Here is a 72,089-nt window from a genome sequence, read left to right on the forward strand (position 1 = left end):
ATTTTTGGGCAGGACAATTCGTTTCTTCAAAAGTAATCACGAAACGTTTTCCCCATGATTACCATTTTTTCTTAGAAACATCAACAACGCGGAGTAGCTTTAATTTGTATGCCATACAATTTTGTGAATCGATTTAATGAGAATCACGGAGAACGAAGTTTCCTTGGAATTATTTATATTTTGTTTTGATTAGTACTCAAAAAACCGATTTGGAAGTAGTGTGAAGCTGGAATATTTTCGAAATTTAGTGTAAGCCAAAATGGATATTTTGGCATAACCGTTAAAATGGCTACTTTTATTTTGTAGCAGCAATTGATAGTTGTTATTTTAAGTATAAGAATTTGTATTTCATGTTCCGAAAAAATCTTAAAACTTTTGATTGTTTATGAAAACTTAAACATTCCAGACTATTACCATTCCCCCGTTTGTCTAGTTTTATACAAAATAGGAACATTTTTGGAAGTTGAGTTGAAAACGCCCGGTTGTTCCAGTCAAGACACTACTCTCATTATACAAGAACAAACATAGTCGCTCTTCGTTACATAACTAACTTTAGAACCAATATAGTAAGATACTCATAATTTACATTTGATATTTGAGATAAGGACATCCTCTTTTATAAATCTTATATCAAAATAAGTTTTTGAATATACAGTTCCTTAAAAATCATGATATCCGCAACTTGCTAACTCATCGATCATCAACATTATGACGAACTTCCCAATATTGTAAAACCCTAAAATATTGTAGGGTTTTTATCTGGTGGTGAAATTGATGAAAAGATAACAATTAGGTTTATTCTATTTGGGGGGCGTGGTACCTACCCACTTTCTTAAAAAAGGTATAAACTAATGTATCCAACAAGTGTTGCAGAGAAATATAATTTCGTTATATGTAAAGAACAACACTAATCTAGGCACAAAAAATGTGCACTCAATGAGGGCGTTGTATGCACCCACTTTTTATAAATTTGGTGTGGTTTATATGTAACAATTCTGATTATTGTAGAATGATGAAAACTTACTTAACTTATATATTTGTTATGATTTATATACATTTAACTTCTAAATCATACTCAACTAAATTAAGGAGAAACAAATCGAAAACTAATATTAAATATTCAAGAGGCGTAATTTCATAAGTAGATATCTAACCTTTGTAAATTTCGAACTTGCCACATTTCTAAATGTCAGTATTTTTCACTGAAGTCTTATTACTCATTTGTGTTTGCAAATAGAAAAACATATATTTTTGGTGTTATTTTTGCAATTGTTGTAAAATTGCGAAATCGAAGTATAAAAGTACTTCACACAGAATTTTCAACGATTGTAAAACTAAATAAATAGGTACAAGGCTACAGGTTATAAGTTAGACACTTGTGTTGTAATAGTTACACTCCAAAATTGCACCATTCTTACAAAAAAAAGGATCCAGGTAAGCCTTGCTCTTTGGTATGCATTTATTGAAAGTGTTAAATTTATAGTTCCAATACTGACTGCACATATTGCCGGAGGCTTTTTCATTACCCTTTTTTTTACATCAGTTTCGATTCAATAAAAGAGACCATTTGAATTTAGGCCACGTACAAACTGTATACTGAAAAAAAAAAAATGTTCCAGATTAAATAGGACATAAAAGTTGTAAGGGCATTTAAAAACAACGAAAACGACGCACTTCAAGGAAAAAAAATAAATAAAAAAAAACTTTCTACAAAAAGTTGAGTTTGTACCTGGACAACTTTTCAAAAGGTAAAAAAATGTCCATATGTAAATTGTAGGAACTTCGACCTACGTACGAAGGTATATAAAATTAACATAGATTTCACATACGGACACAAATCGCTGTTTGACAGCACTTTTAGTTTTTATAGTTGTTATGAACTTAAAAAAAAAACTACATCCGAGAACGAAACTTTAAAGTAAAGGCGGAAAAATTCTTAAAACTAAAATAAGGAATTAAGGTACTGTTGGGTATGTTGGGACGGATTTGATCGATACAAAATTTAACGTTTTAAAATATTTGGAGATTAGTCACTCATGTTGCCCTTAGCTTCAATACATTGTATTTTCTGTATTAATTCAAGCTATGCGGCATGGAATGGCTTTGACAGTAAAAATGAAGATCTAAATTTGAAACTTTAAATGTCAATTTTTCTATTAAAATCTCAAAAACTTGACATATTAAAAGCTATTTAAATCTCAATACTTAATAACCAGAATTTCGAGGTTTAGTTTTTTTTTTAAAAAGGCCCTTTATGCAATACGAAATTTGGAGGCACAACAGTCCGTTGAGAACTAGGGCCTAGTGACTTACAACTCTCAACCATTCCTGTGTGCGAGTAATGTTGTCAGGAATGGAGGGGATCTACAGTTTATATACCGAATCCAAACGGCTAATTTGAGAAAGTACTTTTTCATGACAAGAGTTACTCTTGGATAATTTTTCAATTCCTCGCAAGAGGCAGTACCCGTAAAAAAAAACTTTAGATGGCATAGGCAGGTATCAAACCCTGTATTGTATTGTATTGTATTTAATAATGTAAAATTCATTGATAGCAAAGAAATTGTAGCATTCGCGATGATTTGTCTTTAAATCTGTGACAGGTCAGACATTATTTTGACAGTTAATTTTACTAGCATGATCGGGGGCTGTCATTATTTGATATTAGCAATGTTGCTTAAAATGTCTTTCTTTTTTTTTTATTGACTGAGTTGAGGAACGAGTCCTTTAATTTTGGACCTATCAAACTTCATAAAATATTTCTGTTGCTAGATTAAAATAAAAAAAATAGATCGATGTTGAAAACGCGTAGATTTTAATTCTATACATATGTTTTTGAAAAGCTTTAAAAAATAAAACAAGACAAAAATATTCTTGGAATAATTTCATGTTATTATAGTTTCGTAAATAACTGTATGGCAATTATTTTTTAAATACTAGTTCCGTCAAATGTTTGTTCTGCTACGAGTTACACATTCAATATCAGTCCAATTTTTCATTACTTGAATATTGGCTTGCAATTCACCAATAGCTGCTAGTTTGTCGACATAAGCAAACGACATAGCCCCGTCTACACTTGAAAAGTATTCGAGAAACTTGAGGGGACAACTTCTTAAAATACATTTTTCAACAAATTGTTTAGCAATACAATTCAATTCAGGGGTATTATTGGAACCAAATGTGGACGAAGTTATTTACAGTAACAAAAATTCCTTTATCATTTCAAAAGAAATTAGAAGAGATTGTCACTTTTAATGGATTTTTAATATTGATATGTTTTTTGCTTAAAGATTGTCTCAACACCACAGTTGATAATTCAAAATAAGCTTTGTCACTGTTGACTATAAAATAGATGTAGTATTTTATGAACTTCTTGAAAAGGTTTCTTTTTCTCAAAGTAGATGTCCAAAATTTGGAAGTCCGTTGTTGTACCGATTAACAATTCCTCATGAATGGCCAAACCTTATTGAACATTAATGTCAAAATAGTTAGAAATTCTCAATTGTCAAACTATGAACAACAACCTTAAAAATGTATTATTACATGTATTACGGCTTCATAAATAGATCTACCACAACACACCTTAAAGAGTTTGTTTTATTCACTCTAAGAGCCGTATAGAAAACGAGAAAGAAGTCGCTTTGGTCTCCACTGACTTCAGAAAACCGTTTGACAAAATGTCTCATAATCTTCTAGTCTTCAAACTCTTATCTTTATGCTTTGAACCTCTTTTCCTGAAATGGATAACTTTTTATCTTGAAAATCCTGAATATTATATCCGATTAAAATAAGTTAATTCCAATTCTAATCTACCCACTTTAGATACTGCCTAAGGTAGTCATTAAGGCCCTCTCTTCTTTATCCTTACAATTAATGACATTGACATGGTTATTAAACATTGTCAAATATGCCTTTGCACAACCGATGATAAGAAATTTTTAAATCATTGGAACCCATTAAGACGGATTTCTCCTCCAAAAAAATCTCAACAATTTCACAACCTGGTGTTCCATTAACATTAGCAAGGCCAGACAATGTATTTTTCGCGTAAACACATTTAAACAGCTCCCCCTCATTACTATCTTCGTAATTCATTACATCCCATACATATAGAAAAAAACATAAGTGATCTTGGAAATAAAAGATTTTTAGAAAGATGTCTGTGCGTGCGTGTGTACGTACGTTCGTACGTCCGTACGTCCGTACGTTCGCGACGTTTTTTTCGTCGTCCATAGCTCAAGAACCAGAAGAGATATCGACTTCAAATAAATTTTGTTATACAGATAATAAGGCAGAAAGATGCAGAAAGGGCTCTCAAGAAAATTGCGTGGGTGGTTTTTTTACCATAGCAGTTTAAAAAAAAGGTGAAAATTTTGGTTAACCATTAATATCTTATGAACCAAAAACGCTAGAGACTTGAATTAAATTTTATATAATAGACTGTAACGTGATCTCAAAGAAATTTATTTTTTGAAAAAAATCTATCTAACGGTTTTTTTTCTAAATCAAAAAAACTGAAAAAAAAAATTTGTCACCTCCTAAATTTAACGACTAACATATGATTTCATCTCCAAAACAATTTTGAACAACGGAGAATAATGTTTTAAAAATGTGATAAAATTTTGAGAAAAATCGAATTGACAGTTTTTTTATAAAAAATAAAAATCTAAAAAAAACATTACTCAAAGTTCGTAAAAATTAAATATCGATTCAAATATCTTTTCAAAAACTTGAAATTAAGGCTTCAAGCTTATTTTATCTTATAAGAAATATTGTTTTCAACATTCAATAAAATTTTGAGAAAAATCGAATTGACAGTTTTTTAAAAAAAAAATAAAAACCTAAAAAAAAATTAATAAAAGTTGGTAAAAATTGATTTTCGACTCAAATATCTTTTCAAAAATTGTAGATATTGGCTTTTAACTACTTTTATCTTTCAAAAAATATTGTTGTTAACATTCAGTAAAACTTTGAAAAAAATCGAATTGATAGTTTTTGTACAAAAAATTAAATACCTAAAAAAAATTTAACAAAAGTTGGTAAAAATTGATTTTCGACTCAAATATCTTTTCAAATATATAAAATATTGGCTTCAAACTAATTTTTTCTTATAGAAAATATTGTTTTCAACATTCGATAGAATTTTGAAGAAAATCGAATTGACGGTTTTTTTACAAAAAATAAAACTCTAAAAAAAACAATACTAAAACTTGGTAAACATTTACTTTCGACTCAAATAGCTTTTCAAAAATTCAAAATATTGGCTTCAAACTTATTTTATTTTACAGAAAATTTTGTTTTCAATATTCAGTGATTTTTATATAAAAACCCAACAGTCCGTTTTTTCATAAAAAATAAAATCTATAAAAAATAGTACGCGACAGATAGACAAACTTTTAAGCAAGACAAATCGACAGACGGGATGGGAAGTTATCAGTGTGGGTCGCATCCCAGCCTCTTTTTATAAAAGCAGTTCTGTGAAGTAAAAATCTGTGTTTCTCTTAAATAGTCGATCTGTCAAATTGACATTTTAAAGCAATTGCAGAATCGAGTTATGGACGTAAATATTGTGACTTGTGACCCGATTTCGACTTCAAAATTCAACGACTTTCAATCAGTTAGAGGTTTTTTTCTTTTTTTTTTTAAACAACGCAAAACATAAAAAGTCTTAAAGGTGATAAACTACCTTATCCTGTCCAAATGAAGGTACAACAATTCCCTCAAACTCCCACACTCCTCTGCGATGCAATTCAATTTTTTTTCTTATTCTTAACAAAACCTGTCAACAAAGTTTATAACGTATTTGCATGCCCTTAGGGCTATCAAGATGTTGTCGTATAACAAGACAACAAGATAATACTTTTCACGCTACTTCTTGATTTCGATATTCTGATAGCCTTTTAGGGACTTTTCAAGCTCAAACTTAAAAGAGAATATTCAAAAAACTGCAAAAGATTTGGCCAGCAAAAAGATGTTGTGCAGTGAAAAAAGAAACAAATGCCTCTGGTCATTATTTTTAGTTGCAAAATGCAGAGTTTATTTCTTTTTGTATTATTTTGTTGCGTACATAAAATGCAGCAGAAGATTACTTGGTAGAGATTAAAATTGTTTAACGAGTCAAGGGCCAAAGCCCTATGCTATGTCAAGACACCATGGCTCTCGGGAAAAGGGCTACGTGTATATAAGATGTTGGATTTTTAAAGATACACGTGCTATTCGGCTAAGGATTGAATTTCAGTTTATGTCCCGTTTTGTCGGATGCAAGGTCTTGAAGAACATTCTTTTATGCTTACATTTTATTTTCACTTTTTCCTCCGTTTTTTTGGTTGATGATGTTATTTGGTCATGATTTGATTAATTTTTTATTAAATCATTGAATTTAAGAGCATTATAGACATCACGTTGATTAATGGGGGATATAAAAATAATGAAGTTGAAAAAGTTTCGTAGCTGAAATGATGATCGAAAAAAGAACACAAATGTATCTTCTCAGGAAGTATAGGTTGATACTATGACTGGTCCTTTAAAGTCCTCAAATAAATTTAGAAAGCAGTTTTAAAATTGTAACAAAAAGTTCATGTGAATTCAAAATATAAACGCCTTAAATACCCCATTTAGCACTTTAACACGCTCTATATTCAGTTGGTCAATGCTGAAGTGGGTTGCTCTGCTAGTTTATTCGTGTTTTTTTTAATGGTTGATGTATAAATTTATTATAAGAGATTGTGAAAACATTTTATTCATATTGGACGATATTGAATTAAAAACACAATTAGTTTAAAAATGTATTTTCAGCGAACAAACCAATATTTGCTTTTTCATGACTAATTCCAAAAAAAATACACTAGTTGACGAGTTTTTGTTCTTGGCAGTCGAATTGTATAGGGTTTTCCATTTTGTTTTCGTAATATTTCTTTTTTATTATAAAGTTTATACGTTGAAATTTTGTGTGAAACACTACATTATTTAAATGACGACTTCTTTTTGGAACATATTGGGCGAAATCTCAGCAATAACTTGACGAATGTTGGTTTTTAATTCCTTTAATTGCAAAAACACGTTCTTTTCCGTAGCCCTACAAAAAAAAAGTCCAGCGGTGTCAAATCGCATGTCCGTTGTGAACCAGGGCCTAGTGACTTACAACTCTCAACCATTCCTGTGTGCGAGTACTGTTGTCAGGAATGGAAGGGACCTACAATTTAAGGCCGAATCCGAACGGCTATTTTGAGAAAGCACTTTTTCATGACAAGAATTACTCTTGAAGGATTTGTCAATTCCTCGCAAGAGGTAGTACCCGCGAAAATTATTTTTTTTTTTTAAATTAAGGTGGCACAGGCAGGGATTGAACCCAAGACCCCTTGCATGACAGTCCAACGCACTAACCATCATGCCACGGGTACTACATCTTCTATCTTCTAAGTCGTATATAAAAAAAAAGTGTAGTATCATATGACCATAGCGCTCCAAACTGACGCTGACAGTCGTTCGAAAAGTTAGGTCCAATCCCACTTCCGGCGCAAAGAGCGCAACAAACAGTGACTTTTTGTGGATGTAATGGGCTCTTTTCAATTACTTGAGGATTTTTAGAAGCTCAAATACGACATTTCAAGTCTTCGGCAACACTTTCACTTACAGCAGTGATATTTTCAGTGGTTTCGAGCAAAACGATGATGCACAGGCCTTACATCTGTAATCAATGCAATTTCTTCAAATTAGCAATAATCTTCTAATAAAGTACAAGATGTGGCCGTGGCAGAATCACCATATTTGTAGTAGGTTTTAACAATTTGTATGCGTTGTGCAATAATTAAGGGATCTATTTTCGTAAATGTCAGCCTTTCCACTGAAAAAAAAGTTTGACCGATGTCGAATTCCAGACCTATACTTTTGAAACCGCAAAATGAATTACCTGTTACTTATTCTATGGGTTTCAACGGCTTTAAGTATGACTCTTTTAAGTGTCAGGTTTTAAAGAAACTACTTTTAAGTTAGACAAAACTCACATGATGCTGTTTCAAGGATTTATTATCACCTTTCGCAGTATTCAAAAGTAGTTTCACAGAACCCTTTTTTGATACAGTCATGTATCTGCGTTTTTGGGGGCGATATGTGTATGGAGATACGTTTTTTATTGAATCAGTCAACAACAGATGGTGCTGTTTATAAATTTTCCATTTCTTACGCTTTTGTTTTTAGAATTTTAATTCGCAAGACAAACTTATCGAACGGTGTGTTTGTCAATTATTATAACTAAGGATTTATAGTCATACTATTATTTTATTATAACCGCTCCTTCTAGACTTGATTTTAACATTCAAAGCTCGACGAGCCATTGTATACCTCACCCAGAATGTGATTCAACTAAAAACATTTTACTCTACTCGTACGGTACATAAATATTCAAAGCAAATATTAATTTAATTAAATCACACTTCGACGATTTTATTGTTTACGTTGATTGGCACCTCAACGAAGCAGTTCATAATTTTTGAAATTCATAAAAGCAACCGCTCTACTCTGCCGACACAGAGACACACAGCGCCGCCACCGCTGCTGTCAAAAACGATAGTAATAATTGATGCATGCCAGACAAGAGTTCAATTAAGGTGACATTTTCAAAATTGGTTTTCAGATATTGCGAAATTCAAACTTGCAAAAGGGAAGTTCTATATATATTTTTTGTTTTCGTTGAGAAACCCTTGGAGAGGCAACATTTATGATAACCTATCTATACAAAAAAATAAACTGGTCATAAAGTTAAGTCGCCGTTTAGATGCAGGTGTTCACTTAGTATTTCTTTCAACTTGCTTTTATTTCTTTTTCCTTAACTCTCTGAAAGCAAAAAATGCTTTGAAATAAATTAATTGTCAATGCAATCTCATCAATATTTTCTTTTATAAACAGTTTCTTCCAACAGACGTGCGATGGCGTTGCAGTTGTAGTTGTGGTGAAGTGAGCCAGCGCTAGCACGTAAGCTGCTCGGATCATCAGAAGTAAAGTAGGTAACTTCTGTTAGATAGGAGTATCTTGTCGCACAACAGAGGCTTGCTAAGCAACGCTACGCGGCGGCGCAACCAGCTTATTTCACTTTGATTTATTGAAACCTTTATCAATGGGATTCTGTCATTGGCTTTTGTGGTTCGATTTGATGGCATATATAGGCTCTACGGACATGTGCCAAGAATATTATAAAAGGTAATTAATATGAAGACAAGCCTTTCTGTCATATTTACGTGGGTCTTAAGGAGGTTTTTTATTTCTTTTTTCAAACACATACGGGGCTTGTTTTAGTTTTAAAAAAATTATCATTTTTGTACCTACATACATGTGATTGCAACTTAAGTGAGGTCTTATTAATATAAACTCAAACAGGTAGGTAATGATGTACATTTAAAGAAGAAATCATTATGCATTAGTTGTAATAAAGATAAAACATTTAAAAAGTTTGTCAACCTTTATCACGACGAGAAAATTAAAAATTCTTTTAAGATTAAACGTCCTTTATAAGTTTTAATTGGAAAAAAGACAGATAAGTTCTTTACACTTCATGGACACATCCAACAAAGTTTGCTGAAGTTTAAATGCGAAGTGTCAAATGTGAAGACTCAAGTGGAAAGTGTCAAGTTTGAAATGCCAAATTTGATGCGTGGTGTGGAAATTTGGCGTGCGTGCAAAGTAAACTACTACTCTACTCTACCCCTCCTTAAATGTTCATATACTTTGCTTGTCTTGCAGTGCAAAATATATAGGAGTTATTGTAAGGCGTGGCCTTTAGTCAAAGGTGACATTCAAGACGTGCACACTGTGGTAACACCAATCTTGTCATGTGGATCAATTGAGCGCTAAGAAAACTGTATAATATCAACAAACGTAAGAATTTTCAGAAAAACAACTAGTGTCGGCATTACAGTGTTCTTCGATCCTTCCCAACCTGTAACTTAAGTCTTATTCTGCTCCCACTGGCCCCGACATGTATTTTAAGTACTTATCGTACCGCTCAATTAGACCGTTGGTGTTTCAAACCTTTCGGTCATAGCAATAACACAAGATAGATTTTTTAAGTCATTTTTCTGTTGAGAAAGCAATGAAAAGTTATGGCTCAAGGGCGTCCTTATATATCTCCAAGGCTTTTCGAATACCTTTGTTGGAAGTGTTATTTAAGGAGAATTACTAGCAATTACGAAAGAATAACAAACAGAAACACGGCTCTTTTCACAGACAGTCAGACAGTTGACGGATCGGTTTTCAATCGAGTTTAAGTCTGGTGATTATGCAGGCTTTTTATAATAGTGTCAATTTTGGTGTCCAGAAATATTTCTTAGCTAATTTGCTGGTAAGACTTGTGGTGCGTCTTTCCTCAGATGCATATGCCCACGAACCTCTTCTTTTTCCATCAAAAATCTTTCCACAAAACATTTATCCCGCACAAAATTTAAGTTCACAAAAAAGTTACACTCCGTGCATCTTTTTTGACCACAGCTGGTAACTAACTGAAAAGATCAAAATGTCATGATCATAATCTTCTCCTTCAAATGTATATAAAGTCTGTTTTGTATATTGATCCATTAATTGACAGCTGTCATATAGTTTTGCACAAAAAGCTGCAAGCAAATAAGTAAACAAATCTCTCGTCAAATCTTAATTTATTGAATTTGATGGTTGGACTGTCTGAAGTCTACATTCCTCTTTAAAAAATGTATGTTTATACAAAGTAAAGTCCATATTTCAATATTGCTTTCCTCATTTGTTTACATTATATTAGTCCTCCACTCCACATAGTCTTAAGTCTACTAAACTCGACCTTGATGCTCTCAACATCAATACTCTCACTCATCCATAATGTTTCTTATATGTACCTCAAAATTTATTTTTCTTTGAACGCTACTTAAATGTCAAAATAAAAATTCAAATAAACAAAAATTTATAAACACTTTTGTAATATTTATGTGGCATGTAATTAGATAAGTTACAAAACGCACCCAATTCCGCTTGAAGTATGGTTACAAGTATGTTGCAACAGAATATCAAAGGAATTTACACGAGTGTGTTTACACTACTTTATCATTCAACTTTGCAATCAATCTTCTTAACCACACACTCGGTTTATATGAAAATATTATTATTATACCGCTAGCTACGTATGACCAGACCAGGCGTGCAACAAACAGAACCAATATGGCACCACGCCGCGCTGGGACGCGACGCGCCGGGATATCTAGCCTCATTTGCATTTGTTTTCATTTTGTCTTCTTTTGAAACATGTAGTAAGGAAGTCGCAACATGTAGAAAATCAGAGCAATGTTGTGACAACTTTTTAACTTGAATCTAAACATGTTTCTGTTGAAATACTAAAATAATTTTGTTGCAAACGAATAAAGTATGAAAGTTCTTCATGCAGAGAAGTTGGATTTAGTTGTTAGTTTGTTTCGAACCTTAAAACTGAAAAGGTGGTTCCGTTATCTCTGGTCGTGGGTGACAGAAATGTCATCTTTAATATTGATAAATATGATAACAGTAAATTCTGGGAAGCTATACAAAAATCACACGTTGTTTCTAACCCATTTTTATCATTTCCCTTAAGTGAATTTATAAAATGAAAGGAGTTAAATAATCTGGAAATTTACTATCAATGTTTCGAAAATTTAAAGTTTAAAATTGATATTCTTAAAATAGACCATGCAAAATATACACCTTTAAAAAATATACAGAAAATATGGCTTATCGTTTTTTTTTCTGTTGTCTGCATAAATTTGCATTAGACTTCAAGGTGTGTGCTTTCATGCAGCAGCTTCCTTCCTATACCTAGAACTAATTTGCATTTTTGTGAACTTGAATTGCAATTAAACCGGATCGTCCACTTATTATTATTATTATTAATTCAAGTGCATCCATTATCAATTCAAGTATGCAACAACAACAACACGAAAAAAATACAGTCATTAATTCCACTTTGCTTTAACGAGATTACAATAACATTTTGATAATAAAAAAGAAAAAAGTAAACAAACAAACCTCAACAACGAACCACAACAGATTGTAGTTACATAGTTACCGTTATATTGGTGGTTTGGTTGTTGTGTTTATATTTACATAAAACTTGTACCAAGTTAAGTATAAAGGGCATAACTTTTTTTTTAAGCTTGAATGTAAGCTGGATTACATTAATTCCAATTATGTTTTTCTGTGACGGAGGTCCTTTATTTATGTTATGTTAGTTGTTGCTTAGTTTTGACACTATGTGTCAATTAAGGGCAAGTGTCAGAATTAATAAATAGTTTTGTAAGGATTGATAATTTTTTAAGAAAACATTTACATCAAATGGGTTTATAATCTTTGGAGAATTTAGGAAATCTTTGCATTCTCTTTTTTCATCTTCATTAATTAGAAAAATAAGGGTTATTGTAGAGTTCGAAGTTCCAGTCTAAAACTTGATTGCAGCCTTTAAAAATCGAATTCTTTGCAAGCCTATATTCTATGATGGAAATGTTTATTGTTCAATTTTAGGGTGCGTTCACATTTATTATTTTAATTACTTCATGCAGGAATAAAAACATTTTTGAAAAAAAAATAAACTTTTCAGCTGTCAACATTTGTACCTGTCAAATTATTGTGTTTAAAGTTTTTACTCTACCAGTTCGTTTGTTTGGTATTTAGGGCTCATTGGGCATGTTCTAAAAGCACTGAAAACGAAAAGTTGAAGAAGTGCTTCAGGCTCTGAATTGTCGGTTAGAAATCTGACAGGAGTCTTGTAATGTCAGTAATGTCGGTTGAAAGTATTGTCAAACCTGAAAAACGCTGTAATGCATTGCGCGTTATCTGAAATCAATAAAAACGGAAAGTGGATTGATATTAAAGATTCTGGACGCTATTGTACGCTTTGACAGCTAGATATTTTCCAAGAATTGTTGTATGTTCGCAACTTCAGGTGACAAATATTTTCAATTCTTAAGCTTGCTTTACTTTTTCTTTTTACTTTAGTTAGCTCTACAGCCAGCGCATAGTGCACCTGGGCCTCTAGTATAAGATCCTGCCAGCGTACTCGATCTCTAGATTCCTGTATAAAGGTTCGAATACCAAGCGGGCGTGCGTCGGTCTCAACCTGATCACTCCCCCGGAGATGAGGTTGGCCTCAGCTTCTGGTTTTATCAGGCTTAGCGTTATATATCCTATGGGTTAGATCTTCGATGTTCATTCGCTCTACATGCCCAAGCCATCTTAATCGTTGAAAGCGTAGTTTTTTGACCAATGGCAAGTCGTCCTTGTACAGCTCCAGCATACTGTGTGGATCTTTGAAAGATGGCGCCATTGATTTTTCGCATTACTCTCTCAAGAACAATATTGAAGCAGCTACTGACAGCGCATCGCCTTGTCGAAGTCCTGTGGCGGTGTCGAAGTTTTCTGTTGAGTCTCTACCAATTCTGACTCAGCAACGAGAATTCTTAAACGTCATCCTGATAAGCCATATAAGTTTGTCAGGGACGCCAAAACTCAACTTGGCATGCTGCTTTGAAATCGATAAAAACATAACTTCTAACGTCTAACGTTTTTTCGAGGCCTAAAGCCACACTAATAAAGGCCCAGTAAGCCGGCCAAGGCTTAAAACCCCATCCCGACTACCCACTATCAAGTGCCGTTTGAAGAAACCAAAACTGGTTCTCCTGCTTCACCCTATCAATTTGATCCCGTTCGGACACAGCCCTACTGAACCGAAGAAGCTCTGCTCCTCCTTGTGCCATGACGTCCCGATTGTACAGGAGTCGCCTATCCACGGTTCTTCGTCTGATGTGGTAGATTAACGGAACTGTCAATCTATCCTGTATCAGACCGCATTTGTCTAAAAGGAGGAATGCCTCTGGTGGAATGAACCCGCTCAAGCGTGCACTTTCAAAATACTCGTCGTTCGGATAGAACGCCCCGAAAATTAAATTGTTCGTCGAAGACATAGCTCTTGCAATGTGACCTCGAACGAGTTTTATCACGAAATTGTCAATTCTGTTGATTCGAGCCCCGTTGTATAGGACCTCGTTGGAATAGTAATGCACATAAGAAGATCGATATAAGCCGGTACAGCGTCGTAAACACTGCCGCTCGAACACCCGAAACTTCTCCATCTGGGAAGGGGCAACGTTGAACCACACAGTACAACCATACACGATCATTGGCCGTTTGAGGGACATGTAGCAAATTACCTTCACTCTGGGGTCAAGCCGACTGCTAAAAAACAGCCGTTTCGTCAGAGTGAAGGCTCCTCTGGCCCTGGTCAGAGCAGCATTTATATGTCTGTCGAAATATAAATACTGATCTAACCAGATACCGAGGTACTTCGCTACACTTTTGCTCGCTAATGGCTGCCCGTGAAGATCAACGATGATCTTGGCTTGGCTTCAAGCGTTTACATAATATGCTAGACAGGATTGTGTTTAGGATGTTTAAAAGACTGATGTCTCTGTAGTTTCCGCAGAGCAGGCGGTCACCTTTCTTATGGATCGGTATCGATTTCACTCTGCTCATGGGCCTTTTTATTTCTTCTGAGCAAGAGGTTCTCATCCCTTCTTTTAACGACATAGAGTTGACCGAAGATCCGTGTCCTCCTCTGCTACCACAGTCTGTATGCCTCCGTTTTGGATTTGTTTGCCACTCACAAAATGGTTACAATAAACTCAAATCTTGTATTACTATTTGCCGCCTTTTTTTTAAACAAAACACAATTTTGTTTTGCTTAAATTAGCTGCATTGTGCATCCACCTTTAGAAAAGAAATGTAGTTTTTGCTTAAATGTCAAACTAAGACTGTCAATGCTTTAAATATTAATTCTGCTTGAAACTAAAAAAGTGATGTTTTTAATATTAACCAATTACATAAGCAATGACTGGTAACTGGTAATAAATGGTAGCGTATACCACAACGAATATCGCTGTCTCTCACTGTTCACAAACGTCAAAATCATCACTTTGATGAAACTGACATGTACTTGTATCTCTATGACATACACACCTTGACTGCATTAAAATTACCAAAAATCAAAATTGAACAAAATTTTACATCAAAACAAAATACACGCCATGTTTCTTTTCTTTTTGCATTATTTTGCATCTGTCAGTTGCTTCAAAATGATGGTTGTCACATTCAACTTTGACAGGTTCATATACGTATTCCTTTTGTCTTACTTATGTCATTGTTATGTGGTGTACATAAGTTCAACTATTTTCAGGTACAACATCCGTTCCATTTTCCAGCTCTGTGCGTATTGAATTTTGTTCCCATGACCTGTCACCGTTCCTTCATGTTGTTTTATTTTGTCTAGTTTAAGGGAAAAATTGACAATACGGGCAACTTTCTAATAAAAAACATCTACTGATGAATGTTTCTGTACAAAAAGTTGGTATTTTTTAAAATGGTTTGTACAAGAATGGATCTGATTCAAATTTCATTGATGTTCTTTTATGAATAGTTTTACGACAAGATAAAGTAAATATATAGAATAACACAATAATAAACAAACAAAATAAAACTCAATAAAAATACAAAAAGAAAAATGGAAATTGGAGTAGGTACCTACCTTTACGAACCTTCAGAGTTACCGACATATACAGTTTTTAACAGTGACATGGTGTGACATTTATGCGGGTTTAATTATCATATTATCGATTTTCCCTCAAAGAAAAGGTGTATTAAAATTGTTTGAATTCGATTTTAAAAGTTGTAAAAAAAACAATAAACTTTTTTTTCGTGACTCTGACTACCTTTATCTGTTTTTGTATAGCAAAAGACCCATAAAGAATGATAACGTCGTCGGTAGATATGCTGCAAAAAGTTCTCTATAGTCACAAAATTCATTTTATTTGAATTGTGTGTGGGCTGAATTAAAAAACAATAAATGTAAATAGGTAGACAAAAAAATATATAAATACTTTGTAAATGCAATTTTAAATCGTAAATTGTGTATACAAAAGTAACAATATAAACATTTTCTTTGCTCGAGGCTTACACAGAAATGAGTTTTTTGAATCAAATAAAACAGCTGACGCTATGCTTTTTATAGTCATTTTATAAATGATTTATTGGTTTAAATGAGGATTTCTTTAAAAGTTTTATAGCTTGAGGGTAAGTACTTACTTTTTTTCAGTCAGGTATGTGGAGATACATAATGTATATGAGGTGGCGCTACGATGTATACGCAGCAGGCAAGGCAGTGCTATTTGAAACTAGGCTATACGTTGTGTGGAATGATTCCGTCGTCATGTAGAAGGTACGTGACCATCCTTACTGTGTCATCGAAAAATTTAAAATAAAAAAAAAAACTGCAGCTTGGCAGTGACACTTTACAAATTTTACTTATGAATGACTTTTTTTTTATTTAATAAAAATGTTGCCGATTTTTCACAATTTTTCGATTTGTCAATAATACGAAAAGCAGTGCCCATGAAAAAACTGAAATGAAATAAAAAAAAGTTTGCAACTTGCTAAAAAGTATTAATTGAATCAGAATTATTGAACCATGATTATAATTAGACTGGACGGGTCATATGGTTATTGATGCGTTAATGAGTATGTTCAGATTTAAGGTTTGGCTTCTTTTCGAAGTGAAGAACTCTGCGGTGATTACTTTTGCACATATATCTCTTGAACTTGTTTTTTGCACTCTGACTTTTTAATATTGGCTTAACGCATTTTTTGAAATTCATTACTAAAATATTGCCATCTTAAAACTTTTTATCTACTTGCGTTTTTCTATTGGACTTGTTTTATTTCTCAACTTCAATTTAAACGAGTTGTGAGTTAGACATCACTTTTTGTATGTTGAGCCATTTCCACCAAATTATCGTTAGAGACAAACAAAAGTGGTCCATGACACCAATTATGTTATAAGTGAACATTTGACATGAGGTCTGTTCACAGCTTTGACCAAAACTGCCAACTGTAGGCAACTTTTAACAATTGTTGCTTAAACTCTGTTCCACACATCACAAATTCAGTAGTTTTGGGCAAAAGAAAGCTCTCACAAAAGAGTAAAATAATTCTCCAACCTGACAAATTCTACCCAAGAAATTTCTTTGGTTAGAAATTGTTGGTCAGTCAATTGTCATATTAAGGTACGTACATTTATTGTTATATAGCGGGATGGTTTAGTTTGCTTCACATTGAGTCAATTTTTGCGATGAAACCGTTTTATAGTTTTTGGACGTTTTCATCACCCTGAAAGAATTGTTTTCCCACTATTCAAAATGTGTGAGAGCAACAATTTTTACTCAAAAATCTTGGTCGCAAACCTGTATTGAACTTTAAACTACTGTAGTTGAAAAGTGACAAGAAGCTTATTAGCTTCTTTTTTGCTTGCTAAAACATCGTTTATTCCTAAGGTTCCCAGGTGTTCCTTTCTTTGCTTCAACACGTTTTTGTTTTGAAAGTATTCCAAAGGTTTTTTTAAGAATACTAATTTTAAAGACCATTTATTTCTTTAATTTTATTTAAATGATTGATTGTTGAGGAAATTTTTTCAGCTCCTGTTATTCCTAATATTATGCCAAAAAATGTCATTCTTGAAATGCAGAATAAAAATTATTTAATAAAATGCTAAAAGATTGAACGGTTAGATGCATCCATTATCCTTCTCGTATATAAATAAAACAATGTCAATTTTTTATTCTCAAAGGTTTTAAAATATTACTTTAAAACAATTAACAAAGACGATACCGGCAAGACACTTTCCAATTTGACATTTTGTCAATTTAAAAGTGCGGCCAAGTATTTCAATTAAATATGGACTGAGGTTGGGTCTCAGAAAATGTTGCTTTTGTTGAATAGTCTTAAAATGAGGTGAGTTAACACAAACAATTATCTAGTGCTTTTTTAATAACTTTATTTTCATACAACAAAGTAAATGATTATTGTATTTCCTTAGCAGACCGCAAACTGCAAAAAATGTTTTAAAATAAAAAAAGAGGCTGGGATGCGACCCACACTGATAACTTTCCATCCAGTCTGTCGATTTGTTTTGCTTAAAAGTTTGTCTACATGTACTCGTATTAACTTTTACCAAATTTGCGTATTATTTTTTGTGGATTTTATTTTTTATGAAAAAACGGACTGTTGGATTTTTATATTAAAATTAATGAATATCTAAAACAATACTTGCTGTGAAATAAAATAAGTTTGAAGCCAATATTTCAATTTTTTTTAAAAGATATTTGAGTCGAAAATCAATTTTTACCATTATTTTTGTTAGGTTTTTTTTTTTATTTTTTGTAAAAAAAACTGTCAATTCGATTTTTCTCAAAATTGTATCAAAATTTAATTGACAGTTTTTTTTATAAAAAATAAAAACCTAAAAAAACATTACTAAAAGTTCGTAAAAATTGATTTTCGACTCAAATATCTTTTCAAAAATTTGAGATTAGAAATATTGTTGTCAACATTCTGTAAAGTTTTGAGAAAAATCGAATTGAGAGTTTGTTTTACAAAAAATAAAAACCTAAACAAAAATCTAATATAAGTAAATAAAAATTGAATTTCGACTCAAATAACTTTTCAAAACTTTTGGCTTTAAACTAATTTTTTTTAAATATTATTGTCAACATTAAGTAACATTTTGAACAAAATCGAATTGACAGCTTTTTTACCAAAAATTGAAAACCCTAACAAAATTAACCGAAGTTGGTAAAAATTGATTTTCGACTCAAATATCTTTTCAAAACTGAAAAACATTGGCTTCAAAATTATTTTATCGCACAGAAAAAAGTGTTTTCAATATGCAGCAAATGTTTTATAAAAATCCAACAGTCAGTTTTATCATTCAAAAATAAAATCTAAAAATTTGGTAAAAATTGATGTTCGGTTCTCGGTATCTTATTTAAAATAGACGATATTGACTTCAAACAATTTTTCAATCATATAATTTGTATTTGTTTATATAAGAAATAAAAACTTTTAAGAATTGCTGCTAAAATTGGAAAAAATTGGTTTTCGACTTAAAATCCCGTTAACAAAATCAGATTTTAAAATCAAACTATTTCATCATATGCAAAATATTTTTAATAATTTTTAATTATTTTTACAATAATTCAACTGACAACTTTTTTAACAAAACACGAAAACTTACAAACCTTTTAAGAATGACAAATAGACAGGCAGGATGGGAAGTTATCAGAGTGGGTCGCATCCCAGCCACTTCTTAATTTCCCGTTTTAAGTTGTTCTAATTGGTACGGTTTGCAAAATTGAAAATTTTGATCTTTCTGAATTTCAAGATTTGTCACCTTGAATATTTTACAAAAAAATTAAGGTACTTACCCTTTACTTACCTTTGCGGAATAGACCTTTGTCAATATTTGAGGTCATACACAAAATTTTATGATAAAGAATTCTCAAAGTTTTTTATGAAAATTGTATCATTTTTTCCAACGAATTTATAGTGATCATTTTCTAATAGAACAGAAAAAAAATACAAATTACAATTTTGTAGGTAAGTAATTCCCAATTGTAACACATAATTAGGTGATGAATAATTAAATGTGTAATTTCGCAAAGTATACTACAATCGAAATTTTAAAGAAAGTATTTGCGATGATTTTGCTGCATTTGTGGATTTCAATTTAATGACAACTTTTGCTTCTGCTTCGGTGGACACTCCCAAAAATTGTCATAAATAAATTGTTGTTTAAATGACAAATATATCACTTGTCAGAATGTTATGCAATGAACACTTGTGAGATGAGTGCGACAGTTTTGTAGAACTATCACTTGTCAATATTTATGAAAAAGTTGCTTGTTATACACATATTCTTAGAAATATAAATGAGTCTTTTTTACAAGTTCTCACAAAAATTTAAAACGTAAAAAAGATATTAAAAATTGTAAAACATTAATTTCCAAAACAAATACCTGAAAGAACATTTGTAAGAAACTAACTTAACATCACGCCATCCTCGGTTTTAACGCTCGTTAACAAAAGCATTCCTTATCTAAGCTTTATTGATTAGGCCAATTTGCTTATATCACAGTTTTCTGTTTATTCGACATTATCAAAAAGTGTCATGAGTCCTCCTGTCCTCGAGTGCGTAGGCGATTTTATGGGACATATCTACTTTAGCACTCGTTCGATTGCAAGGTTACTGAAAGACCTTGACTTACACAAATCCGCTGGCCCGGATAGTATCTCCCTAATTGTTCTGAAGAGGTGTTCTTCATAGCTTCCAAAAACCACTGCGTAAACTTTTCCATCTTTCCTACTCTACAGGTCTCTTTCCGAGCGGATGGAAAATAGCATTTGTCCAGCCTGTCCTTTAAAAAGGCGAATCCTCCCCTCCCTCTAACTATCGTCCAATAGCACTCACGTCCCTTTTTTCCAAGATCATGGAAACGCTGATTAATTATCAGCTCAAGAAATATCTCGAAAAACGGAAGCTTCTTAATGATCGACAGTATGGTTTTCCTAGCAATAGGTCCACTGGTGATCTCATGGTCTATTTCACCAAACAGTGGAACAAATCTTTACATCGTTTTGGAGAAAGTAAGATTATTGCACTTGATATTTCAAAAGCATTTGATAGAGTTTTGCACCAAGCTCTCTTATCGAAAATGCTCGCTTTTGGTATTGATGAATCTCTTCTTCGTTGGATCACAAATTACCTTTCTAACCATTCAATACAAGTTGTATTGAATGGTCAAAAGTCTAAACTTCATAAAATAAATGCTGGTGATGTTCCGTTTTGTCCGTTTTGTCCTCCGTTTTGAATCTCTTCCTTATATTCATATATAATCTTTTGTCTGACACTTCTAATCCATTGTGCTACTTCGCCGAGCTCATTCAATTCTGATCTTGACAGTATTGTTCAATGGGGAATCAAAAACCGTGTGGAATTTATTGCTTCAAAAACTCAATGCTGTCTCCTGTCGTTAAAGCGTAACATACCCCTGATGCCGCTATCTATGTGTGGCACTTGCATCCAGGAAACTAATCAACTGTCAGTACTCGGTATGTGTATCACAGATCACCTTTTACGGAATGATCACATATTTGATATTGCCAAAAATGCCAACACGTGTTAAAGATATCTCCGACGGTGCAAGAAATTTGTTACCCCTTCTGATCTGGCGGTAATTTACCAAACCTTCATTCGTTCAAAACTTGAATATAACTCGCATATTTGGGCAGGATTCCCTAAAACAAGTTTGAGCCTTTTAGATAGGATACAAAAAAGGGCTTTGAAAATGATAGGCAGTAGAACTATAATCGAAACATTTACATCGCTAGAACACCGTCGCAATATCTCAAGCCTTTCGTTGTTTTATCGATATTTCTACAAAAAATGTTTTGTCACATTAGCCAGTTGCATTCCACCTCTTAAACATTTCAGCCATAATACTCGCACTTCCAGGAATGCTCATCAGTTTACCCTTGAGCTCAATTTCGGGTGCTCTATTTAGTATAGAGATTCTTTCTTAAATCGCACATCGAGAATGTGGAAAGCTTTGGCCAACTCTGTTCTTCAATCCCATTTTGATGTTGAGAACTTTTAGACCAATGTGCACTGGCATTGGTTATCTCCAATCCTTACCTATTTTCTTCAAGCTCGAACTGTGTTTAGACTTTAAACATTTTAAGCAAGCTTATATCCTTTTAGTGTCTGTAAATTATATATAAAAATAAAGTAGTAAAGACATTGACTCCAAATTTATAAAATATTGCTTCAAACTTTTCATTACATTAAAAACAAAACAAAAAGTCACACAAAACAGAGTCTTTTTTCCAGGCTTTAAATTATTTTTTTCATTTGAACTTAAATGACATTCAGTTTGACAGATGTCACTCAAAGAACATGTTCAAAAATATCTGTCAAAGTGTGTTAATTCTAATTGGTTTACATTCTTTAACTATATTATCTCCTAATTTTCTTTCTGTTCGTACCTTTTTGGTTCAACTTATAATTTAAAACCTTTAAATTTTAAATTCGGGGAATTTTTATAATTGCATGAGACTCCCGAGAAAATAAGTGTTTTCATCCAATCAGTGAAACAAAAACTTTTAAGAAGCACGTGTATAAGGATATCATTAAGATCCAGATACTAAAGTCTTATTTTTTGGTCCTATTCTGTTCTTTTCTTTAGAATCACACAGGTACCTAAAGTTTTTGTTTGTTGCAACAAAAATAACAAAAAAAAAATATAATGAAGCCGTAAATCTATGAAGATCAAAGACTGATTAAGTCTAAGCATATACAAATATAAGAAAACACCTCTAAAGAAAAGTCCTCTTCCTTCGAATGCCTAGAGCAAACCTTAGTAAGTAGGTATACGAGTATCTATACTTTACCTGGAAATTTCAAGATTCCCGCCAAAAAAGAAAAACAAAAATGTATTTCCTTTGGAAAACACATCACAATAGAAAATATACAATACCCCTCTCTAGACATCCTCAAAAGTTTATTGTCTACCGCGAATATTTTCAGCTAATTACCATATTCAAAGCTTTTTAGTCTTTCTGTTCTGCTGTTTGTTTCATTTTCGTTTTTATTGTTGCTTCTTCTTTATACAACATGGATAAGAATTATTATTAAAGGCAAAGGTAGATAGGTATTGTTCTTATTTTTGTACTTTATCATGAAATTATTAAAATTAATGACAAAAGCTTACCACCCCCGTTTTTGTTATGTTTTTCGTGTTTGTTTTTATTTTTTTGGGAGTCCTTGCAAAAATATAAGACTTTCCGCATTCCTTTAAACGTATAAGAGTCATTAGACAGAATACGGTCCAATATACAATGCTATAAATAAACCATATTATGGCCAAGCTTTGTGTGAGGTTTATTTTAAACTTTCCGTTGGAAATAATTGGAACAGAAAAGTCGATGAGCTTTGAGACCCAGAAGAACCGGAGATGAAAATTTCGAAAATTTGTGTTTCCTTAAAAACATATTATCACAATATTTTCGAACAGACCCATTATTTTTTCCTTAAAGCATCACCAACATTCTTCTTTAAGATAGACATCTTATTACTGTACACAGCACTGTATTCAACAGACCTTTCAAAATAAGACTACGACGACTTCGGTAGGTTTATAGTTAAGTAGGTACGTACTAATGATTGAAACATTTTTTTTTCAGTTCCCCCTTCTTCAAAGAGAACCTTGATAATACTGTACTGACACAACAACTAATGAGGCAATCTAAGAGACGCCAGAGCTTTGCGTAAGGTGGTCATTTGGGTTGCAATTTCATTACATCAAAAAAATATAAGTACAAATATCATCAACATTACGGAAATAATAAAAAGATCTCAGATAAATTTAATTTTCATAACGAAAACATAAGCTAAATAAATTATGTGATGCCTTGCCTACCTTGAACTTCAAAACTTGCTTAAAAAAGAAGAAAATAAAACGAAAAAAATGTGAAAAATAAAAATATGAAAAATAAGTCTTTACATTTTTTGATAGCTTTTTGACGACCGGCGGCTGCGGTGGCACTGCCGTTGGGTCAAGCTATGCGGAGCGGCCAAATTATAGCAGCGATTTTGTTTGAAAACTATTACGAGGTATTACAGAGAAAAATGGAATAGCGTTGGTGTGAAAAATTATTCAAAAAGATGCTCATGAAAATATTACACGAGGGTTTTTCATTTGAAGGATGATAAAGTCCTAAAGTTTATGGCTTCAAAAGTCAGAAGACTTGAAATTGATCTAGTACCGTAAGCTGTCAAATTTTCTATAAATGTATGTATTTAAATTTCTATAAAATAAGATATTCTGCAAATTTCTAGAAAATCTGAAATAATCATGGACATTATAATAATTTTGAGAAATAAAAAATTTGTTTTAAATAAAATCTCAGTGGGCTTTCGAACGATATATGCACATAGGTATACATATATTTTTGTTGATAACTTTGTTAGTCAATATCTGTGCAAACGCTTCAAATAGTAAAAAAATTGTAATATAAGGGCTCCAGTAGAACAAACTAAGTTTTGGCTATAAAATATTACAATGAGTAGTACCTATATTTTAAGTCTTAAACACACATGCAAAGAATTTAATTAACCAGCTTAAACGAAGGAACAATGCTTTAAAAATAATCTGTTCAAAGCGAAAAGGTCCACATCTTGAAAAAGCACTGCAAGTTGCTAAAAGTCTAGTCTATGGTACCCTCTAAAACGGTGTAACTATTTTTATGTGGACCTCGTTAAGCAATATTAGCAATATTGACTCAGCCATCAACGATTGCTTTCGAACAGCCTCTGGAGCTTTAAGAGCCACAAAAATAGAAGCCCTAAGATTAGAAACAGACTATGAATCTTTTGAATATTTTGGAAAAAAGGGCAATTAACCTACACTTACATATCCAATCCATTCCATCTTCAAGCCTGCTGAAGATGTGATGAACGCTACAAAACCGATCAAGAAATATTCCAAATTTTGTCTAAAGAAAATGACTTCTATAGATCCCAATCTTAGCTCTTTTTCATTCACTAGTACACAGACATTAGGAGGTAATCTACACCCTGGGAAAAGACATATTCTTCCTATTAACACTAATCTTTCTAGGTACAAAAAGGAAAATACTACTGACGGCAAATTTAGAATGCTTCACCAAGAAATGATCTCTGCCTATAACGCTGATAGAATCTTCAACACAGACGGTTCGTACAAAGAAGTTTCATTCAGTTACAACCAAATTCTGAAACATCTATCATTCACCAAGCTCTTTTACCAGAATCTGCGAACAGCTACATTGTAGAGTTAACCACAATTTAAAAAAGGCATATCTGTAGCCCAAAAACACTCTAACCGATCGCTAATTGTAACCGATGATCTTGGTATCCTCATGGGTCTTAAAAATGAGACAAATGAATGCCCTTCTGTGGAGCTTATAAGAAGATGTTTATTCGCCAATAAACATATTATTCTTACATGGATACCTGCAAGAACTGCTACAAACTATCCGCTCAATGAAGAGTATCCCAAATTGTATAGGCTCCTACGCAGAACTTTGATTCAGGATCATAAGAAAGAGCTCATCGGAAATTGGCAAAACTCTGAAACTTTTCTAAAAAAAACATCAACCTACTTACGCGCGTATACCATACAATCGGTCTCTAAACATAGAAGATAGCATAAAACTCTTCCGAATAAGAGTTGAAAAAGATATTTTTAACACTCAACATTACTATAATGCTGGAGATCCTGAGCAGTGTTCGAATTATAAAACGATACTTCCTGTTTGGCATACCCTTGTCGAATGTTCTATATCTCGCCAAATTGAAGTATCATCAGAAAACATAAGCGAAAAACTTACTGAAATCTTGAATCCATCACATAAAAGATCCATTCAGTATATTATAAAAGATGCCACGTCCGCTAACCAAAAATTTGATGAAATATATTAACTTATTCAAATTGAAAATTTTGACATTTCTCGACGTTTCAAGGTACCTACAGTTAAAATAAAAGATTTTTAGAAAGATGTCTGTGAGTGCGTGTGTACACACGTTCGCGACATTTTTTTTGCGTCCTCCATTGCTCAAGAACCAGAAGAGATATCGATTTCAAATAAATTTTGTTATACAGATAATAAGGCAGAAAGATGCAGAAAGGGCTCTCAAGAAAATTGCGTGGGTGGTTTTTTTTACCATAGCAGTTTGAAAAAAAGGTGAACAATTTGGTTAACCCTAAATATCTTACGAACCAAAAACGGTAGAGACTTGAATTAAATGTTATATAATATATTGTAACGCGATATCAAAAAAGTATATTTTTTGAAAAACTGAACAAAAAAAAATGTCACCTCCAAAATTTTACGAATAAAATATGATTTCATCTCCAAAACAATTTTGTGCAACGAAGAATAATGTTTTTGACATCTGATAAAATTTTGAGAAAAATCGAATTGACAGTTTTTTTACAAAAAATAAAAACCTAAAAAAAGTTGGTAAAAATTTACTTTCGATTCAAATAGCTTTTCAAAAATTTGAAATATTGGCTTCAAACTTATTTTATTTCACAGAAAATATTGTTTTGGATATTCAGTAATTTTTATATAAAAATACAACAGTCCGTTTTTTATAAAAAATAAAATCTACAAAAAATAGTACGCAAATTTGGTAAAAATTGATACGAGTACATATAGACAATTTTTTAAGCAAGACAAATTGACAGACGGGATGGGAAGTTATCAGTGTGGATCGCATCCCAGCAACTTTTTATTTTTTGTATATGAAAACAAAATTTGTATTTTACTTCCTTAAACTTTGTTACTTTTAACTGAATACTGGACAAAGAACATGACATAAATCGTATATTCCACCCCATTCCAAAAACAGCACAAATTCATCAACTTTTGACCGGTGGAAGATCTAGGAGGGGTCATATGAGCCATAAATCTAATACAGTCTATTTGTATAAGTAAAGATTTCATTTAAAGTTTTATTAGTAACTTAACACCATTCACCAAAAAGCGGTTTGCTGTCAAAAATAACTCAAATTTTTGTTTTCACTCAATTTTGAATTTGAAAAAAAAACCTTCGTCATTCTTTACATTATTTTCATAAAATTTGTTTCTAAGAAAAAGAACAAAAGTTCGGGTTCCTAAGAAGAAACCTTGAATAAGAAATCGTCAATTTAAAAATATGGGATTTTTTAAAACTTTCACTAAATATTGTGTTCTTTATTTGGCTTCTTTCTACAAGAAAAACATAATTTAGTATTTCTCTAGAAGGGTTCCCTTTATAAACCTTAATTTTTTTTAAGTTTTCTGAAGAACTAATGGACCGATTTCAATGATGATGACTTCTGGTGATCTAAAATGTCATTTTTTATTCTTTAAACAAATTTAATTTTGTTAACAAAACTCGATAACGAAATTTAAATGTAAAATTTATGCCAATAAGCACTTTACATAGCCAAAAATATTTTAAAAACTAAATTTAAAATGATTTTCGAAAAAAAGATTACATTTTTAAATCTCAAAATATAGGAAATATTTTTAAACAGACTTTTTAGAAAACATTAGCATGTTCCAGCGTTCCAGTCGTGCATTTTATTTCTTTCAAAATTGATTTTCTGTTGAATACAAAAGATCTTAAAAAATTAAAAAAATCTACTTTTGAAGCGAATTTCTAGAACTGAGATGTAGACAGGAATTTCAATAATATAAATGTCCCAAAAACAGCAAAAGTAAAACTTAAGTTAAACTATTTGCTAATTAAAAACATAATAACCTTTTCATATTTATTGATATACAAGCTTTGAATTTCTTGAGATTTGAAGTGGTAAGAGATTCTGAACCTGTAATTTGTGAGTGCCACACAAACGTTTCTTCCCAACTCATTTGTTTACCTTAATTTGTTCTTATTTAATTTTTTAGAGAAATTATATAAAGGGTGATTTTTTTTAAGGTTAAGATTTTCATGCATTAGTATTTGACAGATCACGCGGGATTTCAGACATGGTGTCAAAGAGAAAGATGCTCAGTATGCTTTGACATTTCACCATGAATAGACTTACTAACGAGCAACGCTTGCAAATCATTGAATTTTATTACCAAAATCAGTGTTCGGTTCGAAATGTGTTTCGCGATTTACGTCCGATTTATGGTCTACATAATCGACCAAGTGAGCAAACAATTAATGCGATTGTGACCAAGTTTCGCACTAAGTTTACTTTATTGGACATTAAACCAACCACACGAATGCGTACAGTGCGTACAGAAGAGAATATTGCGTCTGTTTCTGAGAGTGTTGCTGAAGACCGTGAAATGTCGATTCGTCGTCGTTCGCAGCAATTGGGTTTGTGTTATTCGACCACATGGAAGATTTTACGCAAAGATCTTGGTGTAAAACCGTATAAAATACAGCTCGTGCAAGAACTGAAGCCGAACGATCTGCCACAACGTCGAATTTTCAGTGAATGGGCCCTAGAAAAGTTGGCAGAAAATCCGCTTTTTTATCGACAAATTTTGTTCAGCGATGAGGCTCATTTCTGATTGAATGGCTACGTAAATAAGCAAAATTGCCGCATTTGGAGTGAAGAGCAACCAGAAGCCGTTCAAGAACTGCTCATGCATCCCGAAAAATGCACTGTTTGGTGTGGTTTGTACGCTGGTGGAATCATTGGAACGTATTTTTTCAAAGATGCTGTTGGACGCAACGTTACGGTGAATGGCGATCGCTATCGTTCAATGCTAACAAACTTTTTGTTGCCAAAAATGGAAGAACTGAACTTGGTTGACATGTGGTTTCAAAAAGATGGCGCTACATGCCACACAGCTCGCGATTCTATGGCCATTTTGAGGGAAAACTTCGGAGAACAATTCATCTCAAGGAATGGACCGGTAAGTTGGCCACCAAGATCATGCGACTTGACGCCTTTAGACTATTTTTTGTGGGGCTACGTCAAGTCTAAAGTCTACACAAATAAGCCAGCAACTATTCCAGCTTTGGAAGACAACATTTCCGAAGAAATTCGGGCTATTCCGCCCGAAATGCTCGAAAAAGTTACCCAAAATTGGACTTTCCGAATGGAGCACCTAAGACGCAGCCGCGGTCAACATTTAAATGAAATTATCTTCAAAAAGTAAATGTCATGGACCAATCTAACGTTTCAAATAAAGAATCGATGAGATTTTGCAAATTTTATGCGTTTTTTTTTTTTTAAAAGTTCTCAAGCTCTTAAAAAATCACCGTTTACTTATGCACCTTTATCCTCGAATTCGAGAACCAAGCGTTTTTCTCTATACAATTTTTAAGTTTTGTTGGCTTTAAGGTCAAAATACTAGTAAGCAGACTTTAGCGATAGTAATAATAGACTCCTGAAAATTGAGCCCGAAAAAACTGCGTCAAAAAACGCCCGACAGTTCTTCATATCAGATCGTCTCTCTTGAATTTTTTGAAGCGTTCGTCGCATTAACAAAAATGGATAAAAGAAAAGTATATTTTATTTTTCGAAAAAAAGCTACGTTTCAAAATAATTTCTTACATTTTTGCGTATATTTACAAAATAGTTGGAATATTAGAATGTTTTCATGTGTAGGGAGTCATGCAAATTAAAAAGTAAGACCATGATGATGGATAACTAAAGTTGTCACTTTAGCCATTGAAATCTATAAATGTAAGGTTAAGATCCATATTATGTTATTTTCGGTCTTGGAGTCGTATAACTCGTCTAGTCTTGGTCTCGCTTCTAAATCGTCAGTTGTTGTATCGGTAGTCTCGTCTCATCTGTCAATAAGCCAGTCGGAAGTTGTAGACGTTTAATGTTATCTCGTTCATAGTAATCCCTCAATTGAATTTAATGGTGTTTGCTATCCAATTATGGAATTTGACAACAATATATTATAAATAATATATTTTGTCACAAAAAATTGCTAAAATCAATCTGTCCTGGGCAAAAATTCAAAAGTAAATTGTTTAGAAGTTTCTCTATAATAGTTGCGTTTAAAACTTGAAAAAAAAACGGTGAATTTAAAAAGATCTACAGCTTAAAAAGACCGACGAGACTCTGAGCAAATTTTGGTACAAAACATAAAGTCTAGTCTCATTTCGTTGCAAGCCCTAATGTGAATGAAGGACAAAAAAGAAGTCGGGCCCTATAGTTATTGTAGTTTTTCAAAACTTTCTTTAATTTTTAAGCGACCAATTCTTTCCACCTGAGTGACCAAAAGGATAAATCGTTATTGTTGTTAATAGAAAACTATTTTTATTGTTTGTGCTATTTTTAGATTAAAAAAAACACGAATTTGACAACCTAACGTCTTGCTTTGAAAAGGTAAAAAGAGAAATCAATCCAAAATAACCCATAACACAGATTTCTTAAAGGACGAATGGTCATTTTAAAAATAGGCTCTGCTAGAAACGACTTATCACTGTATTTGAGTTATGCTCCAAAAAATTACCAATAAATCTATTTAAAGTGGAAGGCAAGAACATGATTTGGTTTATAATGTCGTTCTGTTATTCCCAAAACAAACCATAAAATAAAGGTTTACCTATAACATACAGATAAACCACACACAAAATACACCAAAATACATTATTGATTATTATAGATACTTTCTTCCAACCTCCATGCATAGCCATAGTCCATATACAAAAGTATGTAGGTAAATACAATAAAAGGATTTATTTTATTTTAAGATTAAAGAGGGCTTTATTGTATGAAGCCCATATTTGAATTATTATAATTCATTAAATTTATATATCTCCTCTACAAATATAGACGAAAATCGTAAAATCCTTTACATATAGAGCCATAAACCCATTTTAACTAAAAATATTTGTATAGAAATAGAATGGTTCCAGATCGAGCTCCAGACCCAACCATTCTATCCACAACAACTATATACTTGTATTTTAAATTTAGAAGACATTTCATATATTATATCCATTCCATTCTTATTCCGAAGAAGACAAGAGAAGTATTTCAGGATTCAGGTTTCTATATATGATAATATCGAAAAGTATTTTTTGAAACTGAAGGATATTTTCGTAAAGAATGAGAAATTTAACTATAAAATGTACACACAACTTCTTTAAAAAAATATTTTTTGAGACTTCAAACATTTCATTCAATTTATTTATTTTAACTCGGTTATTCTTCTCCTTTTTTATTTTTTTTTGGTTTGAGCTAAGTTAAGGATGTGGAGTGAATTTAAGGTAAATGAAAATATTAAATAATAAAGTAGTAAATATTTATGGTTGTAGTTTTATTTGCATTGGATAGTATTTGGGTATTTTAAATGTAACCTTGTCTTCTATAGTCTAAGAATTTAATGTTTAATTTTTATAGATGTAGGTAAGGACGATAAAATTGTAAGTGCTGATATGGTGGTATTTTAAAATTTAAAATTTCAATAAGGTTCGGTTCGTCTAATAATAACACGATGGGATCTCAACAGCTTCAAACCATGCCCAAAAAACTGCACGACCAGATAGCATAATAAAAGCTTAGCTCCAGAAAGTTAAAAAAAACTATTTTTGAGATAGTTTTCAATAGCTGCCTAAATCTGATCCATATTTCTTTAGTTAGCGGAGAAGTGAACGTTGTCTTCATACCCAGAGCAGGAAAAAGCTCGTGTTAACCCTAAAGATCTAAGACCATTTCTACCTTAGAGCAAACATTGATGCAAAACTGCTATCCAAGTCACAGCAAGCCAACTGTAAGAGTATATCAGTGAAAATGGCTCTGCTAGAAACGACTTATCACTGTATTTGAGTTATGCTCCAAAAAATTACCAATAAATCTATTTAAAGTGGAAGGCAAGAACATGATTTGGTTTATAATGTCGTTCTGTTATTCCCAAAACAAACCATAAAATAAAGGTTTACCTATAACATACAGATAAACCACACACAAAATACACCAAAATACATTATTGATTATTATAGATACTTTCTTCCAACCTCCATGCATAGCCATAGTCCATATACAAAAGTATGTAGGTAAATACAATAAAAGGATTTATTTTATTTTAAGATTAAAGAGGGCTTTATTGTATGAAGCCCATATTTGAATTATTATAATTCATTAAATTTATATATCTCCTCTACAAATATAGACGAAAATCGTAAAATCCTTTACATATAGAGCCATAAACCCATTTTAACTAAAAATATTTGTATAGAAATAGAATGGTTCCAGATCGAGCTCCAGACCCAACCATTCTATCCACAACAACTATATACTTGTATTTTAAATTTAGAAGACATTTCATATATTATATCCATTCCATTCTTATTCCGAAGAAGACAAGAGAAGTATTTCAGGATTCAGGTTTCTATATATGATAATATCGAAAAGTATTTTTTGAAACTGAAGGATATTTTCGTAAAGAATGAGAAATTTAACTATAAAATGTACACACAACTTCTTTAAAAAAATATTTTTTGAGACTTCAAACATTTCATTCAATTTATTTATTTTAACTCGGTTATTCTTCTCCTTTTTTATTTTTTTTTGGTTTGAGCTAAGTTAAGGATGTGGAGTGAATTTAAGGTAAATGAAAATATTAAATAATAAAGTAGTAAATATTTATGGTTGTAGTTTTATTTGCATTGGATAGTATTTGGGTATTTTAAATGTAACCTTGTCTTCTATAGTCTAAGAATTTAATGTTTAATTTTTATAGATGTAGGTAAGGACGATAAAATTGTAAGTGCTGATATGGTGGTATTTTAAAATTTAAAATTTCAATAAGGTTCGGTTCGTCTAATAATAACACGATGGGATCTCAACAGCTTCAAACCATGCCCAAAAAACTGCACGACCAGATAGCATAATAAAAGCTTAGCTCCAGAAAGTTAAAAAAAACTATTTTTGAGATAGTTTTCAATAGCTGCCTAAATCTGATCCATATTTCTTTAGTTAGCGGAGAAGTGAACGTTGTCTTCATACCCAGAGCAGGAAAAAGCTCGTGTTAACCCTAAAGATCTAAGACCATTTCTACCTTAGAGCAAACATTGATGCAAAACTGCTATCCAAGTCACAGCAAGCCAACTGTAAGAGTATATCAGTGAAAATGGTGGCGTGCTTTCATGAAGAGTATTTAAGTTTTTTTTTAAACAAAAATGGTTTTGGATATCACTGAAATTTTGTATTCCTATAAAAGTACGTTTGATGCCGTTCTGTATGGAACTCCATTTCTCTTGCATGGCCACCACGGGAACGCTTGCAGAAGTCCAGACGTGCAATTTTCAAGCATTAATCGGCCGATATTGTTGCAATTTCAATATTCGTACGAAGTTCATCTATCTTCGCTGGCTTGTTGGCATAGACCAAAGACTTGGCGTAGCCTCGTAGGAAATAGTCAAACGGCTGTGTCAAATCCCTCGACCGAGCCGGCCAAGCGACTGGACTATTTCGTGTTATAAAACGTTCTCCAAACTTGTTTTCCAATAAAATTGATGGTGACGTTAGCTGTGTGTCCGTCATGTTGGAACCATATGCCCTCAAAGTCCATATCATCCAAGTGGGGCCAAAAATATTCGGTTATCATTGAACTGTAGCGATCCCCATTCACAGTAACGTGCCGGTCTTGATCATCATCATGATTTTTCGGTGAAAATCCGAGTCATTCTCAAGTTGTTGTTTAGCCCAATTCACGAACATACTACGCTTTTGGTGGTCAAGCGGCTTCAATTGCGTCAATTTAATCTTTTAAGGATACAAGCCAAGATCTTTTCGCAAAATTTGCCACAACGACGTCACAGAAATGCCCTTCAGAATGACGTACTCGACACTACGGAGATTTCTTCGTATCACTGGCACGGGAATATTTTGATCTGCTAGGACGATTATGACTATCATAAAATGGACGTACCTATCGCTCTTAACGTTGAGGCCACTGAATCCGAATTTCGGTAGTAGATTTTAATAATTTTGACTCGTTATTGGCTCGTATATCTTTCCATCATGAAATTGCAAACCTTATTAAAGAGAAATTTAAAAAAACGGCAAAAAATATGGCGTGGTTTGCCTTCCCTATCGCTTTACTTTTGTAGCGTCCCTGTTGAAAATCCTGTATATTCACCTACCTTGAAATTAAAATTGCCGTTTTGCTCCTTTAAGAAATGGTGTTCGGTTCAAGTTTTAAGATAGATGTATCTAAAAAGCTGGGTGTTTTTTTAGACTTAATTAGAGACGTAACAGAGGTGCAACAAAAAACAAAAAAAAGTTGTTAAAGGCGTTTAACAAACGACTAAAATTAAGCCTCACTTTTCACCTTCCCAAACTTTGCATCGTATTCCAGACAGAACTTTTGGCAATTAAAAAGACTTGTCCTAGCTTAAAGAAAACGTGATACTCAGACAGTCAGACTGCCATTCTGTCTTGAATTCTGTCTCTACACAGTCTACAACAGTCTATAACTGTCAATAATGTCTAATGGAGATGGTAAAAAAGTTTAACATTCACTTTGGATGGCCGCCGTCAGGGCTTAAAGATATTCCTGGAAATTTTAAAGCATATGACTTCGAAAAATTGGTACAGCACTACTGCTACCTCGATAATTTCCCTCATATTAAAGGAAGCCAAGTTATAAAAGGAATTACTGTTAATATTTACCTTAAGAAAAAATTAAGAACTCCAAAAACAAATCTACTTAAAACATTAATTTTAAACTTTGACCTCAATTGGCGCAATAATTTAGGCTGTTTAGGGAAGAGGACATTTAGAGAGATGAACGAAAGGAATCGTCGGTAAAATATTGCTCGCCTTATTTACCAATCGTAAATTTATATTTGATTAAAATCGCGATTTCGAAATGTTTATGAATTCAATTCCTGACATAAGGTTGCACTATTTTCTAAGATAAAATGAAACTCTGAATTTATTGTAACCTTACAGCCTTTGGTATCTTGGAAGAAATACGAAAAAACAAGCAGTTTGATAAATTGCACTTGCAGCAGTAATATTTTCGACAAAGTTCTTACGGACACAATTTTACCCCATTGCTTGAGAAATTGTTCAATCTTTAAGTGTTCCATTTTAGTACATGACAAACAGGTTTAGACAACATAAGGGACTTTATTTGCATTCAAATGCACACCTTGAAGTGCAATGTTGCTTAAGGCAGCTAGTTCGTTTTTCAGATGTCATAAATTTCAAAGTGGGAACTTTACTTCACTAACCTCTACCAGTTCAGTTCATGGTAAAAAAACGATTGAAAATATTATTGTCTACAAAACACTCTTCAGGCAAGCTGCAAGTCCACCACGAGTTGCATTTTTAGTCCGGTCAATTTAGACATTTGACCCACGACAAATTCAGGGGAAGCTGAAAATTCTTAAAATTGTTTAAATTATAATTATAAACATTGTCTTAAAAGTCCCAACCGATCCCATGTAAGGAAAAAATTTTAGCGGGGTAATAAGGTCCAAAAAATGAGTTTTTCGCGATTTTCTTGAAAACGGTAAGTTTTATCGCAAAATTACCCTAGACATAATTTGTAAATCAGGGAATTTCCTATAAAAAAGGTATCAATAATTTTTTCCCTAAAAGCCACCGCTTCTGAGATATAACGATGCAAAAAATTGCAAGCGTCATAAACGCACACGTTTCCACGCCACCTCTGAGGTAGTGTACTTAGCGCGTTTTTTTTAACGTGGTTTCCCCAATAGGCCTATTCCACGGGTCTGTTGTGATTAGATTTAGAAATTAATAGTTTATTCGTCGGATTCGGAATCGTCAATCACTTCTTCTTCTTCCTCTTCTTCTTCTTCTTCTTCTTCTTCATCCTGACTATAGGTGAATTGTGTTAAAAGTGAAGCATCACATGTTTCTTCGTCAGTATTAAATGAATCCTCTGTTGTTGGTGATTCTACATTAGAACAAGACTGGCCTTGACAATTCGTACAAGCCAGAGAACAAAACAGCCCAACTTTTTTGCAACCACATTTAGCATTGCATCCTTTTTTACAGTTACAAAAGATAGTGTTGAGCAATTTTTCCGGCGCAGGTTGAAGCAAAGTCTGAATTGGTTCTAATATATTATCGACCAACTTCCAACCCCAATCTGTTGGGTTTAGCTGATAACCAAGCCACACTTGAACTTGGTAGTATACCCGAAGAAGATGTTGATGAGCAGAGACTGAGGTTGGAGGAAGACAAGCTAATTGTACTTGTTTCTTATTTCGAGTATTTTTGACAAAAGATGCATATCGAAACTTGTCTAAGCAGGTAGTTTTTTTAGGAGCTCCGTACATACGAAGAAGAAAGTGAATTCCGTTGGTAATAACTTCTTCTGGAGTTGAATTACATTTTTTAAAAACTTCAGCAGTTGCAAGTAAGTCTTGCTTTTCAAACATTTTGAATGCAGATGTCGTATCACAGCCAGTTATGGCGTGTAAAAATAGTATGTGATTTCGACACTTTGCAAAAGTCGACAAACTTTTTGATGAATAAAACTCTGATTGATTTTGAGATTTTCCTGGTTTTAAGAAGAAAATAGTTTTTTCAGCTGGACTTCGAGCAGTGAGTAACACGAGTAAATCTACATCTTCACCCACAACAATCGTTATATTTGTCATGTTAACTTGTTCTATTGCTGTTTCGATAATCAGTACATCGGCGTCGTTATGAGCTTGTTTAACCAGTATATTCTCAGCAGTAAACTTTTCTTTTAACATTGAAATAAATCGAGACTTGTTGTGAGTATTTGCCAAAAATTTCTGTTGACTAGTAGGAACTGTCATAAATTCATCAAATAAAATGTCGGAAGATGAAGATGTTGCCAAAGTTCGACGACGCTGTTCTGCTGCTTTAATATTTGTCGTGCAATCATTATAGCCATCAAATACGACAGTAGCTCTGGGACCAAAATGTCGACGTACATACTGAACGTACTTATCAAAAATAACACTGAATGTTTCTTCAGTATCCCAAACAACACGGTGCAGTAAATATCCACCATCAATAATGTACGTCGCATTATCGTTGTTAATATCAATGTTTACTTTTTCGAAACAACCGTAAATGGCAGACTTCTGTGTTTTACGCATCCCGATATCATCAAACAACGATAAAGGGTACGGAGCTAATTCATATTCGAAATATTTTTCAATTTCATCCTGAAATGCTGCAGTAATACTCATGCGCTGGAACAATAATACAGGGTCAACAGGTATTTTTTCTTCATGAACTTTAATCGTGCTACTCATAGCTAAGAGAGGAACAACTTTATCGGCACGTTTTAATTTAATATCATGAAATGTCAGTCCTATTATTTTTGCCATGGAAGCAAGTCCAACTTCACGAGCTTTATAACAGTTGATTTTATCATCACCAACGACACCACTAGCGATCGATACAATTTGGTTAACCTCTGGAAAAGGATTATGTATTGAGAACCATTCCAAAAGTTTTCGTAAGTCTTTAGCATCTTTTTTTTACTCGTGAATCACTTGGGTGAGGTACTTAGGCATATTATGACGCTCGCAATTTTTTGCATCGTTATATCTCAGAAGCGGTGGCTTTTAGGGAGAAAATTATTGATACCTTTTTTATAGGAAATTCCCTGATCTACAAATTATGTCTGGGGTAATTTTGCGATAAAACTTACCGTTTTCAAGAAAATCGCGAAAAACTCATTTTTTGGACCTTATTACCCCGCTAAAATTTTTTCCTTACATGGGATCGGTTGGGACTTTTAAGACAATGTTTATAATTATAATTTAAACAATTTTAAGAATTTTCAGCTTCCCCTGAATTTGTCGTGGGTTTACTGATTTTTTGGTCTAATTTGACCGGACTATTTGTATTGTAAAGAAATATTACTTACTTACATTTTGACATAAGTTGACTTGACTTGATAGTTAGGAAAATTTTTCTTGACTTACTTTCCAGTCAACTTTCCCATAAAGTAACCTTATTTGGAAGGCCAATCAAATACTATAAACTTACCTAACTTTCAAGTCCCTGATGTCATCTTAACCTGTTTAGTCTTGTGATATTGTGACAATGCCAATGACAGCTGGGTTTATGAGGTGTTAAATGCCTTCAGCGCCACCTGCTTTAATACACTAACTAGTTGACACTTGAACTTGCTTCATCTTAAAAAAATTATTGTCTTTAACATTTGATAGAATTTTCGGAAAAAAGTAAAGTGTCACCTGCTCAACCTTCAAGAATTGCTCTAAAAGGTATACAAAAATATAATTTCAAAATATTTGAGCGATAATGATAAATTCCAAATATGGGTCGTATTTTGACCTCTTTTTTCCCAACATTTCACAAACCTCCAGTTTGGTTATTTGGGACAACGTTATCGGAGTATAAATTGAGGTATATATATATTTCTTCATTATGCAGACGTTTTCGTTCTCGAAATGTTTTCCTTAAATATTATTCACTCAATCATTATTTAAGTTGGATAAACCTCTCGAATTACCCTCACTCTCATTCGGCATCTTGGTTAAATCAGAATTCCCTCGGAATTCATATTCGAAAACCCTTTTATTTATCCGCTTGAACACTAACAGGCTTTCGTAGTGCGTCCTTTGTCGTCGTCATGGCTCGTGGGTCGATTGTCCAACGACCAACGACGATGTTGTCGCGACGTTGTCTGTAAAGTTCAGTAATTTTCTCGCGCGCCGGGTGTTCCAAAGGTAACATTTTGGAATTCCCTCTGACATCCATCTGCTGCATGGTTTGGTCTGATGGTCGGGTCGAGTCTGTTCTTACAATGGAGCGGGAGTAAAAAACCATGTACCACTTTTTTTTCTTTCTTTAATTTGTCATTCACGCGCGGATTGGAACAAGCTTACAAAAAATACCAACCCAAACCGATGCCGACTTTTTTTGAACAACTGAAACTGTCTAAAGGGAGCTGGTGGAAGATAAAGGGGAGTGTATACTGAGGTGTCGACTGTACAATATACAAATCCCATTGTATGTAAATTCTATAATGTTGCACTACGTGTTTCATATAAATACAACCCTACAAACCCAGCGGTGTCATTTTTTGTGGAATTGTGAAAATAAATATGAAAAATACCCGTAATAATGTCAATATAAGAATTGAAAGGTATAATAATATCCATAAATATGAGGTACCTACACTCGGTACGTAGAGTCAACCAACTTATATACAAATCGACATAAAAAACGTGTTGCACCATATTTTCAAAAGAATCATTCTTAAAAAGTATTCTGATGCGAGTATTTGTGGAATTTAGAATGGCAAATAAATTGTATCCACAGGGTGGGTCAGAAGTTTCTTCGTAAGTCAACGTGAAAATCATAAATCTTCTGTTTTGAATTTCATTTTTTTTTTCGTTTTTTACGTTTATTAAATAGACTTAAGAGATTTACTGAAATAAACTTCAGCGCAGTACCAGATTATTCCAACCCAAAGAGCGAACATCGGCGGTGATATTTTAATGTTTGAAATCCATCAATTGATCGTATGATTATGGTGGCACGATTTTGTCAAGTAGGAGTTAAATCAACTGGAACTGGCACTTCCTGAACTGAAGAGAAAATGTTTTGCTTTTTGCAACTACTGAAGGTCCCCAGGGTAACTCAGTGTGTCCCGCAGTTCACTACAAAGAGTTCTAAGGACCGAATCACAGCTGTTTCCGTGCAGAATCCAATTCAACCAAGAATTAAATCCAGGTTCCTCCGAAATGACTCTATTAAGGAAGGATTCTAGCCTCCACGTTTCCCAGATTTGACTGCAATAAAAGTTTAAAGGTCTTTACTTTCAACTTGTAGTTAAAAAGTTAAATAAAAAAATAAATTAGGTGGCGCAACAGTCGATGAAGAACCAGGGCCTTACAACTCTCAAACATTTGTCACGGTAAAAATTACCGCAACAAGATTCATTCTCTCCGTCATCCAAATACTTGTTCCTCCCTCCTCCATTCCTACAGGTGTTTCCTACAATCTACTGAGAGAGAGAGGGGCAGCCATGGTCCATCAGCCATCGGTTCACTCTCTCAGTACTTTGGAAAGAAACATAATCATTGATGTCGATTTTACATACATAAAGTGGATAAGCTTTCCACTTTAACTAAAGTGACAGACGGGCGGTCTTGTCAAATACTAAGAACGGGTGACAGCCAGTCCCCAAAGAATGAACATAATTACCACCATAAGTGTCAGACGGATGGTCTGACTCCAATAAACCAAAATTGGCACGGTGGGCACTTGGTCTCCGAATGCCGAAGTTACTCCATGGGAGAATGGCTTCAAGCCCAACTTTTACACCCTCATTATACTTAAATGTACAAGATGGAACGATAACGTAAGTCCCTATTTCCCCAAATCTGCGCGAAAGTCAAACGAAATAACTTTAAAACGCGTGTATCGAACTTCTGCCACATTTCTCTGCCCACAATTGTTATTAATCGAAACTTACTAATTTCCATCAAGTTTCCACAATTATATTTGAATCGGGGTGTTAGATGGCTGAATGCACCCACTGCATTCCCGCACTCTACAAGTCAGAGTAAAGCGCGGCGAATTCAGGAGTGACTTGCATTAAGCTGGGGAGATTAAAGTGCGAGTAAGAGAAGACTACTGGGTTTACAACTGCGTTGGCACACTCACGCAAACACGCTGAGCGTTGCTGGAAAAATGACGCGACCGAAACCCAAGTCACTGAGTTGCTGAAAGCACTGGGTTTTTGAAGAAAAAGGGTTTATCCAGGCTTGGCAAAAGCCTGGGAACTCACTTTTTTTTAAGCTAGGAAATCGAATAGATCGAAAGAAAAGTAATTTTGGAAGATAGAAATTGGATTGGAAAAAAATTTAATTTGAGGAAGTGTTTTGAAAATTTGAAAAAAGGAGAATAATTTTGGAGATTTGGTGGAATATACTCTTTGAGATACAGGAGAGGAAAAGAAGGAAAATTGGTTAAGGAAGGAAGGGAAATCTGGCATCAGAAATAAGCTAAGTATGATAGTTTGGTTTATTTGATTAAAAATTATTTCCGTTGAATCACATTATTTTGTTGTCGAGACATTGTTCAAAAAAAAAATTATCGTTTGGCTTTGGCTGTTCGCTTTATTTCCAAAAATTACAGTACTCGTGACCCGCTTAAAATAAAACCGTTAACATTCTTTTTTTTCGGGACTAAAAGTTCCCGGTCCATCTTTATCTTTTCTAGAATAACGATTTGTTTCTTTGTTTAAAAGATCCTGGGTTTTAGTCCTACTTAATTTCAAGGTTTCCCAGGAAATTAACTTAATAATAAATATTTTGAAAATTAATTCCAAGCCTTAATCTTTTATTCAAACTTCTTTCACCGTCGGTTTCGCTCCGAAGGTTTGCAATTTCCTTAATTATAAAAAAAAAAATTGCTGGCGCACTATTTCTCAATTTCAGGATAGACACCCCTGTGGTCACCGATATTTTTATATTCTGATCAATTTAATTGATCACCTACGATATCATCTCAAATATTATATTAATTTATTTGCTGAACCCACCCTAAGCTGAGTGGCCGGAGATATCAGCATCATACGTGCTGAATGTGCTAAATTTTTCTATGACCTCCTTTACGTTCTAGGTTCTAGTCTTCGTCGTTGTTTTGTTCGGGATCGTCGTGGTCGTAGTCGTGGTCATGGTCGTCGTCGCATCGCGTGGAAAAAATATAGCAACACATTTCTGTGTTCGAGTAATATTGTCAGAGATGAAAGGGACCTATAGTTTATATGCCGAATTCGAACGGCTAATTTGAGAAAGTACTTTTTCATGACATGATTTGGAGAATTTGTCAATTCCTCGCAAAAGGCAGTACCCGTACAAAAAGTAAGGTGGCACAGGAAGGGATTGAACCCAAGACCCCTTGCATGGCAGTCCAACGCACTAACCATCACGCTACGGGTACTACAGTTAAAAAGTTACAATACTTAAATGTGATCACAGATTACGATCAGTTCAAAACTCAGGTGAATATAACTCCTTGTCAGAAGTAAGTCCTATTTTGGGCTTGGAACTGGTCCACCCATCCTTCGGTTTTTAACTGCTCTTGCCGGTAACTTCCAATGTTGTTCTTCGGTTTTCTCTGGGTTTTCAAAGGTATTACTGTCTATGAACAACTTCACTAGCTATCACGGATTTCATCAGCTATCAACAGCTTTTCACAACTATTGCGATTTTCACCGACCACCACTTTTTGGTGGCTATCACGGTTTTGGGTGGATAAAGTATTTGCTTCATTATATAACACAATTAGTTTCAAGACGATGCATCTGCTGGTTCTTGAGCTACGGACGACAAAAAAACTCGACTCGATTGTCCTTGAAACTTCGAGAAATGTCAAAATTTTCAATTTGTCAAATCGGACCGATTGTACTATACCTTCCTACTGGAAGTTAATAAACTTTGTTATCACTTTAAATTAGCAAGTCACTTTTGGATCACCCTTTAAATGGTACCTAGATGTTCTTTGTATAAAGTTAAATGTAAAATGTTGAATGTAGAAAAAAAACTGGCTCCTTGCTGATGGCTTTCAAGAAACATGTGGAGTTCCATTCTATTCTGCTCTGCTCTGTTTTTTATTTTTATCTTTTTAAAGAAATATCATAAACATAGATATAATAATATTTTCATGTGACATATCATGAATATTTCTGGCAATGAGGGAAGAAAAATCCATTTACAAATTCATTGTCGTATGGAATGTGATAAAAATTGACAGTTCCTTTAAAAATAAATGAAATTCAAGTTTTTTAGATGATATTCTGGAAGGTACCAATACCTTTTTTTACAAATCTCTCTTTTTCCTATTTTTATTTATTTATATTCTTAACTTGTAAGGTAGTAGGAACGTGTAGCTACCGACATATCTAAAATTCATATCTTACATTCTATTAGGTACTGGCTATCAAAATCTTTCAAAAAGGTTACCACTTTCGTGTCTACATTTGTACATTTGTAGATTCAATTTTAATATTTAACCAAACATATGAGGCAAAAACATGAAAATAGGGTAGGGTTTTCAAGACTGAGAAAATGAAACATAATTTTGCTTTAAGGCAAAATATATGTATAGGTTGGATATGAGTGTAATTGGGTTAGAAAATGTCTGTTGTTAAATTAAAAATTTAGGTTCAAAATCAGTTGAAAGTGTGAATGAATATAAACTTTCATTCAAAGTAGATCAAAGAATTAAAGTGTTGGAGTTTGTAACTTAAAATTTTAATTTTAATTTTAATAAAACTTTAATTTTCTAAACCGATTCCCACCTAGATAGTAAAAGTCTTAAAGAACTACATTTAATTTCTAAGTTTCCAACCTCAGTACTTTAATTTGTTTTAAAACAATTTATTGTCTTGTTATTAAAAATATTTACTGTCCCATTATCCACTCACCTTGTATGCATACGGGACCACAATGTGAGTACTAGGAAGAGGAGGTGTCGGTGCACATTGGTTTTGAATTCCTGAATATTGCAATGGCTGGAAAAAACATAGTGTGGTAAGGCATTTAACATTCGCGTAGTACGGCTTAAGAACAAATCTCGATACTTGACAGTACGAAGGAAGTTGGGCTCGAGGTTATACTGATGAGCATTCCTAGAAGAGCGAGTGTTACGGTTGAACTGTTTAAGGGGAGAAGGCTATTTCACTAGAGCATAAGCCTTTAAAATAACGGTAAAAAGGGTCAGACAAGAGACCTTACGACGATGTTCAATACTATCCAAGCTTAAGTAGGTTGCAGGTGCACCAGCCAGATATGGGAGTCATACTCAAGCTTTGGACGTATATAAGTTTTGTAGATAACAGCTAGATCAGAGGGGAAGAAAAACTTCTTGCATTTCCTTACAAAACAAAAACATCTTGAGGAATTTTTGGCGACATCGCGTATGTGATCATTTCACAAAAGGTGGTTGGTGATACACATACCGAGAATATCGAGATGTTCAATCTCCTCGATGTATAATGTATAATGGCAAGGGGGGTGTATCTCGCTTTAACAATACAAGACAGCATTGCACTTTCAAAGCATTAAATGCCGAACGGTTTCTTAATCCACATTAAGAATGCTGTTTAGATCGGAATTTAATGAGCTTATCATATTTTGTATTTGCAGTTCCACATCCAAAGAAAAGGGATGGGATTCTGAAAACGAATATGAAAAGCTGAAAGTACTATCGTCAGCGAAGCAATGTATTGGATTAGAAGTTACAGACAGGAGATCATTAATAAAAATGAGAAAGAGTGTTGGAGATAGAACAGAGCCCTGGGGCACAGCAGCATTTATTATGTGGTTTTCAGACTTGAACCCCTCTAATACTACTTGTATTGAACGATTCGAAAGGTAATTACTAATCCAATGAAGCATGGATTCGTGAAAGTCGAAAGCACGCACTTTCGATAAGAGAGCTTGATGCCAAACGCTATCAAACGTCGATGATAAAGGTTTTATATAGCATCAATTAAGTCACTCATGAGAGAGAGAGATTTACTACCTAAAGAAACAACGGTAAGCAAGAGTAATTCTTGATTTAATCTCAGCACTAGTGTTGTTTTCTACATCAATAGCGGACCTCAGTTAGAAAAAGTCCTTAACTACCTCAAAGTGGGTGATTTCTTGATGACAGCGTGTACTTTATTTTTGCCCTCATTAACTCATAAGCCCATTTTTGCGCCTTGGTCATAACATTTAAAAAGAAACCCTATTGCCATTGCGCTTAGTTCTTCCGAATTGGAAAGACTTTTTGAAGAGAAAGTCACTATTGTGTTGACGTGTAAAGATCTGTTCTAATCATAATATTTGATTGGCTCTAAAGCGACACCAATATGAACCTATCAGGTTGTTGACGATGTTTTAGAAAGAAGATTTTGTATGCAATATCATGTAGACTGATTCCTCTTTAGTTGATTCAGTTTTAAAGGTGTTCTTTTTGTCAGTATTTCAAACAACCAATACTGAGGTTTCATTCATGCTTTCTACCTTCCTTAATTTTTAGATAAATAAGTGCATATTCCATGTTAACCAAATTATCTGCAGAGGCTTCAAAAAGCTCGGCATTTAAGCTATCTGCTTCAGTGGCTTTGTTAGACTTCATTCAAGATATGAAAATCTTAACTTCGTCTTAGTCGAGAAGACGGGATTGTTGGCTTTCGTCGTCTATATTGTATCATCCTGTCTGTTAGCGGAATTGGGTGCGTCGTCGCCGTTATACAGTCTGCAGAAGTGTTTCCCCCATATCCCCAGTATTGCCTGCGGTTCTGTAGGGTAATTTTTTAAAGGCTATAAGAAAGTTTTTCAAAAAAAAACACACACAATTCAAAACAAATGCATAAAATTTTTATGTGAATCGATAGTACGGTCCCTACAATTGAAAATTTGAAGATTATTTCATGAAAATGTTGATCCTGACTGCGTCTCAAATGGTCCATCCGCTAAGTCCAATTTTGGAATACTCTTTCTAACATGACGGCCGGTATCTCACGAATAAATGCTTTAATGTTTTCTTCAAAACAGGACATGAGCTTTAACATAGAACCGCAAAAAATAGTCTAAAGGTCCTGAACATGAAATAAAATGTTTAATGAACTCACCTCTCAATAAGTTTTTTGTTGCGCGTGCTGTGTTGCATGTGACACCGTCTTGTTAAAACCACATGTCATGCAAGTCAAACTCTTGCATTTTGGAAAAAAAAAGTTACGTTACGATTCGCATCATCTTTTAAGAAGTACGGTCCAATGATGCGAACAGCCCATAAACCGCACCAAAGTGTGACTTTTTCTGGATGCATTGGTAGCTCTTGCAATGTTTCTGGCTGATATTCACTTCAAAATTTTCAATTCTGCTTACTAACGTACCCATTGAGCCAAAAATTAGCTTCGTCGCTGAACACAATTTTTCTTTAAAAAAGTGGACTTTCGGCCAACTTTACAAAACCCCATTCACCAAAACTTTTACTGTTGCAGTAGGCCGTTCGGCTTCAATTCTGGCATCAGCTGTATTTTGAAAGGCTTTACACCTAAATCCTTCCGCAAAATAATCACGTTGTTGAGTAAAGAGGCCCAATTGCTGCGAACGGCGACGAATCGATTGTTGATTGTCATCAATAATACTGGCCGATACTGCTGCGTTATTTTCTTCAGTTTGCACTCTACGTAAGCGTGTTGGTGGTTTAATGTCAAACAATGTAAATTTAGTGCAAAATTTAGTCACAATAGCCCGAATAGCCGCTTTAGTGAGTCGAATAAACTAACCATAAAATGGAAGAAGCGCGCGATGAACTTTCTTAACAGATGACACATTTTAATAATAAAATTCAAAAATTTGCAAGCGTTGTGCGTATTATAGACCAAACTGAAGATGTTTGACAGTAAAACAAAACACGAAACTTGCGTCAGCTGTTTAAACCAGTGGTGCCAAAAAGATAATAGCTAAAAAACCACCCCTTACTATGATGTTTCCATTTCTGTCTTTACAACCTTCGGTTCCACTTGCTCATAACATGTTTGAACTTCATATCAGCTTCTTAACCTCTCAACATCTGCGACCTTTTCCATACTATCTATTTTTGCTTCTGAGAAGTCAGTCTTCCTCTCTCCTCTTCTGCTCTTAGAGTTTTGGAAAATGGTATCCTATTTTAACCTAAAGTAAACAATTTTGTCTTTGCTGTCAAGACTATGAGCATTAAAAACATAAGTCTTAAAACCCTCTATAGAGTCGCACCTAATGTTTTTCCCTTAAGATCATGTATGTGCTTATATTGTTTTCCATTAAGAGGTGTCGTGTTAAATTAGTCACTACTTGCGCTGCTTTCGTTTTTGAAGTTTAAATAAACGAAACAATTATAATAATATATGGTTAGCATCTTCCAATAGGTTAGGGTTAGGTAAGGTTAAAGTGGCTGTCCATTATGAAAACGGACACACTTAGGCCAGTTTAATGGCCCATTGGGATACCACATGAATCTTGAGGCTTCCTTCTAAGCTCAATGGAACCAGCTTGAGTCCCTTACGAAACGTGAGATCGTTAAAGAAGAATTCTCCTAGGTAATTCTTGCGTTTTCGAGCCGGAGCAGGGCATGTGCAGGAAGATGAAGAAGCGTTTTTTCCTCTTCCTCGTCCGTACAGCTTCTGCAAAAGTCATTTGAGAATACGCCTAGTCTCGTGGCTTTTCCTATTAGACAGTGTCCGGTTATGACAGCTATTATCGAGCAAGCACCTTGAACGTTTTAAATCCAGTGTTCTTCCAATAACAATTCAATAATGAATGAAACAAAGAATTAATCTTATTATATAACGCGTTGAAGATGGAAGTAGTCAGGTTATCGAGGATATACAATCGAAAATTGCAAACATTTCAAAGAAAGGATAGCAATCGAAGCCGTTGAATCTCTTTGACTGACATCGTTTTTAAATATTGATTCCTCTTAAGAAAATATCGGGTTTATAAATCAGATTGAAACCTAGTAAGATGACAACTGTCAAATTTGTTTTTTTTTTAATTTCAACCATGATACACCGGGCGTATACGCACTTTTTTGAATGATTTTTAACATTCATATTATTAAGTGCTTCCTTTTCAACAACTCGTAAATTTTTCAATAACAATGAGCAACTATTGTCTGCTAGGATACGTATTTCTGAAATAATAGCAACTGAAATTACTTTGAGATACTTTTGTATAGATTGTATACGCATAAGTCTTATCAAATAGACATTATACCTACACACTTTCAATTATTTATTTAAACCTCGACAGGTTCATAAAACAATTTAAAATGAATCAAATCATTAATGTTCCTCCTTCAAACGAACGACATTCGAGTATATAACTTTAATTTAATTTTCGTCTTGCATTTATTTACATATAATTTTAATTACAAACCAAGAAATTAATATATTCCTTCATTCAAAATATGCATGACGATGATGCATGATGCAAGATGCAAAACGCACTCCATATACAAACTGCACATCCTGCTCCATATACCCAACACGAGCATACAAATTAAATTTATCACCACCCGATCTTAGTTATTGTCACATGCATTGCATTATGCATAATGTGTGGCTCTATGTCTCGTCTCTATACACAAACCTTAATATAGTGATGATGAAATGAAGTTTTCAATCTTATTATCTTCATGAATACTCGTATCTACTTCCACAACTTCAAACCATCATCATCAGAATTCAAAATCGTCCTTATTGGGTCGGTCGGTCTTGGGTGATGCTTTATCATCTTTGTTCAAAAGCATGAAATATCTTCAACAAGGTATACTTTATAGAGTTGAGTGTAAGAGTAACTGGAATTGAAATTGAAATAGTAGGTAATAATATCATAATTATTTGGAACTCTCTTCTGTCTTCTGTGTGTCATGATTGTAATTGAACGTTACGGGTTATAAGTTATGAATGCATCTTATATAAGTACTTGTAGAATCTCAATTAAATGTGAAGACATTATCTATAAATAGAAAAGTTATATTTATATGGGATTATGTCTCCATCTGCACGTGCTTAAGAAACCCTTCGTTTTGTGTCGTTTTGATGATATTAGTTTAAGTTTTGGAAATTGTTTTATAATGTTGACATAGGGAATCTCCTAAAGAGACTTTGATATAGAACTTCTTGCCTATTTAGCTTTAAATCACCTTAAGATTGTCTTGCTAATTTTGGAAGAACAATGACCAATTAAATTTATTATAGTTTCAGTTTCTAGGTTAAATGGTGGGGCTCGTATAATTTATGGATGAAGATAAAATTACTTTTGTTCAGTGGCAATAAAATCCCCAAATGTCAATAATTGTTTTGGATTGAAACTCATGAAAATTTATGGATAAGTGTTGTATAAATCGCCCTCAAAAAGATTTTGTACATTTTCTGCCACATGTCATTTATAACCTTTGTAGGTTACCTTAAATAGCTTAAGGGCCAATTATTTCGTGATTTCAACTGTCAATAGAAGTGTCATTAGTTTAATGCTTAGCAATGTTTGATAAAAGATCGCTTAGCAATCCAATAACTCTTTAAAATTATTAAAACTTACTACAAAATATGTAATTCAAATGTCGATATTGTCCTGTAATCGGTAATTTGAAAGAGAAAGAAATATTAAATTAAAAACAAACCGCGGGATTCCCAGTGTTCTGGATTCTAAACCGTGGGATTTCTCCGTCTCCCGGTGAAACATTCCACATTCTTTAAGTACGGCTTAAGAACAATTATCTATTCTTGACAGTACGATTAGGTCAGGCTTAAATGTGTACTGATGACTATTTCTGGAGTAGCGATTATAACAATTGCATTGCTTGAGGGCAAGGATTTAACTGGCTATTTCAGTAGAACACTATTCGTTAACATAACGTTAAGAAAGTTGATACAAAAGACATTACGACGAAAATAAAGTATTAAACTAACTAACTTAAATGTTTGTCTAATGAATTCATTTTTTTTTTTTAAATTTCATGACTTATAACAGCTTTGATCCAATTTCTACCAAGAAGACTTCTATGACTTTATTTTCAAGATTTTAATTCACCTAGAGACTGACTTAAAATAATTTTTTTTTTGAATTCGGTCGATTAAATGCAATTATTTAAGATTCATCATTTTATTCAATCAATTGAATAAAATGTTTTACTTCTTGTATTATTGTGAACGCAAGGATTGAAGGATGTTCAAATGGTAGATATGTGCATTCAAGAGGATACAAGCGTCCACAGGTTTTTCTCAAAACCCACCTTTGTCTATCAACTCCTAATCTCACCTCCCCGCAGTGAACATCGGGTGTCTAGTACCTCAACTGGAGATTGGGTTCCAACCACAGTGGAAAGTTGTTGGGGGCATCAAACGAGAGAGGGGGGGACAGGTGTTTCCACTAAGGCACCTCTCCTTATCCAGGCGGCAGCGGACGATTTCTCGAGATGGAATCAACGGTGGCGTCTACAATTCCAGTAAGGTTGAACTACTTAGTGAACACCTTATAGGGCTTCTTCGACATATTCGAAGCCCAGGCCTGTAAGGAGCGGTTTATCCGCCTCCCCTTCCTTGGAGTTATACTAAGGATCTGGTCCTCCAGGTTGGGGGTTGTGCCGTTGGGGTGACTTCCTGGCCACGTAAAAAATACTTTTAGTTGCGAAGCACCAACAAGCCTCGGAGACGGACGGATTCACTGTTGACAACCCACGCAAATGAAATAAGGACAACGAACTTCGGATATGTACGTGGAATATTAGATCCCTTAACAGCGTCTTTTTGGGTGTGGATTTGTTGTTAGAACTAGACTCAGGCAAAAAGTCTTGAGTTTCAACAGTGTGAGCGAGCGCATCACGGCAATCCGCACCAAGGCTCTATTCGCCAACATAAGCCTAATATGCGCGCATGCCCCAACAGAGGAGAAAGATGAAGACACCAAAGACATATTCTTCGAGCTCTTGGACAACACTTATGAGCAGTGCCCATAACATTAAAATTATCTTAGGAGATTTTAACGCCAAGCTTGGAAGAGAAGACATCTTTGGTGGCATAATCGGGAGATACAGCCTGCACGACACCACGATCGATTTTGCTGCGGGTCTCTAATAACCTCCTTAGGAGTCCTATGCTGCCTGCATTTAGTATCGAAAACCAGTGCAACATTGCCTTGCAGCCGTCAGAGATGCCACCTCTGAAGTGCTAGGTTTCACACGGTCAAAACAGTGAAACCCCTGGTTTGACGACTCAAATCAACAATTCCGCCAAACCGACCTTGACGAAGTGAAGATAGCTATATCTTCTCTTAAGTCAAACAAAGCTGGTGGAGCTGACGGCATCGCTGCCGAACTATTTAAAGCAGTAGGCGATGACTTGGTAATGAGAATGCACCAACTCATCTGCAAAATATGATCGGAAGAAAGCATGAGTGAAATCCGAGCATGTTTTGCCCGATACATAAAATTGCACCAACTACAGAAGCATCAGTCTCCTTAATATTGCATATAAGATCATTTCTGCCCTATTATGTCAATGTCTGAAGCCGTCATCAACCTAAAAGGCGCTTATCAGTGTGGCTTCAGACCAGGAAAGTCCACTATCGACCAAATATTCACACTACGGCAGATCTTGGAAAAAGCCAGGAACTTCAAATCGATACCCACCATCTCTTTATCGATTTCAAAGCCGAATGCGACAGCATCTCTAGGGAAGAGCTCTACCGAGTAATGTCTAGTTTTGGCATCCCTGTCAAACTTATCCGTTTGTGCAGAATGACGATGGAGAATGCACGCTGCTCTATCAAGGTTGATGCATTTGATGCCAACAAAGCTTTTATACACAAGACGATGTACTGTCATGCGACTTCAACCTTCAACAATAGAGGTACAATCTTCCAAAGGTCCATCCAACTACTAGGATACGCAGATGATATTGACATTATTGTAAGATCAAAGCTTGATGTCAGTAGAGCGTTTTTGAGCATTGCGACGGAAGCGAAGAAGATGGGTTTAGTGGTCAATGTGGGTAAGACCAAGTATATACTGTAGTCAAAAAAGGACACTTAACAACGACGTCTTGGTCAAAACGTCACCATAGACAGCTATCACTTTGAGGTAGTTAAGGACTTTGTGTACCCAAGCACCGCTATTAACACAGACAACGAGACTAGTGCTGAAATCAAACGAAGAGTAACTCTTGCAAATCGCTGCTTCTTTGGACTTAGAAGGCAATTGAGAAGTAAAGTCCTCTCTCGAGCATGTAAAATCACCATCTACGAGTATAAGACACTCATCATCCCGGTTCTCATTTATGGCGTGATGCCTGGACCCTGTCACAGAAAGATAAGAGCGTCTTAGGATGCTTGAAGAGAAAAATTCTTCGACGAACGGTACGGGCTGTACAAGGACACTGACCTAGTTAACAGAATTAAAGTCTAACGGCTTAGATGGCTTGGTCATGTAGAGCGAATGAACATTAACGCTCCAGCCCGGAAAGTCTTCAAATCCAATCCTGAGGGACTGCTAAGTAGAGGAAGACCGCGACTCAGGTGGCGCACCCAGGTGGGAGAGGACCTCAACCAACTTGGCGTACGAAACTGGCTAGGGATCGAGCTGGCTGGAGACGCATGTTGGTTGAGGCTCAGGTCCGTCCCGGACTGTAGCGCCACCTTAAGTAAGTAAGTAAGTAAGGATTGAATACTAATGACAAAACTTAAATGTATTGAACTAATTTGTAGGATTGCAAATAAAGGTTAAGAATGCAAAAACTGTGGTACTTTTAATTTATTAAATTGATTGATAAATGATTCCATTCACTAAAGATTGCATTCATTTTACATGCGTGCTTTCTACAAAAATTGTTAGTTACGCATGTGACGAAAAGAGTAGGTATGAAACTTTAGGTCATCATATGTGGTAAAAGTTAAATCTTTGCTTGTGAAGATTCATAATAAGTTAACTATATACGATTTGTCAAACATTTTCTCATTTCGGCTTCCTATAGATCATCTTTGCCTTCAATAATAATCTCCATTGAGTTCTTAAACCAACGAACCTGCATCATTTTTCGACACAGTGACTTTCAAAAACTTGGGTTTTAAAATTTGTAACTAGAAACAATATCCAAATAATATTGTTGATTAGAATTATGGTCTACATTCGACTGTTAACTTGTTTCAATCTAACTCTATAATCATCCCGCATTATCCACTATACAAGACCATCGCCCTTCAATCCTAACCTAACAAACGACTATACATTTTCTCCTCATAGCTATGTTTGGTAACCAGATACCAGATAATCATCCGAATCATCATCAGACACCCAGTTGAACGTAGAGAATACTCCTCCGCCAGCCATATCCAAATGGAATTTCAATGTACAATTAGCCACCACTAATTATACAATCCCAAACAAATGGATTTTCTAAAACATTTCTAGTTCAAAAAACAACAACAACGAAAAAATAAGTTGGCACTAGCCTGGCTGCACACATCACGCACTAACTGAATCCTTTTGGTAGAAAATGTGTTAACCCAACTACGCGATGCGACGCGATGCAAACGAAGAGAGAGGCTTGTGTTTCACATGAGACAAGCCTAATTGGATATGTTGTACCTCCTGCCATATGAACATATCACGATTACGCGCTCCGGGATCCATACCAAATGTCCTGATGGTCGGGATAGTGAAGGATACACCTTCTCTACTCCCGTATCTAAACCAACATTAGAATTAGAAAATTAGTGGTTGAAATAAATTGTTCAATAAAAAGCAAAAATACGACATTTATGCACATTAACATGGAGGAAAGATATACAATAAAATAGTGAACTTTACTATATAATTATTGGGCATTAATTGACTATCTATGATGTAGAATAATTGCCATTATGTCACTAAATTAGTTCAATTGACACAAGCACGTAATTTGGTTGGTTAATAATTGAAAAGAAAGGTACCTCCAATAGAAAGTTATTTTATAGTTGTATATCAATAAGTCCGATTAGGTGGGTTTTTTGTGCTATTTTGTGTCACACACGTCACAGTAACTTTGGACTTTCATGATATTTTCAAGCAGAAGTTGGGAAAAGAATTGTGTTTCATTTGTTTCCGTTATTCGTTTAAGTAAATGCATAGTGAAATGTGAGACATTACCACACTATTTCATACCTCGGGAACCAAAAGGTCACAAAAAAATTGCAAATCTAACATATTCTACAAAATGTTGTATTGAATTCACCAAAAAGTTACAAAAGATATTAGGTATGTTTAAATCTTCCAAATGAAAATATATTATTGTGAACATTTGAGTTACACACTAAACATTGAAATTAATTTCAAACTATGCTAGGTAAACTTTTGTAGATCCATTAACGTCACATCACATAACGTCACAAACATAAATAAACTCATTGCTGAAAAATTAATAAAATGTTAAAAAAGTATCTAGACTTTTAGTTGTTACGTTCCGTTGGAAAACAAGAAAAACGAAAAGTCTAATCATGCATCAATAAGGCCTTTTAAATGAGATTTTGTGACACACACGTAACATTATGTTATACCATCATGCTGAATTAAAAATATTAGCCGGCTTGTTTCATTTCATAAGGTATTACACATTAACCTCTCACGTTCAGGATATTTTCAATCAGAAGTTGGGAATTGTCTTGTATTATTTTTCAGTTCGTTATTTTAAGTGAATATGTGTGAACTATGGGGAATCACCGCATTATTCGTTACCGCAGGAACTAAAAGGTCACAGAAAATTGCACCTCTGACGTATTCTATCAATTTTTGATTTGAATTCACCAAAAATATTTAAGTTATTTTATTAAATACAAAGTATTTTTAATTCTTACAAATGAAAACATATGATTGTGAATATTTGTGTTACTTATGTAACATTGAAAATTATGACAAAGTGTTTTAGGTATATATTTTTATTGCTTTGCGGTTTTGAGTTGTTCAGGAGATAAACGTCACATCATGCTTCACCTTAGCCAGAAGGTTTGTCTTGACAATTTCTTTAAATTCTTTTAATAAGTCTTTAATGACAGATGATGGATTTATTGGTTTAATTTAATTACTTGATGAAAATTTTGCACCAAAATATTGAGTTTGAAGATTTGTTCTTCTATCAAATAGTTTCCTGTTCTTAAGTCAACCAAATGATAAGCTCGATGACTTGATAATGACAAAATTCCAGAAAAATGTCTGCGAAGACAATGGTTGAGTAATATTGATTGTTCACCATAAGTTGGAATTTAAATGTCATTTGCTGCGTAAAGAAAACGGTTGGTCTGGCTGCTTCGTTTACCTATATTGGTTGTTGAATGACTGAAATTGTTACTCTAGTTTAATTTTCCATTTTTGGACTTACAAGATTTTTGATATTTCGTTGAATATTCGTCATACCAATTATGCAATAGTAAAATCAGATGGCTCCCGGAAATTACGCCAGAATTAATTTTTTTTGGAAAAAACGCCAAAAAATGTTTTCTGTTTCAAATTGGAAAAAGAAGCAGAATTTGTTGTAAAAAATAAGCCAGAAACATTGGAAATTGTGCCAGACAGAAATGGAAAAAAAACCAGAAACCAAAATGGAAATTAGGCCAGAAAACCAATTGATATATTCTAGTGGTACCCGTGGCATGATGGTTAGTGCGTTGGACTGTCATGCCAGAGGTCTTGGGTTCGATCCCTGCCTATGCCATCCAAAGTCTTTTCACGGGTACTGCCTCTTGCGAGGAATTGACAAATTCTCGAAGAGTAACTATTGTCATGAAAAAGTGCTTTCTCAAAATTAGACGTTCGGAGTCGGCATATAAACTGTAGGTCCCCTCCATTCCTGACAACATTACTCGCACACAGGAATGGTTGAGAGTTGTAAGTCACTAGGCCTTGGTTCTCAACGGACTGTCGCGCCACCCAATTTATTTTTTTTTTTATATTCTAGCCTAATTTCCTGATATCAATTTGGATTTGCCGGCGCGGTTACAGCGTGGCTGCCATGCAAAAAATTACTAAAGTTTTCAATAATTTTTTTATTTGTAACAATTTATTTAACAAAATAGAAAAGAACAAAATATTTTTACTAAATGTAAACTTGCAAAGTGTCTGCTACGATTTCCCGGCAGCATGGACACTTGTAATTTTCGTTTGAATCTGCAACTGCTTGAGCTTGCAACTTTAAGTTGCACTCCGAGCATATTTTGATATATCTGCACGGCAACAACACAACGTTGCATGTTTTTTTTCACAACGTCAAGTGTCAATGATGAATTTACGAAAGCAACTTAACAATAATTCTTACAATAGATGGTAGATACAAAGAATGTGTAGTAAAACTTTTTGTTTATTACAACAATTTATACAAAATACAGTTTTCTGCCGTTTTTTTCCTAAACCTGAAAAGGAAAAAACGACAGAAATTTTATTTCTGGCTTTTTTTCCAAATATTTTTTCCATTTCTGTAAATGGAAAAAACGCCAGAAAATTTTTAGGAAAAAATGCCTGAAATTCCGAAATTTTGCCAGAAAAATTTGTTATTTTTTCCTAGGAAAAAAAAAAACAGAATTTTGTATGAAGAATTTTCTGGCGTTTTTTCCAAAAAAAATTCTGGCCTAATTTCTTCTGGCGTAATTTCCGGGAGCCGAATCAGATATTAGAATTTTGGAAACTCAATCTCTTCTTAAAGGAATTTTTTAAACGTATACAACTTTGGTTTCTATAGGAACTTGAAGCTTTTCATATTTCCAGTGTGACGTTGTGGGGTACACTCATATTCGGGAGCTTTTTTCATTTTAAAAATAGTTAAAAATCATTTTAAATAAGTTTTATAATACATAATTTATCAAACTAAAATGTCGTGCGGAATTTGTAAAAAAAAGGTCGATAGAGCTGAGCTTAAAATAAAATGCAGTAGCTGCAATAAATATTTCCATGGAAAATGTGCAAAAATTACAGCAAATGATATTGAATTTATGAAAAATTCTAAGACAAGTTGGAGATGCCCTAGTTGTACGGCTGAGAGGAGAGGATCTATTTCTGGTGTCACTCCAGTTAAATACTCTTCAACTACACCATTAACCAAACACACACCGCCTACACCATCTTCGATTGCATCCGACTCTCTTCCAAGTAAAGACACAAATGCTGCCACCGTTGCTACAACTACCACCACTAACACCGCTCCCACCACTTCCTCAACTGCCACTGTCATCACCCTTCCTACTACGGCTGCCACCTTCTCCAAATCATCCTGCGTTGATGCTTCTGCTTCTACTGCCACCATCAACGCCACCGCAGCCACATTATCCGCCCCCGTCACCACCACCACTTTTTCTACCACTACCTACAACACTGGTATAAGCAACAACATTCAACCGATCGATGCACTACCTGTCGCTGTTACCCTGGACATGGTTTATGCTGAAATTGTGCAACTAAAGAACTACCACAAAGCACAAATTGATGAAATGGTTGCCAAAATTAAGGAAAATGAAACAAAAATTGTCACACTGGAACAAAAGGTAGACTACCTAGAACAACAACTTCTATCTAACAGCATTGAAGTATATAATGTTCCAATTATAAACAAAGACACACCACACATCGATCTTGCAGTTGGTATGATTCGCAATGCATTGAATATTAACGTAAATGAGACTGACATCGACCAATGTTTTGTCAAAAAAATTAAAAAAGGCAATTCTCATGCGAATGGCGACATGAAGAGCACCAATGTTCTGCATGTCAAATTTGTTTCTCATCACTTGAAAGAGAAAATTATGAAAACTAAGAGAGAGAGAAGAGAACAACTAACAACAAACATATTTGGAGCACAAGGTAAACCGGAGAAAGTATACATAAACGATTGCTTAACTCATCAGAGGCGTCAACTTCTAAATACTGCGCTAGCCCTAAAAACTACGAAAGGAGTCAAATACGTTTGGACTAGGAATGGAAATATTTTTATGAGGAGGAGTGAGGGTGACAATTCTGTAAGAATTAATTATATTTCTGATTTTGATAAAATATGAGTATTGTTAATCCTATTCCTTATTCAGTTCAAAGTATTTGTGAAGTGCCAGTTTTTAGTAGTTTTATAGATGATTGCTTTTGTATACAACAAAACATCCGTAGTCTCAGAAAAAATTTTTCTAATTTCCTAGCTCACATTGAGTCATTTAAAAAATTGCCAGCTATAATAGTTCTTACAGAGATTTGGGTTTATGAGAGTGAAATAAGCCTTTATAATACCGGGTTACGCGATTTTTAGTTGTTGCAATGAATCTTATTCGTCAGGTGGTGTCGCAGTTTACATTGATGAAAATTTTGTTCACCAATTCTCAAAAATCGACATTTGCAGCGCGGATGTTGTTAAGTTGTCGTTTTGCTATCAAAACGAAAACTATACAATGTTATGTTTCTACAGATTGCACGCGTTTAGTAAAAGTTTGTTTATAGAGGAACTCAGTCAAATTCTTTGCATAAATAAGACTTGTAATTTAATTTTGATTGGGGATATTAACATTGATATCTTAAACGTATCCGACAAAGACAGTGATAATTATTTGTTTCTTATGGCTTCTAATGGTCTAAAGAGAATTATTAATGAACCAACTCGCGTAACTAAATCTTCAAGTACTTGCATTGACCACATTTTTACTCGTTTTAAAGTCAGCAATAAATCCAAATTTTTTGGAAGTGTTCTGGACCTAAATATTACTGATCATAAATCGATCATTTTATGTAATGAGTTACAAAATAATCGGAATTCTACTTCAGTAACACAAAGAAAAGAGCATTATACCACCGATTACATATTATTGCGGAATATTTTGAAGCATGAATTTTGGGATCAGGTTTATTCGGAAACGGACCCATCAATTTCGTTTGCTATTTTTATCACAATCTTGCAAAAACATATAGAGTCATGTACTCCTGTGTCGATACAAAATTCTAATAAAAACAAATTTTTAAAGCCTTGGATGAATAAGAGTCTCCTTAAGCAGATTAAAAAAAAGAACACAATTAGTATTAAGCTAAAAAAACATCCAAATAATGTAAAGCTAAAAAAGTATTACCTCACACTGTGTAAAGCCGTTAGTACAAATGTTGAATTGACTCGCGAAAAGTATTATTGTAACTTATTTGAAAAATCAAAAGGCAATATAAAAGATGAATGGAAGGCTGTTGACAGCATTTTAGGTAAAACAAAAAAGCCAAACGTAATAGAAACTATTGTAGTTAATAATGTTCCTCTAACTGATGTTAACTGTATATCAAATAAATTTAATGAATATTTTACTGAAATATCTGAAATATTGAAGCCATCTAGTAATACCGGTAATGATTGTGATTGCTGTAATCAACATTGTCCAGATGCTGAATTCATACAATCAAATAGCTTTGCGTTTAATTCTATTACCTCTTTTGAAACCTACAAAATAATTCTAACTTTAAAAAATAAAAATTCTTGCACTTCTGATGGAATATCTAGTAACGTACTTAAAAAAATTGCATTCTATGTTTCAGATGTTTTGAGTTACATATTTAACTTAAGTGTTGAACAGGGTTGTTTTCCTGAACAATTTAAATGCGCTGAGGTTATTCCCCTCTTTAAAAAGGGAGATAAGAAAAATATGGTTAACTACAGACCTATTTCTATTCTTCCTACTTTTTCAAAATTTTTTGAAAAACTTATGATTAATAGAATTACTTCTTTCCTGAATAAAAATAAGTTTTTTAGTGAAAATCAATTTGGATTTCGTTCAGGAAAATCAACCGAAGATGCAATTCTTAGGCTATGCAGTCAGCTTTATGGCAGTTTGAATAACAATAAATCTACAATGGCTCTCTTTATTGATATGACAAAAGCTTTTGATATGGTTGACCACGATTTACTTTTAGATAAGTTGTATAATGCAGGATTTAGGGGAGTAATTTTTCAGTGGTTAAAATCATACTTAAAGGGAAGAGTTCAAAAAGTTATTATCAACGGTACACAAAGTGAAGCTCGTTTTTTAAAAAATGGAGTACCACAGGGATCTGTACTCGGCCCTTTATTCTTCCTAATATATATTAACTCTATTTTTAAGCTTCGATTAAATGGCCTTTCGACGGCATTTGCTGATGATATATCATTTACCTACCAGTCTAATTCGGATTTTAATTGTGTTTTACTAATTGAAGAAGATCTCGAAGTTCTAAGGACTTGGTTTTCTAACCATAAGTTAATAATTAGTGAAAAAACTAAATTCATGACTTTTAAAACATCTGGCCATCCAGTCTGTAATCACAATTTATTTTTTCATGCTTCGAGTTGTAGGCAATTTAGCTTTCCAATTCACAATTGTGGTAAACCTAATTTCCAACATAAATATTCCTGTTCCAATTCTTGTTTCAAAATTGATTCTGTGAATAATTTTAAATATTTAGGTGTAACAATTGATTCAAACCTTAATTGGAAAGATCATAGTTACAACATCAAGAATCATTTGATGCTCATAACGCGAAAAATGTATCTTTTAAAACCATTCTGCTCTAAAAAGGTTCTAACTTCAATATATTATGGTCTTGCGCACTCTAAATTACAATATGGGTTATCAAGCTGGGGTGGTTCCTATGCAAATACTTTTAGGCCGTTATTGATTGCCCAAAAGCATCTTATTAGAATTATTTGCAACAAAAATCGTTATACTGAAAGTTGGCCTTTATACAAGGAATTGCGGATTCTACCTTTGAGACATCTGTATATTTTCAAAGTACTTAAAGAATTTTTCAAGCAAAGCGGTAATATTCCTAGTAGAAACTCGCAGTTATATAATCTAAGAATAAACAACATGCACCTTGTCAATGAACCCACTGCCCATAAGACTCATTTCTCTAACTTTTATACTGCCGCAGCACCAAAGTCATTTAATAAATTACCTTTGTCTATCAGAACAATTCAAAACTTAAACTATTTCTTAAAAAAACTAAAAGACTGGCTTTTTACAATTGATTTAAATTCTATTGATAACTATTATTAAATTTTGTATCATAGTTTTATAATCATAAAAAATGTACCATTTTGTTGTTATTTTTGAATGAATTTTATGATGAATTATTTATTACCTATGAATGTATGTATATACCTACTCTTTTTATATTCAGTTATACTATCTTTAAAATATTTATTGATTTACTTAACTTATTGAACCATTGTTTTATTATTTGTATTGCTGATTGTCACCCCACAACAGTTTCTAATTATTGTAAAATTAAAATTAAATCACAATGTATCATTCAATACTAACTTTCAAGTTAAAGAATGATAGCTATTATTTATTCCTTTTTTTTTTTTATACACTTGCTATTGTACTAGTTTTAAGTTGGAAATGAAAAAATGAATGAATAAAATGTTTCTAATTCTAATTCTAATTCTAATTCTGATTTTGTTCTGACACCTTGAATGCCAATAGCGGTTGTATCTTCAAGACATTATATCTTTTGTGTTAGGCTCTTAATAACATCTAGAACTTCATCTGCTTCCAGCTTTTCTGCAAAAGTGTAATACTATTTTTTTCTGAATTGATTCCACTACTGTGAAACTGGGCCAAAAGCTAGAAGAACAACAGGTCGGCGTTCCGTTTCCAAAATGGTGGCACTGTAATAGAAATTTTGCAGGCTAACTGTTGGTCAGGAGACACTTTGTTAACACCATATAATGTTCGGGACCTCACCATTTTCATGAGAAACCTTGTTAAAGTGTGTTAGGTACTTGAAAGTGAGCAAGGGAAACTTAGAGATTAAGATGATTAAAGGATATAAACAAATAAAATATTAAAACTTAACCATAGAAAGTTTAGGAAATGTTAAGCAAAATTTGTAAATGTTTAATTTCTCTCAACAAAATTGTTCGTCCACAAAATATAAAAATATAAAAATTACAACACAAGAACCTTAAGTCACAAAATCTTAGAACTTAAACAAGTACTTTAAAATTTTGCCATGAATTCACTAAAAAAACATAACTCAATTATAATATAAAGTATAATTGACTCTTTTCAAAGAAATTGTAAACATTTGTGTCACTGAGGTAACATTGGAAACTATGTTTAAAAAGAGGATGGGATGCGACCCACACTGATAAGTTCCCATCCCGTCTGTCGATTTGTCTTGCTTAAAAGTTTGTCTATATGTACTGGTATCAATTATTACCAAATTTGCGTACTATTCTTTGTAGATTTTATTTTTTTTATGAAAAAACGGACTGTTGGATTTTTATATAAAAATTACTGAATATCAAAAATAATATTTTCCGTGAATTAAAATAAGTTTGAAGCCAATATTTTTAATTTTTGAAAAGCTATTTGAGTCGAAAGTAAATTTTTACCAAGTTTTAGTTTTTTTTAGAGTTTTATTTTTTGTAAGAAACTGTCAATTCGATTTTTCTTAAAGTTTGTGTTAATGTTGAAAACAATATTTCTTATAAATAAAAATTAGTTAGAAGCTATTATCTCAAATTTTTGAATAGGTATTTAAGTCGATAATCAATTTTTACCAACTTTTGTTAAATTTTTTTAGGTTTTTAATTTTTTGTACAAAAACTGTCAATTCGATTTTTTCAAAATTTTACTGAAGTTTACAACGATATTTCTTATAAGATAAAATAAATTTGAAGAATAAATTTCAAGTTTTTGAAAAGATAATTGAATCGATATTCAATTTTTACCAACTTTGAGTAATGTTTTTTTAGATTTTTATTTTTATAAAAAAAGTGTCAATTTGATCTTCCTTAAAATTTGACCTGATGTCGTTGCACAAAATTGTTTTGGAGATGAAATCATATTTTAGTCGTAAAATTTTGAAGGTGACAAATTTTTTTTTTAGTTTTTTGATTTATAAAAAAACCTTGGATTTTTTTCAAAAAATATATTTCTTTGATATAACGTTATAATACATTATATAAAATTTAATTCAAGTCTCTAGCGTTTTTAGTTCGTAAGATATTTAGGGTTAACCAAAATGTTCACCTTTTTTTGAAACTGTCATATTAAAAAAACAACCCACGCAATTTTTTTGAGAGCCCTTTCTGCATCTTTCTGCCTTATTATCTGTATAACAAAATTTATTTGAAATCGATATCTCTTCTGGTCCTTGAGCTATGGACGACGAAAAAAATGTCGCGAACGTACGGACGTACAGACATCTTTCTAAAAATGATTAATTTCGAATCTAGGGACCTTGAAATGTCGAGAAATGTCAAAATTTTCAATCTGACAAATCGGACCCATTACAATAACTTCCAATGGGAAGTTAAAAAATGTTTTAGGTAACATTTTTTGGACAAATCCATCCATAGAATATGAGACTATTCACACTTAAATGGAAAAAAGCGCATCGCAGAATTATACCACAAATTTATAAAAAAAATTCACCTAATTTGTCGCTTTTTCTTGTGTAAAATAATAACTTAACTTTTAGTCAAAGGTATCTATATTGTCACGCCCTGTTGGTGGTCACTTCTCCTTATTTTTTCATCAACAGAAAAACAAAAAGACACAAATTAATGTGAACCATCGTTAATGACTGCGGGACTTTTTCAAAACTCCCCCCTTTCCCAGATATACTATCATCTTCAACATCGTCATGAAATCCCATTCCCCAAAAAAAAAAACAACACCAAAAGAAAGAAAAATAAACCAGGAAAAACAAACGAAAGAAAAAAGTGACACTTACCCATGGAAAAACCTAAGGGAATGGGATGTTTCATGTTTTCCGATCCGTGACAGCACCATAATCCGATGGATAAATATTGTTTTCGAAAAAATACAATACAAAAAGGGTCTTCTTTTATTTTGTGGATGGACACCGATTTTTCGGTCATTATGTCAGGTCGATTATTTAATTAGTAATTAATTAACAAACGAGTGGAAAGATATAAAATATATACTGGGTGCGTGTTGCTTGTACTAATCTGATGGTTAAGTTATAGCAATGGATATGGATTGGATAGCCGAGGAAGCGTGCTGAGCTGATAAACTATAAGGCATTTTTTTGATACTTATCACCTTCTCATATTTTTAATTTATTGCTAATCATTGAGCTTTATGACTTGAGTCTGAATATGAATTTTGAGTGGGGTGAAATTGAAGAAAGATTAATGGGTGACGGAAAAGGCTTGAAACAGTCACCCAACCCGAAAGAGAACACACTTTGAAAAGGGCATGTTAAGTTATAGACTTTGAAGAATCAGACCCCACATAAGTTTAGCGGAGTCAGTAAAGTTTCAAAACATTGAATCTTCCAAGTCTTCTTTTCGGTCAATCTCAATCTGGCAAACACTTAACTTCCAAGCTTCTTTCTTGTCTTTTGTTTCATAGTCTTTGTATTGACAAATGTTTAAAAATCAGATCTTTCTTATTTCGTTAATAAAACTTCCATACCGACGGAGTAATTTAACATTAAAACGTATCTTCTTATAGCTCTCATTAAAATAAGTTATGGTTTAAGTAGAATATTTGTCGTTAAATCCTTTAAAAAAGTTATATCCTTAAAGTTAAAGCAATTGTCTTAAATTCTTAAAGTTTATCTTTAAACAATGCTCAATATCCCAAGCGATATTATTTTACACTCTTTGAGAACAATTAAAATTTACACTTCTAAACTTCTTACAGCAAGACGTGAGTTCAAAGTTTTTTACACGATACGAGAACAATTATTATTAGAAAGTTTGTTCCGTCGGTTTGGTGTACAGTGTACATTGCCATATATGTACTATTTCAATTCATTCATTCATCCATCAACCACCATCATATAGTACTTTGTTAGAAATTTAACCCGTCCGTTACATCAACCCTCCGCACATAGCACACGTTCATTAAAAAGTCCAACCAAACACAATCTTACATGTGGCTGCATCTATTCACACTGAAAACTGACATCACATGCTTCCTCAACTTCAAGTCAATTTTTGCGATTGCGATTTCCCACAGACTCCAGAGGGAAAGCAACAGAGTAAATTTCAAAAACAATGATAATGCTGTCAGAATAAACATAGTCTAGCAAGTATTGTTGCGTGTGTTTGATAGCGTTCAGTGACAGTTGAAAGTTGTAGAACTGTCAAAACTAAAGAATAGTCTACCACCTTAATATTTACTGTGGGTAAACGTAAAGCAAACCCTAACTTCCTCTTTTACCTGAGGCCATAACATTGTGTTCAAGGAATAGGTATTGAGTTTCTAGGACAAGTGACACTGAATGTCATTTTGACAGTTTCAGTTTTGATTTAGGTTTATGGCATTCCAATTATAAAATTATGTCAATTCAAATGGAACTATCTAAATGATCTTACTTGTCAAAAAATTTGACAGGTGCCAATGAATTTGTGACACTAAGAGAGAACTAATCGAGCTGTCAGACACAACTAGATCATATCTTATAATTTACAACTTTAACTTTCAAACTATTTTCAACGGAAAACTTCCCTAAAAACTTTTAATTAACATTTTCTCGCAAAAATTTCCACATACGTAAAGTTATATTATACCAAAACTGCTTCTGCTATATGAATGAATATAAAAGCGTTCGCCCGTCAAAAAGGGATTCTAACGTCAGAGCACTGAGCAGCGTTTGTATTCTGTTGTCCTTACAGATATCTAACTGAATCGTACTAAAAATGAACCTAACCATATATAGAAAGATACGTCTTTCATCTTTTGGGCTCTGACGTCCTTTCAATGAAATGGAAGAAGAAAAGATATTTCATAATTCTAAATCTACATAATATACCAATAACCACAATGCAACGCATTGTTTCATTGTTTCCAGGACTTCATACACAGAGACGAGACTCTGTTTCGAGTTTAGAGACTTCCCTTAAAAATGTCGACATTTCATGTTACTCGTATCTATATACATTTCCCATCTCGACTCTCCAGAAGCCAAAAAGAAACATCTCCAGAGATGAAATGAACAGGAGCACACAAGTTGAGTAGCAGAATCAAAAAGAGGGAATGTGTAGAGATAAAGAGCTTTTGGAATCATTTTTGTACTATAGTTGCAATTCTAGGATCTTAACATGTATGACTCAAAATTAAATCTAATTATGCTTTTTTGCTATATAGCCTTGCTTGCAGTAGCGGATTTGTCACGATAGCCAATGAGTTTTGCCTTAAAACGAAACAGATTTTAAAATGACGTATCTTATAAGCACGATATCGGAACATTCCGAGAGGCCAACATTGACTAGGACCACTACCTCGTTGTAGCCAAGGTACGCCTACGGATATCCCGATCCAAGCCAAAACAAGGAAGTACTGTGGGAAAATTCGACGTTAGACGGTTCCAATCGCAAGAGACTGCCATGTCCTTTTCCGATCGAGTCCCTAATAACCTCTTAAGGAGTCCTATGCTGCCTGCATTAAGCATTGAAAACCAGTAGCAACATTGCCTTGCAGCCATCAGAGATGCCGCCTATGAGGTGTAAGGTTTCACACGGCCACCACAGCGAAACCCCTGGTTTGACGGCGAATGCCGACAAGCGCACGCAGTGAAACAAGAGGCATACAAAACGGCGCTGCACAAAAGGACTAGAGCTGCTCGCGAGCTCTACGAGCAGAAGAGGAGAGAGAAACACCGGATTCTTATACGGAAAAACAAAGAGAGCATGAGAAGCGCGCGATCGGGGAGATAGAGGGATGTCACAACAGGAATGAGGTTCGTAAATTTTACCAAAATGTAAAAAAAACCTCCCCAGGGTACCAGCCACGAACCGAAACCTGTAAAGACGATCAGGGGAACATCGTAGTAGAACCGCAGTCGTTGCTGACAATATGGAAAGATCACTTCTCCAAATTATATAACGGCGATGACAAACCGAATTCCGCTGTAAGGGAGATAGAACTACACAACCTCGGAGACGCAGATCGACAATTCCGCCTACCCGACCTTGACGAAGTGAAGATAGCTATATCTTAACTTAAGTCAAACAAAGCTGCTGGAGCTGACGGCATTGCTGCCGAACTATTCAGAGCAGCAGGCGATGACTTGGTAGGGAGCATGCACAAACTCATCTGCAAAATATGGTCGGAGGAATGCATGCCCGGTGAGTGGAATCTCAGCATACTCGTAGTGTGCCCGATACAATAGAAAGGAGACCCTCTAAACTGCGCCATCTACAGAGACATCAGTCTCCTTAACATTGCGTATAAGATCCTCTGTGCCGTATTATGTGAACGTCTGAAGCCATTCGTCAACAACCTGATTGGTCATTATCAGTGTGGCTTCAGACCAGAAAGTCCACTATCGACCAAATATTCACACTACGGCAGATCTTGGAAAAAACCCAGGAGCTTCAAATCGATACCCACCATCTCTTTTTTTCGATTTTAAAGCCGCGTATGACAGCATCTATAGGGAAGAGCTCTACCGAGCAATGTCTATTTTTGGCATCCCTGTCAAACTTATCCGTTTGTGCAGAATGACGATGGAGAATGCACGCTGCTCTATCAAGGTCGGAAAAGATCTTACCGATGCATTTGATGTCAAAAAAGTTTTTAGACAAGGCGATGCAATGTCATGCGATTTCTTCAACATCGTTCTGGAAAAAATTGTGCAAAACCCAACCGTCAACACTAGAGGCACAATCTTTCAAAAGTCCATTCAATTACTCGGATACGCAGATGATATTGACATAATTGGAAGATCAAAGCGTGATGTCAGTGGAGCGTTTTTGAGCATTGCGAAGAAAGCGAAGAAGATGGGTATAGTGGTCAATGAGGGCAAGACCAAGTATATGCTGTTATCAAAAAAGGACACTGAACGACGACGCGACGTCTTTAACAAAATGTCATAATGGACAGCTATAACTTTGAGGTAGGTAAGGACTTTGTCTACCTAGGCACCGCTATTAATGCAGACAACGACACCAGCGCTGAAATCAAACGAAGAATAACTCTTGCAAATCGCTGCTTCTTTGGACTTAGAAGCCAATTGAGAAGTAAAGTCCTCTCTCGAGCATCTAAAATCACCATCTATAAGACACTCATCATATCGGTTCTCATTTATGGCGCTGAGGCCTGGACCCTGTCAAAGAAAGATTAGAGCGTCTTAGGATGCTTTGAGAGAAAAATTCTTCGAGTGATTTTTGGTCCCGTACGCATAGATGGAGAATGGAGGAGAATATATAACGACGAACTGTATGGGCTGTACAGCGACACGGACCTAGTTAGCAGAATTAAAGTCTAACGGCTTAGATGGCGAGGTCATGTAGAGCGGAAGGTCTTCGAATCCAATCCCAAGGGACGGCGCAGTAGAGGAACCCCGCGACTCAGGTGGCGCACCCAGGTGGGAGAGGACCTTAACCAACTTGGCATGCGAAACTGGAGACAGCTAGCTTGGGACGGAGCTGGCTGGAGACGATTGTTGGTTGAGGCCCAGGTCCACCCCGGACTGTAGTGCCACCTTAAGTAAGTAAGTACCTTATTAGCAAAAGCAAAATAAGGTGTCTGCATGCCCCTTCTCAATAACCAGCAAATATTTTTGAGGTTTGACCACAGGATAAATGGTTTAATGCATTATCAAAGTAAACAAGTATAAACTTAGTTTTGATATAAAGTAACGTAACTTATTATTTGTTTAACCATTTCAGCGTCCCACAAGCCTACCAAAGCTGGTTCGACTTGAGGATTAGTACCGAAAAATAACACACGTTAATCAAGATTAACACAAATTGGGGGTCTGATACCCTTTAACGTTTTCCTCCAATAAACCTTTGATTTTATGCATTTTCACAGGCATTAAGAGAGTACACAAGTCTGGGAAAATTTCACTATAAAATGATGTAACTCAAATATGTAAGTTATTATAAATACAGTGTCAGTGACCCCTTCCTTTACAATAACTACCAAATGTTGCATCTATTTCACCTCTTTATAAATACTTGCTCGTAAACATTACAAATATAAGAAAAATTCTTAATTAAATTTTGTAATAAAATGACGTAACTTGATTTTAATTGCTCTATTTTGGGTCCATTTACTTTTAGCAACAATTCTTATCTGACGGTGACATAATTAGTGACAAGGAATACACCACTTCTAAAAAGAACTTGTTATAAATTAACGTAACTTAATAGCTTAATCTTGATTGGGGGTTTATGTCCTCTGTCACCCGAAAGCCCTGAAGTTAATTTTAACAGACATTAAAAGTGTTTAAAAGGTTGGGAAAGTTGTAGTATTAAATAAAGTTACTTAAATATTTAAATGTGTATATGTAACTAAGGGGTCTTTGCCGCCCAGAAACCTTCAGCCACTACAACCATAAAGAGAGAAATGCTGAACAAACCCAACTAACTAACAAACCTAGCCAAAGTAGCTTATAACTTCTTGTTTTTTAGGTATAAACCCCTAATACATGTCACATGTTTGTTGTAAAACAACTTAACTCTAAAGACGTTATATTTTTTCAAAAATGACCAATGATCACTGAAAAGTCTTGGACTATGTAAAAGCTAGATCCAACCCTGTATTCTTGTTTTTCATCTGTTATCTACTCGTGCCCATCATCGTATGTCAATAAAAGCCCTCAGAATGGAATTCAATTTAAAGCGTTTTGTTTGTTTCTAACTTCTTGTTTCTTTGTAATTTGATTGGATTTTCGGTAAGGTTAAAGGGATACAAACGAGCCGGATTATATTTGTAGATAGGTAAATTTGGTCTTAGGCTTTGATATTAAAAACAAATAAATATGTACGTACCTAATTTTGAAAATATCACCAACTTCATATGAAAATGAAAACGTCGTCGTCGTATTTATATAGCACCAAAGTCCGGATGGCAATAAAAGAAATAAAATTTGTGTATATTCGTATTTATTGATGATTGAAGCATCAAATGTAAATAAAGTCGAAACGGATATGGCATAGTGTAAACTTGAAAAGAATGCAAATGAGAACATACTGAATTCTGTGACTATTCTAAGCTTGAAATACGCAGTAAAATGTCAGTAATTGTTGTATTGTTTTATTTGTCACTATTTTCTGACTTCAGTCAAGCCGCGATGATGATCTTCTGTCTATGGAGGTGAAAATAGGTTTTAAGAAACGTTCTTTTCTCACATCATTTTTTACCAAGCTGAAGTAAGTATAAGATGTCTTATTAATGTCACTTAGCACTCATCAACACGTCAAGAATGACAACCACGTCAGCCAAACAGTCATTAAGGGACAAACAACTCAAAGGCAATATGCGCACAACAAGTTGAAGTTTTTAGAAATACTACACGCCTGTGAAACCTGTGAAATAGTTGTCCGTATATGGCTACAACAAAATGCACTCGGCGTATATACAAAAATGTATGGTGTGAAAACAAGTAGTTCAGGTTAAAATCGTAAAGAACGACAACACTATTTCCTAAATTTTTCGTTCACTTTTTACAGCCCACTGAATCAGAATGCAAAGTTAAAAAGAAACATGTTTTGTAACTATGGACACAAAAATGTGTATAATTGCAGGTTTACGAGTAATTATAAGTATCCAGTTGTCACTTTGGAAGCTGTCATATTTTGACATTTGACAAAAATCAAGGTGGCCTAGTGGTGATTTTGCTGGTATCCATTATTCACGTAATACAAAATAAAATAAACATAACTTGATTTCTCTTTAAAAAAAATACTGGTTTACTTTTATTTTAAAAACTAATTATCTTATTTTAAAACATTATATTTTACTAAGTGCAGTGCACGTATAAAAAATGACAATTCTTTATAAAAAGACAAACAAACCTAAAGCGAATGAACCTAGTTTGAAATGTGAGACAATCAGAAGACATGTGGATTTAACATGCGTATAATATTAAAAGACAATCGTTTAAAGTTTCCAAAATAACCTTTTAGTAATTTCTCTTATTAACATTTTATTCCATAATTGTATAAAATTCTGCGCAATCATTTTGAAGCAACGCAAATATTTAGCAGATGTTACAAAAGGTAAATGACCTCTTAAGAAATTTAAAAATTGATTGCCCAACAAAACTGTTTGTTTTGACATAACTTTGGACTCCAATTTTGAAGTGAACCCACTGAAATGTCAAAATGTGTCTTACAACCAGCTCCGATGGCCACTCCTTTATCCTTTAGAGAAACAACACTGCTAGGTGATTTTTTTTTAGAAATACTGCAAACTTTGACTGCAAATACAATTTCACCAATTTTGTAGTGAATTTTAACACATAGTTCTTGAATTGTCAAAGGTCGAAAGTTAACAGTTCAAAAGTGACAGCTTGCATCAACATCTATCGTTCATGCTGATTTTTGAAAAAAACTATCTAATTAATGCTACTTTTTTAACTTTCCATAGGAAGTTATTGTAATGGGTCCGATTTGTCAAATTGAAAATTTTGACATTTCTCGACGTTTCAAGGTCCCTAGAGTCGAAATAAAAGATTTTTAGAAAGATGTATGTGCGTGCGTGTGTACTTACGTTCTTACGTTCGTGACGTTTTTTTCGTCGTCCATAACTCAAGAACCAGAAGAGATATGGATTTTTAATAAATTTTGTTATACATATAATAAGGAAGAAAGATGCAGAAAGGGCTCTCAAGAAAATTGAGTGTGTGGTTTTTTTACAATAGCAGTTTTAAAAAAAGGTGAACATTTTGGTTAACCCTAAATATGTTACGAACCAAAAACCCTAGAAACTTGAATTAAATTTTATATAATATATAGTAACGTGATATCAAAGAAGTTTATTTTTTGAAAGAAATCCATTTAACGGTTTTTTTATAAATCAAAAAAAACTGAAAAAAAATGTTTCACCTGCAAAATTTTCCGACTAAAATATGATTTCATCTTCAAAACAATTTTGTGCAACGAAGAATGATGTTTTTGACATCTGATAAAATTTTGAGAAAAATCGAATGGACAGTTTTTTTTACAAAAAATAAAAACCTAAAAAAAAATGTATAAAAGTTGGTAAGAATTTGCTTTCGACTCAAATATCTTTTCAAAAATTGTAGATATTGGCTTTTAACTACTTTTATCTTTAAGAAAATATTCTTGTTAACATTCAGTTAAATTTTGAAAAAAATCGAATTGACAGTTTTAAAACAAAAAATTAAAAACGTAAAAAAAATTTTACAAAAGTTGGTAAAAATTTATTTTCGACTCAAATATCTTTTAAAAAGTTTGAAATATTGGTTTCAAACTTATTTTATTTCATAGAAAATATTGTTTCCGATATTCAGTAATTTTTATATAAAAATCCAAACGTCCTTTTTTTCATAAAAAATAAAATCGGGATGGGAAGTTATCAGTGTGGGTCGCACCCCAGTCTCTTTTTTTTTTAACTTGGCTAGCTTTAGAAAAATAAGGAAGTATTAAAGATAGAATTATGCACATTAGTCGTTATGTAGCGCTCGCTTTTGATGGTGACCGCCTAATCAACGTCGTTTTCGAAAAAGGGCGGACTAATTCGACCGGCCAGCCCAACATCCACACCGAACGGTAACTTTTTGATGATGTATTATCACCTGGTAAACCTCGCGAGGGTTGGTGCCATTTATCCTAAAATGAGCCTCGTCACTTATGATGATTTTTCGGCTGAAATTAGGGTTCTCTTCCAAGCGATTCGAAGCCCAGTCAGCGAACAAACCGGCGTTGTCTATGACCACGAACTTTGACCTCCTGGGTCAGTTGGATCTTATACGGTTGAAATTAAAGTTGACGTCTGCAAAAGGCCGAGGTCTGGTGCACGGCGAGGAATAGACTGCCTCGTGTTCTGCTGTACACTTTTACCGGACCGTGGCGATGTTCTTGGCCGATCGAACCGTTCTTCTCAAATTTGGCCACCAATTCATAAAATGGGCGCATTGCGCACAACGTTTGTGGTAACGAACACTTATTTTGATAATAAAGTTTTATCATTTGAACGTGCTGTTCAAAAGTGGAACTTGCCATTATGATTTGGAATACACAACTGAATACGTAAAAAACAAGAGATTTGACAGATTTCACCAAAAGAAAATGGCTCCCACGGGTGCCAAATCTACCCGCACCAATTGTCTGTCATGCCAGAGGTCTTGGGTTCAATCTCTGCCTATGCCATCTAAAGTTTTTTTCACGGGTACTGCCTCTTGCCTCGAATTGACAAATTCTCCAAGAATAACTCTTTTCATTAAAAGTACTTTCTCAAATTATTTATTCGGATTCGGCTTAAAACTATA

Source organism: Eupeodes corollae, chromosome 2 (assembly GCF_945859685.1).
Source record: "Eupeodes corollae chromosome 2, idEupCoro1.1, whole genome shotgun sequence".
Classification (NCBI taxonomy): Eukaryota; Metazoa; Arthropoda; class Insecta; order Diptera; family Syrphidae; genus Eupeodes; species Eupeodes corollae.